The sequence below is a fragment of the Pseudophryne corroboree genome, chromosome 3 (genome assembly GCF_028390025.1).
Source record: "Pseudophryne corroboree isolate aPseCor3 chromosome 3, aPseCor3.hap2, whole genome shotgun sequence".
NCBI lineage: Eukaryota > Metazoa > Chordata > Amphibia > Anura > Myobatrachidae > Pseudophryne > Pseudophryne corroboree.
In genome coordinates, this window is record NC_086446.1 from 542,602,578 (window position 1) to 542,674,489 (window position 71,912).

Consider the following 71,912-nt stretch of genomic DNA (forward strand, 5'->3'; position numbering starts at 1 on the left):
ATCCAACGAGCAATCGACTGCTTAGAAGCAGGTGCACCCAACTTGTTGGGTGCATACAGTATAAACAGCGAGTCAGATTTTCTGACTCCAGCCGTCCTTTAAATGTATATTTTTAAGGCTCTGACAACGTCCAACAACTTGGAGTCCTTCAAGTCGTCTGTAGCCGCAGGCACTACAATAGGCTGGTTCAGGTGAAACGCTGATACCACCTTAGGGAGAAAATGCGGACGCGTCCGCAGCTCTGCCCTATGTCGAATGGAAAATTAAATAAGGGCTTTTATAAAACAAAGCCGCCAGTTCAGATACTCTCCCGGCCGAAGCCAGGGCCAGTAACATAGTCACTTTCCATGTGAGATATTTCAAATCCACCTTCTTTAGTGGTTCAAACCAATTTGATTTGAGGAAATCTAAAACTACATTTAGATCCCACGGTGCCACCTTAGGCACCACAGGAGGCTGTATATGCAGTACTCCTTTGATAAAAATCTGGACCTCAGGGACTGAGGCCAATTCTTTTTGGAAGAATATTGATAGGGCCGAAATTTGAACCTTAATAGATCCCAATTTGAGACCCATAGACAATCCTGATTGCAGGAAATGTAGGAAAACGACCCAGTTGAAATTCCTCCATCGGAGCACTCCGCTGCTCGCACCACGCAACATTTTCGCCAAATACGGCGATAATGCTTCGCGGTGACTTCCTTCCTTGCCTTTATCAAGGTAGGAATGACTTCTTCTGGAATGCCTTTTCCTTTTAGGATCTGGCATTCAAACGCCATGCCGTCAAACGCAGCCGCGGTAAGTCTTGAAAAAAAACAAGTACCCTGCTGAAGCAGGTCCCTTCTCAGAAGTAGAGGCCACGGATCGTCCGTGACCATCTCTTGAAGTTCCGGGTACCAAGTCCTTCTTGGCCAATCCGGAGCCACTAGTCTTACTCCACTTTGCCGTATAATCCTCAATACCTTTGGTATGAGAGGCAGAGGAGGAAACACATATACCGACTGGTACACCCAAGGTGTTACCAGCGCGTCCACAGCTATTGCCTGCGGATCTCTTGACCTGGCGCAATACCTGTCCAGTGTTTTGTTGAGGCGAGACGCCATCATGTCCACCATTGGTTTTACCCAACGGTTTAATAGCATGTGGAAAACTTCTGGATGAAGTCTCCACTCTCCCGGGTGAAGGTCGTGTCTGCTGAGGAAGTCTGCTTCCCAGTTGTCCACGCCCGGGATGAATACTGCTGACAGTGCTATCACGTGATTCTCCGCCCAGCGAAGGATCCTGGCAGCTTCTGCCATTGCCCTCCTGCTTCTTGTGCCGCCCTGTCTGTTTACATGGGCGACTGCCGTGATGTTGTCCGACTGGATCAACACCGGTCTTCCTTGAAGCAGAGGTTCCGCCTGGCTTAGAGCATTGTAGATTGCTCTTAGTTCCAGAATGCTTATGTGAAGAGACTTTTTCAGGCTCGACCACACTCCCTGGAAATTTCTTCCCTGTGTGACTGCTCCCCAGCCTCTCTGGCTGGCACCCGTGGTCACCAGGATCCAATCCTGCATGCCGAATCTGCGGCCCTCCAATAGATGAGCCTCCTGCAACCACCACAGAAGGGATACCCTTGTCCTCGGCGACAGGGTTATCCGCAGGTGCATCTGAAGATGCGACCCTGACCATTTGTCCAACAGATCCCTTTGCATGGAATCTGCCGAAAGGGATTGCTTCGTAAGAAGCTACCATTTTTTCCCAGGACTCTTGTGCATTGATGTACAGACACCTTTCCTGGTTTTAGGAGGTTCCTGACCAGGTCAGATAACTCCTTGGCTTTTTCTTCGGGAAGAAAAACCTTTTCTGAACTGTGTCCAGAATCATCCCCAGGAACAGCAGACGAGTTGTCGGCATTAATTGGGATTTTGGAATATTCAGAATCCATCCGTGCTGCTTTAGCACCTCTTGAGATAGTGCTAAACCCATCTCTAGCTGTTCTCTGGACCTTGCCCTTATTAGGAGATCGTCCAAGTATGGGATAATTAATACGCCTTTTCTTCGAAGAAGAAATATTATCTCGGCCATTACCTTTGTAAAGACCCGAGGTGCCGTGGACAAACCAAACGGCAGCGTCTGAAACTGATAGTGACAGTTTTGTACAACGAACCTGAGGTACCCCTGGTGTGAGGGGTAATTGGAACGTGGAGATACGCATCCTTGATGTCCAAGGATACCATAAAGTCCCCTTCTTCCAGGTTCGCTATCACTGCTCTGAGTGACTTCATCTTGAACTTGAACTTCTTTATGTACAGGTTCAAGGACTTCAGATTTAGAATAGGCCTTACCGAGCCATCCGGCTTCGGTACCACAAAAAGAGTGGAATAATACCCCTTCCCTTGTTGTAGAAGAGGTACCTTGACTATCACCTGCTGAGAATACAGCTTGTGAATGGCTTCCAAAACCGTCTCCCTTTCTGAGGGGGACGTTGGTAAAGCAGACTTCAGGAAACGGCGAGGTGGCTCTGTCTCTAATTTCAACCTGTACCCCTGAGATATTATCTGCAGGATCCAGGGATTTACCTGCGAGTGAGCCCACTGCGCGCTGTAATTCTTGAGACGACCGCCTACCGCCCCCGAGTCCGCTTGCGAAGCCCCAGCGTCATGCTGAGGCTTTTGTAGAAGCCGGGGAGGGCTTCTGTTCCTGGGAAGGAGCTGCCTGTTGCTGTCTCTTCCCTCGTCCTCTGCCTCGTGGCAGATATGAATAGCCCTTTGCTCTCTTATTTTTAAAGGAACGAAAAGGCTGCGGTTGAAAGGTCGGTGCCTTTTTCTGTTGGGGAGTGACTTGAGGTAGAAAGGTGGATTTCCCGGCCGTAGCCGTGGCCACCAAATCCGATAGACCGACCCCAAATAACTCCTCTACGCATCGCCTGTCCACTGTCGTGTCCATAAAGCTCTTCTGGCCGAAATGGACATAGCACTTACCCGTGATGCCAGTGTGCAGATATCTCTCTGTGCATCACGCATATAAAGAAATGCATCCTTTATTTGTTCTAACGACAGTAAAATATTTTCCCTGTCCAGGGTATCAATATTTCCGATCAGGGACTCTGACCAAACTACCCCAGCACTGCACATCCAGGCAGTCGCAATAGCTGGTCGTAGTATAACACCTGCATGTGTGTATATACCTTTTTGGATATTTTCCATCCTCCTATCTGATGGATCTTTAAGTGCGGCCGTCTCAGGAGAGGGTAACGCCACTTGTTTTGATAAGCGTGTTAGCGCTTTGTCCACCCTAGGAGGTGTTTCCCAGCGCTCCCTAACCTCTGGCGGGAAAGGGTATAAAGCCAATAACTTCTTTGAAATTAGCAGTTTTTTATCGGGGCACCCCACGCTTCATCACACACGTCATTTAATTCTTCTGATTCGGTAAAAACTACTGGTAGTTTTTTCACACCCCACATAATACCCTGTTTAGTGGTACCTGTAGTATCAGCTAAATGTAACATCTCCTTTATTGCCAAAATCATATAACGTGTGGCCCTTTTGGAAAATACGGTTGATTCGTCACCTTCACTACCGGAATCAGTGCCTGTGTCTGGGTCTGTGTCGACCGACTGAGGCAAGGGGCGTTTTACAGCCCCTGACGGTGTTTGAGGCGCCTGGACAGGCACTAAGTGAGTGTCCGGCCGCCTCATGTCGGCAAACGACTGCTTAAGCGAGTTGACGCTATCCCGTAATTCCACAAATAAAGGCATCCATTCTGGTGTCGACCCCCTAGAAGGTGACATCCTCATATTTGGCAATTGCTCCGCCTCCACACCAATAACGTCCTCATACATGTCGACACACACGTACCGACACACAGCAGACACACAGGGAATGCTCTATACGAAGACAGGACCCACTAGCCCTTTGGGGAGACAGAGGGAGAGTCTGCCAGCACACACCAAAAAGCGCTATATATGACAGGGATAGCCTTATGATTAAGTGCTCCCTTATAGCTGCTTTTATATTAATATATTGCCATTTATTTTGCCCCCCCTCTCTGTTATACCCTGTTTCTGTAGTGCAGTGCAGGGGAGAGACCTGGGAGCCTTCCTGACCAGCGGAGCTGTGACAGAAAATGGCGCCGTGTGCTGAGGAGATAGGCCCCGCCCCTTTTCCGGCGGGCTCGTCTCCCGCTATTTAGTACATTTAGGCAGGGGTAAATATCTCCATATAGCCTCTGGGGCTATATGTGAGGTATTTTTAGCCTTTTTAAAGGTTTACATTTGCCTCCCAGGGCGCCCCCCCCCCCAGCGCCCTGCACCCTCAGTGACTGCCGTGTGAAGTGTGCTGAGAGGAAAATGGCGCACAGCTGCAGTGCTGTGCGCTACCTTAAGAAGACTGCAGGAGTCTTCAGCCGCCGATTCTGGACCTCTTCTTGCTTCAGCATCTGTGAGGGGGCCGGCGGCGTGGCTCCGGTGACCATCCAGGCTGTACCTGTGATCGTCCCTCTGGAGCTTCATGTCCAGTAGCCAAGAAGCCAATCCATCCTGCACGCAGGTGAGTTCACTTCTTCTCCCCTCTGTCCCTCGTTGCAGTGATCCTGTTGCCAGCAGGAATCACTGTAAAATAAAAAACCTAAGCTAAACTCTCTAAGCAGCTCTTTATGAGAGCCACCTAGAATTGCACCCTTCTCGGCCGGGCACAAAAATCTAACTGGAGTCTGGAGGGGGGTCATAGGGGGAGGGGCCAGTACACACCACCTGACCTGTAAAAGCTTTACTTTTGTGCCCTGTCTCCTGCGGAGCCGCTATTCCCCATGGTCCTTTCAGGAACCCCAGCATCCACTTAGGACGATAGAGAAAAGGCAGGTAGAATACTTAAGTGTCATGTAAAGGCACAGCGCTGACAACCAGGCGGCTTTACATAGGAGGATTTGCCCAAGCAGTCCCAGGAACAGTGAGCTGAGGAGTAATGGCGCCGCAGACACTGACAGGGAGTGAGGAAAAGACAGAGATGCAGCTCCAGGGCAGGAACACTTGCTGGAAATGGCGGGCTGGGGCTTCGGGTCTAAGCCTTATCCCCCTTGCTGGCAAAACCACCGGGTACTGTGGGCGATATTAAAAATCGGTTTTAAGAGAAAACCTGACCTGCGCCCATGCCCTGGTGATGTAGTGGGATCGCCTGTATCCACAGTGTCCACCGCCAGCACGCGGGGCCCGCCTCCCACTGACCGCGCCGGATCGCGATAAAGACCGGGTCCCGCAAGCGGGACCCACCTTACCACCTCCCGAAGCGCGTCCATGCGATCCTGGAGAGCCCCAGCCGTGTGTGTCTAACGTGAAGAAAACCGGAGCCTCCGCTGTAGGTACCCGGCAACCAGGCTCGGGAGTGTACAGCGCCGCTGGGGAGAGCTGGAGCTGCAGCAGTGAATGTCACAAGACATTTACCACCGCTGCTGCCCTTGAAGTCTTCACTTTTTACCTCATAAAAAGCTTTTCTCAGGGCTGCTTGGAGCAGCCCCTCTGTTAAGTGCCTGCTTACTGACAACTGAGCTCCTGTGCTGGGAGGCGGGGTGATATGGGAGGCGGGGTGATATAGGAAGCGGCGCCGTGCATTCTGGGAACAGTCAAAGCTTTGAGCCTGTAGGTGCCTCGGATCAAGATCCTACTCTACACCCCATTGTCCAGACTTGTGGAGCCCAGTGTACCCCGCAGCAGAAAAACACAACAATGTGGAAGCAGGGTAAGATCCGGCTGTCGGGATCCCGGCAGCCGTAATACCAACACTGGAATCCTAACACCAATCAGAACACGGACGCCGGAATCCATAAAATGTCAGGAACCTCAAGGTAAGTATAGCCGGAGGGTTAGTGTTAGACTGCGGGAGGGGGGCTGTTAAGATTAGGAATTAATGCGGGAGGTTAGGGTTAGGCTGCGGGAGTAGGGGGGGTTAGGCTGCGGGGGAGTGGTTTAGGGTTAGACTGTGGGAGGGAGGGTGTTACGCTCAGCCATTAATGTGGGAGGTTAGGGTTAGGCTGCAGGGGAGGGGTTTAGGGTTAGACTGTGGGAGGGAGGGTGTTATGCTCAGACATTATTGCGGGAAGTTAGGGTTAGGCTGCGGGAGTAGGGGGGGGGGGGTGTTAGGCCGCGGGGGAGGGGTTTAGGGCTAGGCTGTGGGAGGGAGGGTGTTACGCTCAGCCATTAATGCGGGAAGTTAGGGTTAGGCTGCGGGGTGTGAGGGGTTAGGTTTAGGCACAAAGGGTTAGGGAAGAGCGTTAACTCACCCCTTCCAGGATCTTCATCAGGATGCCGGTGTCTGTATTCTGACTGCCAGCATCTCGTGCGCCAGGATCTCATACCCAACCCGGAAGCAGAGTAGATACATTTCACTGTGGAATAGAGGCATATGGAAGGGTGCAATGCAGGAAGCACACTACAAAAAAAGCGTTGTGTAGCCAGTTGGAAGTAATTTTATTTATCATAAAAAGGAAAACAAATGCCTGTTGTAATCATGCTAATCTGGCTTTTGGGAGAGAAGACAGACAAAACAAATACAAAATAGAACACAAATTAGCTCTGTGAGAAAATACCACAGAGGCACCCAATTCCCCCAAGACTCTCAAAGGCTGCAAATGACACAGATGCCCTAGGAGTCCCCAGAGTGGAATGGTGAATCTGGGAGTATGAGCAGAGGAAGGTCTTGCTGTCAAGGCAATAAATATGGGTAAACCCGAATAAGAAACGATGTCACAAATTTCCCCTAGATGTAAAACAGGCTGTCTGCGCTAATACCCCACATTCATAGGTCAGTACTAGCATTAGAATGGTTCATCTCTGAACAACGGCACAAAAATAGTTTAAATGTCATACTGACATAGTTTAAAACTAAGCGAACTGACTACATACAAGCAGCACTGTCATGGTGTGACTGAATACTGGCACATCACACAATACAGCCCATACAATATAAAGTGGCCATTTCAGATCCTTGTTGAGGAAAAGAGGTCTTATGCTAAACAATGTTTTAGATTGGTTTGGTCCTATACAAATCTGCAACGCAGTGAATTTATGGCTAGGTGCCTTCTTATGTGACTTTATCACAGCACAGTGCAGAATAAGAGCAGCTTATAATTACTTGCATGTGGCTAAATCCAATGCTGGGATGACACATTGCAGTGAGGCACACACGTTTGTCAATGGAGCACAAGATGATGCTCCTACTGCAACAAATGTTAAATCATTAAGGCAACATGGCTACAAGAACAAAACAAAAAAAAGGACATTAAAAAAGCCAAAACAAACAAAACAAAAACATTTCTTAAAGAGCAAGGGTGTACCAGGCAATTATGTAAGGCAGCCAAAGGGTGCAACAAATAGAGGAAGAAAGGGAACAGCAGAACTCCCAGTGCAAACTGCCTGCTAATCATTAAACCAAGCACCGGTCATCCTGCAGTATACATAAAACACAGGAAGGCAGAGCAGGGTGAGGCAGACAGTGCCCACGCAAGACAGACATGTCAATCCCACTTGGCATTTTTGGGGGTCATAGGGGCACCACATGGTATGGGCTGGAACACAATCCGGCAGGACTTCTCAGAGAGTTGGAGGAAACAGGGGTGTTACAATTCCCAAATGGGGATACTCTGGGCAAACCTAGTTCTTCCAATCTTTACAGATATTCAGGTTCCACTCCCAAGAGAGGTGATTGCTTTTATCATCATCAGTGAAGATTGACTTCATGGTGTAAGAGCCTCTGGCCAACAATCCTTTGGGAGCCTCCTCGATTGGAGTGAGAAACTCATAGTCATCCACTCGTGGCCCATAACTTCCCACCATATAAGTTGTCTTGTCCACTGCAAAGAAAAGGCTTTTGTTAGTGCTCGGAAGGCAACATCATTTTGCAAGCACATCCAATACTCAAGAAAAGAATTATTCAAATCCTGTTGTTACCTATAATAAATTAGTAAGACAGCCATCACTTACATTTAACGCCTTTCCTGTAAGTCTGCTGCTGATACTTCAGTCCAGATACAATATCCCTATGGACCTGTAAAGACACCAAACATGACCTTTATTCCACTAGCTAATACTGAAACATAATGCTCCAGTTCTTGTGAAGCACTAGAAAGCAAAGACACATACACATGCAGGTTTCTCACCTTAAAGCTGATTTTTATTCTGTACTCAACTCCTTCTTTAAGACAGAATGATTCTTTCTTAAACTTCTCCAGATCCCCTGGCATACAAAACAAACAACTGCTCTTAGGACATAAACATGAATGCAATGGATAGTGCTCACTCGGAAAAGAAGATGATGTAATTATAAGACGTGTTAAAGATAAAATTAGATTTACCTGTTAGATCCAACTGAAGCAGGCCAGGAGCATCCGCACATACCAATGTCAGTTTGGTTACGACAACATTTGAAACATTTGGATCTTGTAGAAAGATAAAATATAAAAAGTTATTGCAACTGCTATCTGCACATCAGTGTTTCCATGTTGTATCCTGTACAGCAGGTCTGGCCAAGTTGTGGCTCTACAGCTGTTTTGAAACTATAAGTTCCAGAATGCCCTGCCATAGTTTCTGTATTAGGGAATCCTAAAACTGTTGTGGTGCATGCTGAGATGTGTAGTTTCACAACAACTGGAGAGCCACCCGTTGGCCAGGCCTGTTATTCTGCCTTACACGAGTAAGGTCATGAACTCAATTCCCAATCAAAGCCTTGTCTGTTTGGAGTCTGTATGTTCTCCCTGCACCTGCATCTTTCCTCCAGGTACTCAGACTAAGGGGGACATTTACTAAGCAGTGATAAGAGCGGAGAAGTGAACCAGTGGAGAAGTTGCCCATGCAAGCAATCAGCACTGAAGTAACACCTATAATTTGCATACTATAAAATTATACAGAGTTGTGATTGGTTGATGGGGCAACTTCTTCACTGGCTCACTTCTCCGCTCTTATCACTGCTTAGTAAATGTCCCCCTTACTACTCAACTCCGAAAACATACTGGTAGGTTAACAAAGTATTGACAAAAAGAAACAACCCTATCCCATAGAGTGTAAGCTTGCAAACAGGGCCTTCCTACCTCTATGACTGTTTATTACCCAGTTTTGTCTTATCATTGTGTCCAGTTGTAAAGCGCAACAGTATTTGCTGCGCTATATAAGAAACTAAATAAATATTGTGTAGGTGTACCCATGTAATAGAGAATATATATTGTAAGTTCCACTGGGGCAGGGTCTGGGATGTGAGCTACTGAAATATTCTCTGGAAAGAGTTGCACAATGGGGGTAATTCCAAGTTGATCGCAGCAGGAAATTTGTTAGCAGTTGGGCAAAACCATGTGCACTGCAGGGGGGGGGGGGCGCGCGGGGGGGGGGGGGCAGATATAACATGTGCAGAGAGAGTTAAAATAAGAATTTACTCACCGGTAATTCTATTTCTCGTAGTCCGTAGTGGATGCTGGGAACTCCGTAAGGACCATGGGGAATAGCGGGCTCCGAAGGAGGCTGGGCACTCTAGAAAGATCTTAGACTACCTGGTGTGCACTGGCTCCTCCCACTATGACCCTCCTCCAAGCCTCAGTTAGGTACTGTGCCCGGACGAGCGTACACAATAAGGAAGGATTTTGAATCCCGGGTAAGACTCATACCAGCCACACCAATCACACCGTACAACTCGTGATATGAAACACAGTTAACAGTATGAAACAATAGAGCCTCTCAACAGATGGCTCAACAATAACCCAATTTAGTTAACCATAACTATGTACAAGTATTGCAGATAAACCGCACTTGGGATGGGCGCCCAGCATCCACTACGGACTACGAGAAATAGAATTACCGGTGAGTAAATTCTTATTTTCTCTAACGTCCTAGTGGATGCTGGGAACTCCGTAAGGACCATGGGGATTATACCAAAGCTCCCAAACGGGCGGGAGAGTGCGGATGACTCTGCAGCACTGAATGAGAGAACTCCAGGTCCTCCTCAGCCAGGGTATCAAATTTGTAGAATTTTTGCAAACGTGTTTGCCCCTGACCAAGTAGCTGCTCGGCAAAATTGTAAAGCCGAGACCTCTCGGGCAGCCGCCCAAGATGAGCCCACCTTCCTTGTGGAATGGGCATTGACAGATTTTGGCTGTGGCAGGCCTGCCACAGTATGTGCAAGCTGAATTGTACTACAAATCCAACGAGCAATAGTCTGCTTAGAAGCAGGAGCACCCAGCTTGTTAGGTGCATATAGGATAAACAGCGAGTCAGATTTTCTGACTCTAGCCGTTCTGGAAACATATATTTTCAGTGCCCTGACAACGTCTAGCAACTTGGAGTCCTCCAAGTCCCTAGTAGCCTAGGCACCACAATAGGCTGGTTCAGGTGAAACGCTGACACCACCTTTGGGAGAAACTGGGGACGAGTCCTCAATTCTGCCCTATCCATATGGAAAATCAAATAAGGGCTTTTACAAGACAAAGCCGCCAACTTTGATACTCGCCTGGCAGAAGCCAAGGCCAATAACATAACCACCTTCCACGTGAGATATTTCAGATCCACGGTTTTTAGTGGTTCAAACCAATGTGATTTTAAGAAACTCAACACCACGTTGAGATCCCAAGGTGCCACAGGAGGCACAAACGGGGGCTGACTCTGCAGCACTCCTTTTATAAATGTCTGAACTTCAGGTACTGAAGCTAGTTCTTTTTGAAAGAAAATCGACAGAGCCGAGATCTGTACCTTAATGGAACCCAATTTAAGGCCCATAGTCACTCCTGCTTGCAGGAAATGCAGAAATCGACCTAGTTGAAATTCCTCTGTTGGGGCCCTTTCGGCCTCACACCATGCAACATATTTTCGCCATATGCGGTGATAATGAGTTGCTGTAACCTCTTTCCTGGCTTTAGTAAGCGTAGGAATGACTTCCTCCGGAATGCCCTTTTCCTTCAGGATCCGGCGTTCAACCGCCATGCCGACAAACGCAGCCGCGGTAAGTCTTGGAACAGACAGGGCCCCTGCTGCCGCAGGTCCTGTCTGAGTGGCAGAGGCCATGGGTCCTCTGATATAAATTCTTGAAGTTCTGGGTACCAAGCTCTTCTTGGCCATCCACGAGTATCGTTCTTACTCCTCGCCTTCTTATTATTCTCAGTACCTTTGGTATGAGAGGCAGAGGGGAGAACACATAAACCGACTGGTACACCCACGGTGTTACCAGAGCGTCCATAGCTATCGCCTGAGGGTCCCTTGACCCGGTGCAATATCTTTTATAGCTTTTTGTTGAGGCGGGACGCCATCATGTCCACCTGTGGCCTTTCCCAATGGTGTACAATCCTATTGGAAGACTTCTGGAGGAAGTCCCCATTCTCCCGGGTGGAGGTCGTGTCTGTTGAGAAGATCTGCTTCCCAGTTGTCCACTCCGGGAATGAACACTGCTGACAGTGCTAACACATGATTTTCCGCCTATCGGAGAATCCTCGTGGCTTCTGCCATCGCCATCCTGCTTCTTGTGCCGCCCTGTTGGTTTACATGGGCGACTGCCGTGATGTTGTCTGATTGGATCAGTACCGGCTGGTTTTGAAGCAGAGGCCTTGCCGGCCTCAGGGCATTGTAAATGGCCCTCAGGTCCAGAATATTTATGTGTAGGGAAATAACCTGACTTGACCAAAGTCCCTGGAAATTTCTTCCCTGTGTGACTGCCTCCCAGCCTCAAAGGCTGGAATCCATGGTCACTAGGACCTAGTCCTGTATGCCGAACCTGCGGCCCTCTTGAAGATGGGCACTCTGCAGCCACCACAGTAGAGATACCCTGGTCCTTGGAGACAGGGTTATCAGCCTATGCATCGGAAGATGCGATCCGGACCACTTGTCCAACAGGTCCCTCTGAAAAGTTCTTGTATGGGACCTGCCTAATGGGATTGCTTCGTAGGAAGCTACCATTTTTCCCAGGACTCGCGTGCAATGATGCACCGCTACCTATTTTGGCTTCAGGAGGTCTCTGACTAGAGATGACAACTCCTTGGCTTTCTCCTCCGGGAGAAACACTATTTCTGGTTTATGTCCAGAACCATCCCCAGGAACAGTAGACGTGTCATAGGAACCAGCTGTGACTTTGGACTGTTTAGAATCCAACCATGCTGTTGTAGCACTTTCCAAAATAGTGCTACCCCGACTACCAACTGCTCCTTGGACCTCGCCCTTATAACGAGATTGTCCAAGTACGGGATAATTACAACTCCCTTTTTTTTTTTGAAGGAGTATCAACATTTCGGCCATTACCTTGATAAAACACCCTCGGTGCCATGTACAGTCCAAACGCAGTGTCTGGACTTGGTAATGGTAATCCTGTACCACAAATCTGAGGTACTCCTGGCGAGGATGGTAAATGGGGACATGCAGGTAAGCATCCTTGATGTCCCAGGATACCATGTAATCCCCCTCGTCCAGGCTTGGAATAACCGCCCTGAGCGATTCCATCTTGAACTTGAATTTTTGTGTTCAAGGATTTTAAATATAAAATGGGTCACACCGAACCATGCGGTTTCGGTACCCCAACCCGTGTGGAATAGTAACCCCGTCCTTGTTGAAGTAGGGGCACCTTGAGTATTACCTGCTGGGAATACCGCTTATTAATTGCCTCTAGCACAGCCTCCCTGCCTGAGGGAGTTGTCAGCAAGGCATATTTTAGGAAACGGCTGGGGGGAGACATCTCGAATTCCAGCTTGTACCCCTGAAATACTACTTGAAAGAAACAGGGATCCACCTGTGAGCGAGCCCACTAATTGCTGAAATTTTTGAGACGGCCCCCCACCGTACCTGGCTACACCTGTGGAGCACCCGCGTCATGGTGTGGCCTCACAGGAGGCGGGGGAAGAATCTTGATTCTGGGAACAGGCTGACTGGTGCAGCTTTTTTCCCTCTACCCTTGTCTCTGTACAGAAAGGAAGCGCCATTTGACCCGCTTGCTCTTCTGAAGCCGAAAGGACTGTACCTTTGTCTGTGAGGAAACCTGAGGTAAAATTATTTCTTCCCAGCAGTTGCTGTGGATACGAGGTCCCAGAGACCATCCCCAAATAATTCCTCACCCTTATAAGGCTCTCTATGCGCTTTTTAAGTCAGCATCACCTGTCCAGTGACAGGTCTCTAATACCCTCCTGACAGAATGGACATTACATTTATTTTGGATGCCAGCCGGCAAAATATCCCTCTGTGCATCCCCCATATATAAGACGACGTCTTTAATATGTTTTTATGTTTTCCAACTAGTATCCCTGTTTGACAGGGTCACCGACCACGCTGCAGCAGCACTATCTGCAGGTCTCAGTCTAGTACCTGAGTGTGTAAATACAGACTTCAGGATAGCCTCCTGTTTTTTATCAACAGGTACCTATTAAAGTGGCCGTATCCTAAGACGGCAGTGCCACCTTTTTTGACAAACGTGTGAGCGCCTTATCCACCCTAGGGGATATCTCCCAGCGTAACTTATCCACCTGGCGGGAAAGGGTACGCCATCAGTAACTTTTTATAAATTACCAGTTTCTTAACGGGGGAACCCACGCTTTCACACACTTCATTTATTCATCTGATGGGGGAACAAAACACTGCCTGTTTTTTCTCCCCAAACCTAAAACCCATTTTTAGAGGTGCTTGGGTTAAAGTCAGAAATGTATAACACATTTTTTATTGCCGGGATCACGTCACGGATGTTCCTAGTGGATTGTGTATATGTCTCCACCTTGTCGACACTGGAGTCAGACTCCGTGTCGACATCTGTGTCTGCCATCTGAGAGAGCGGGCGTTTTTGAGCCCCTGATGGCCTTTGAGACGCCTGGGCAAGCGCGGGCTGCGAAGCCGGCTGTCCCACAGCTGTTACGTCATCCACCCTTTTATGTAAGGAGTTGACACTGTCGGTTAATACCTTTCACCTATCCATCCACTCTGGTGTCGGCCCCACAGGGGGCGACATCACATATATCGGCCTCTGTTCTGTCACCATATAAGCCTCCTCATTCAAGTATTCAACATGTCGACACAGCCGTACCGACACACCGCAGACACACAGGGAATGCTCTAAACGAGGACAGGACCCACAAAAGCCCTTTGGGGGGACAGAGTAAGAGTATGCCAGCACACACCAGAGCGATATATATATACAGGGACTAACTGAGTTATGTCCCTAATAGCTTTTATATAATATACTGTATACAGTGCCAATTTTAATGCCCCCCCTCTCTTTTCCCTCTTACTGTACTGTAGAATTGCAGGGAAGAGCCAGGGAGCTTCCCTCCAGCCGAGCTGTGAGGGAAAAATGGCGCCAGTGTGCTGAGGAGATAGGCTCCGCCCCTTTTTCGCGGCCTATTCTCCCGTTTTTTATGGAATTCTGGTAGGGGTATTTACCTCATATATAGCCCCTGGGGCCATATATTGAGGTATTTTAGCCAGCCAAGGTGTTTTTATTGCTGCCTCAGGGCGCCCCCCCCCAGCGCCCTGCACCCTCAGTGACCGGAGTGTGAAGTGTGTGAGAGGAGCAATGGCGCACAGCTGCAGTGCTGTGCGCTACCTTGGTGAAGACAGAGTCTTCATGCCGCCGATTTTCCGGACCATCTTCTTGCTTCTGGCTCTGTAAGGGGGACGGCGGCGCGGCTCCGGGACCGAACATCAAGGCTGGGCCTGCGGTCGATCCCTCTGGAGCTAATGGTGTCCAGTAGCCTAAGAAGCCCAATCCGGCTGCAAGCAGGCGAGTTCACTTCTTCTCCCCTTAGTCCCTCGCTGCAGTGAGCCTGTTGCCAGCAGGTCTCACTGAAAATAACAAATTCTAAGACTATAACTTTCTAAGAGCTCAGGAGAGCCCCTAGTGTGCATCCAACCTCGGCCGGGCACGAAATCTAACTGAGGCTTGGAGGAGGGTCATAGTGGGAGGAGCCAGTGCACACCAGGTAGTCTAAGATCTTTCTAGAGTGCCCAGCCTCCTTCGGAGCCCGCTATTCCCCATGGTCCTTACGGAGTTCCCAGCATCCACTAGGACGTTAGAGAAATTTGGGTGTGGTGTGTTCAATCTGCAATCTAATTTGCAGTGTAAAAATAAAGCAGCCAGTATTTGGCCTGCACAAAAAAAAAATAACCTACCGAAATCTAACTTTCTGCACATGTTATATCTGCCTCCCCTGCAGTGCACATGGTTTTGCCCAACTGCTAAAAAAGTTCCTGCTGCGATCAACTTGGAATTACCCCCAATGTGTGCACGTTATATAAACAACGGTTAATAAATGAAATTATAAAGATTACTTACCCACCGAAGCAGGAACAGGCCCAAGCAGAGCTTCTTTGTACTTTCGCAGACTCTCATCATCCTGGTCAAGCGCTTGAATCTCCTGAATGGTTTTCTGAGCTGGAGGCTTATAATTTACAGAATGTTCATCCTCTTCATTTTCTGCTGCTATCTGTGCAAGTTGCTCTGAGGTGGGTTCGTGTTCAGCCATGTTTCAGAGTAGGCACCCTTGGTTGAAGGGTTGGAAAGAAAGTATATTTTAGCACTCCAAAGACAGACACAGGCTTGTCACAAAATATGCTCATCTCCCAGTTGGTATAAGAGAATGATTTTAAATGGGAGTGTCAAAGGACAATACTTATCCAACCAAACTAGTGCTGTCAGTTAGGGCAGTGGTGTCCAAACTGTTTTGAATCACGGCGCCCTAGAATATCAGAATTATTTTCACAACACCCCTAGGCCAAAAATTTCTTATTGAGAAATTTAGAAAGAAATATTACATTAAGTAGATCGCATTTATATGTCATCCTTAGGGTCAGTTGTGTCGTGAGGGACAAGATTTGCTTCTGTTTGGTCACATATTTTATGACTGACAGCCACCAGCACCTGGTTTTGCCTATTATACTGACCATAAATAATTTGAATTGGTCCTGGACCACCAACCCAGGGCACCCCTGCAAGAGTCCCGAGGCACCCCGGGGAGCCACGGCACACAGTTTGGGAACCTCTAAGTTAGGGGGATATTTACTAAGCCTTGGATGAAGGTAAAGTCGACAGAGATAAAATACCAGTCAATCAGCTTCTGTCATTTTTCAAACCAAGCCTGTGACATGACAGTTAGGAGCTGATTGGCCGGGACTTTATCTCCGTCAGCTTTATCTCCACCCAAGGATTAGTAAAAAGACCCCTAAATGGAGTATTTCATTTCAACTGTGAGAAGGCTGCATGCTTCTCTACTGTGTAAGAGCCCACCTAGGTGGAAATCACATACACATAACAAGGCCAAGCGTAACCACTTCATAAACAGGTGTATCTCCCCCTTCGTGACAGAGATACATTTTAGGTTTGCTGTGTTTATTATTTAGTCTACCAATGTGAATTTTATAGGTCACATGATTTTGGGAATAAACTTTATTTTGTGTGAGTAATGGTAAGTGCAAATAATTCCCACAATGATCAGAATGTTCCCACCATTATGCGACTGCCAATTAGGACAAGCAAGCACTTGCAAAGATTCTGAATACAATGGGAGTTCCTAGGCCTGTCTGTGTTGAGATGCAGTTGGCACAAAAGTCAATTTTTGGAGGAGTTAAAATATATAAAAATAGAACCACTTAAAAACACAGAATAATTGCTTAGAACTATTTATAGCCTTAAAATACAGTTCAAATAAAATATCCATATGCTATAATCAAATATATTAACAGTTTTCCCGTATACATATTGGGAACCAGATTTATCAAGCCCTGGAGAGTGATAAATAGCACGGTGATAATGTACCAGCCAATCAGCTCCTAACTGCCATGTTACAGGCTGTGTTTGAAAAATGACAGGAGCTGATTGGTTGGTACTTTAGCATCGTGCTATTTATCACTCTCCAAGGCTTGAATTATGGGCCTAAATTACACATGAGACTGCCTATAATCAGTTTGATCATTGTGGCATACATATAGGCTTACTGTAAAAAGCTAGTAGGAATCCTGAGTGCACAATGGTCAGCATTGCCCTTGTATATAGTTATATTTGGTGCATGACCTGGCAGGTAAACCATCATTATATCATCTCTATACCATGGGTCCTCAACCTGCGGCCCGCCAGCTACTGTAGAACTACACATCTCACAGGTTGAAGACCCATGATCTATACAAAATGACACGGCAGAACTGCGATTCCAAAGTGCAATGATGGATTGTTCACTTTCGGCTGATGTAGGAGATGAACATCTGAAGGATATACATACATACAAACAAACAAACACGATGTGCTATCACTCGGAATACTGGCAAGAATACGGAGTCCTGTCTCTGCAGTATACTGCCCCTTAGCGTGACATGTTGCATACACCTCTGTGCCTGTAGCGGGATCTGGGCTGTCATTACTCATCCATCACTCGGCACTCTCCCCAGGAGGGCTGCCTGCTCCCCCGCCCACCTTTGCGCCAATACCCTGCATCTGCACGTCGCCGCCCCACCTCCAGCAGATGCCACTTACCGGTGCCGGTCCTATTGCCCGCTCTATCGGTTCCCACCCTGAGGAATGGCGGATGAAGTCCGTACACACCCCGCCGTGCAGCGCTTCCGGGATGTGCGACACTTCCGCCAGGGCCCGCCATCTTGGTAGGGTACACTGAAGCCATTAGTTCTCCAACTGCGCGGCATGCGCGTAGATCTCTGTACCCGAATGTCCCCCTCCCCCAATCTCTGGGGTCTATTTATTAAACCTTGGACGGAGATAAAGTACCAGCCAATCAGCTCATAACTGTCATGCTACAGGCTGTGTTTGACAAATGACAGAGTTAGGAGGTGAATGTACTTTATCTCCTTACAAAGCTTAGTAAATAAACCCCTCTGAGCGTGGCACGGGCTAACACAGCGATGCGTTGTACATCAGCAGCCGAGTCTGACAGAACATGGGGGTCACTTAATGATGACAGCCCGCAAAATGCAGGTGGCTGAGGTGGTGGAGCTGGTGTTGAAGTCTCTTACAGACATGTTTGTGGTGGGTTTTCAGATCACGGTCTGGCATATGGCAGGAGGACACCGCTGTACCCTATATCATCTTATTAGGTAAATGTTTTATAGCGGCACGGTAGCGTCTAGTTTACCTTCGTGGAGAGGAACTTTCCCATAACCCTCTGGGTCCATGTCACAGTCTATTTGGAAAAGTAAAGCGAGGCGAGGGAAGCGTCCAATGCTGCATAGATTCTTTTTTTTTACCCCAAACGAACGGAGAATGAAGAAAACATTTAGGTGCTGTAAGGGCGGAAGTTCTATCCTGCCCTTTCGTTTTGTCACTTTCAGGTCCTGAGCACAAAGGTAACCTAGACACAATCATAGCGGCACACATCGTGCTGCTATAACACTTCCTGCTTCGCCTCATTACCGAGGCAAAGCAGGAAGGGACATCGACAAGATGTACATGCTGCAGTCTATGAACATCTCCACCTGCAACTGTTGACAGCATTACCCAAGCATATCGGCCTGCTATCAGTTAGATAGCAGTGCCCGATATGGACAAGGGCGAATAAGGACCATGTCACTGTGCCCACACCGCAGCCATTATACATGGGAGAGAAGTGGTATAGATCACATAATGTTCACTGATACTGATTTTCCCCTGTATCGCATGGTAATATATTTACTCCTAAGGGGTGCTGGCTCATTTTTTCTGTGCTGTGTAAAAATCTGCCAGGACAATCTTCTATACAAATCCATGTGCAAATTTGCACCCACACTTCCCTTACCCCTTTCTGTCTCAGTGTGCATGCTTGCTGGAGTGTAAGCCAGGTGGGGATGGACATCATTTTTTTCTTTTCTTTCAATGGGAGTATTTTTACCATTTGATACGTGGCTTTCTGATGGTCCCCACCATTGATTGGTGTTGGAGTGATGGCCATCTGATGTTAAATTACAGCAGCTGTTTAACATAAAGCCTGGCGTGGGTAGCTATTGCACATGTGCAAACCAGTTTTTCTGCTGCGGGGTACACTGGGCTCCACAAGGATTGGACAGTGGGGTGTAGAGTAGGATCTTGATCTGAGGCACTAACAGGCTCAAAGCTTTGACTGTTCCCAGAATGCACAGCGCCGCCTCCTCTATAACCCCGCCTCCCTGCACAGGAGCTCAGTTTTGTAAGTTGGTGCTGCAGTAAGCAGGCACTTAACAGAGGGTCTGCTCCAAACAGCCCTAAGAAAAGCTTTTTATGAAGAAAAAGTGAAGACTTCAAGGGCAGTAGCGGTGGTAAATGTCAGTAGACATTCACTGCTGCAGCTCCAGCTCTCCCCAGCGGCGCTGTACACTCCCGAGCCCTGGTTGCCGGGTACCTACAGCGGAGGCTCCAGTTTTCTTCACGTTAAACACACACGGCTGGGGCTCTCCAGGATCGCCTGGCGCGCTTCGGGAGGTGGTGAGTGGGTCCCGCTTGCCCACAGTACCCGGTGGTTTTGCCAGCAGGGGGGATAAGGCTTAGACCTGAAGCCCCTCCCCCAGCCCCAGGGCGCCATTTCCAGCAAGTGTTCCCGCCCTGGAGCTGCATTTTTGTCTTTACCTCACTCCCTGTCAGTGTCTGCGGTGCCATTATCCCTCAGCTCACTGTTCCTGGGACTGCTTGGGCAAATCCTCCTATGTAAAGCCGCCTGGTTGTCAGTGCTGTGACTTTACATGACACTTAAGTATTCTATCTGCCTTTTTAGACAGTGATAGTTAAGAAAGAGTGCATTTAGTCAGGGTTTTATAGTACAATTACCCTGTGATATACATTCAGTTCTGACTGTGTACTGTTATATCTATTGTTATATAGCTGTGTAAGCTAGTCCAGTGCAGTATTATTGTCAGTAATAACCTCTGCATTGTACAAACTGTGACTTTCTGTGTGTGCATTTGATAGCTGAGTGTTGTCCATTCGTGTCTTTCACTCAACTTACTATCCCTATATTCTATGACCTGAGGGGGCTTGGTGCATCAGGTTTTATCTAAATATAGGATTTTCACAAAGATATACTGTATTACGTATTTTTCTCTGTGATTTAGTCACCATATCTCTCCTTTATCTCTGCTGGTGCTGACAACACTGCGTAGGGGTTTGGGCTAGAGGTATTGTGCTGCTGACAAATTGTACTGTGTTACCTGATACTGCAAGTTATATCATGTCTGCTTCTGAGGGTAACGGTTCTGGGGCTGAACACACTGCCGGTGTTGCTGAAGCCACAGACCCATATGAGGAGAATATAGCAGCTGTGGGCTCTGGTTCTGGGGGCTTCTTGCCCCCCAGTGGGACTGTGGCAACGGAGGCACATACTGACCCACCGTGGGCCGCTTTTTCCACGCTTCTGCATACGCTAGTTCATAAACTAACACCCCCAATGCCGGTACAACCGTATGTGGTCCCTGCAGCTAACCCGCCGTGGGCGGACGATTTATCTGCTCAGTTAAAGAAGTTGAACCAGTCCCTGACTACTAAAAAGTCTGACCATCGCTCACCTAAGTCCAAGGGGTCCTGTAAGCGAGCGCTTGTCTCCTCACAATCCACTGCTGTCACTGACACCTCGTCTGATGAAGACGGCACGTACACTGACCCCACAGGTTCTGACTCAGATACGGCTGATGGGGAGGGTAGTTCACATGTGGATGTTCCTGATCTTTTGGAGGCTATTAAATTAATTCTACAGATTACGGATGATCCCGAGCCATCCGTCCCTCCTAAGAAACCAGATAGGTTCAAGCGTCAGAAGGTGGTTAAACAAGTTTTATCTCACTCTGACCACCTAGTGGATATACGTCAGGAACCCTGGGAAAACCCGGGTACGAAGTTTGTGCCTCAAAAGAAGATGCTGGCTCGCTATCCCCTCGCGCCAGAGCTGTCTAAGAATTGGGAAACGCCTCCTCCAGTGGACTCACATGTGGCTAGGATGGTGGTTTCCTCAGCTCTGCCTATCACTACCGTCACGTCTCTAAAAGAGCCTACGGATAAGCGTGTGGAGGGTTGTTTGAAAGCGATTTACACCCTCACGGGTGCTGCGCAAAGGCCCACTATTGCAGCTACATGGGCGACAGAGGCTATTGAAGCGTGGACCTTGGAGTTAGATGCTGAAATCTCCTCTGACCATGCTAGACAATGCTCGTCATATATTGTCACAGCTTCTCGCTATATTAAAGAGGCGGCTTCGGATGCCGGTATCCTAGCAGCCAAGGCCTCTACTACGTCAGTCCTGGCTCGCAGTATATTGTGGCTGAGATCCTGGTCTGTGGATCTGGACTCTAGAAAAACCCTGGAGGTACTCCCTTTCAAGGGATATATTCTGTTTGGGGAGGACTTAAATAAGATAGTGGCTGACTTGACTACTGCCAAAACTGCCTGTCTACCAAATACCGCTCCTTCTGTGTCGAAGGCTAAAGGTACATCCTTTCGCCCTTCAGGTAAAGCAAAAGGTCAGGCGTACCACAAGCAGGCCCGCACTTCCAAACCTGGTAAGCCGAAGCCCAAAAGAGCCTGGGCAGCTTCCAAGTCTGATAAGCTTGCCGCATAACGGGGCGGGCCTCCCCCTGGGGGATCCCAGGGTGGGGGGCCGGCTTCTAGGGTATACCCAGAAATGGTTGAAGACCACTTCAGATGCCTGGGTACGGGAAGTCGTCACTCGAGGTTACGCCATAGCCTTCAAAAACCGACCCCCTCATCGATTTTGCCAGACTGACGTCCCGTCGCACCAGGCAAAGGCAAACACTCTGCATTCGGTGGTACAGACCCTCCTGGATGCAGGAGTTGTAGTACAGGTGCCTCTTGTTCAGAGGGGCCGGGGGTACTATTCTCCGCTGTTTCTAGTCCCGAAACCGAATGGGTCCTCCTGGCCCATTCTCAACCTCAAGGCACTGAACAGGTTTGTGAAGGTTTCCAAGTTCCGTATGGAAACCCTTCGCTCTATAGTTCTGGCCTTGGAACCTGGGGACTACATGGTCTCCCTGGACATACAGGATGCTTACCTGCATATTCCTATAGCAGCGTCACATCAGCAATACCTGAGGTTTGCTATTGGCAACCTACATTACCAGTTTCGGGCGTTACCTTTTGGTTTAATAACGGCTCCGCGAGTCTTCACCAAAGTAATGGCGGTGTTAGGTTCCTGGTGCTCAGAACAAGGGAGATGTTGCGTAGTGAGTCCTGAGCACCAGAACGTGACGCTGAAACAAGGTGTGGTGTGGAAATAACCCCTAGCACCCTACCTCAGTTGTTTTACCCGTGTGGTCAGTTCACGCCTGCATGACTATGGTTTCTTGGGCCCATGGCAGCCGCGTTTGAAGGGCGGATTAGGTCTGCCCAACTCTGATGCCCCCGCAGGTCTTAAAGGGAGACAAAGCGTGAACTGAGACAGGGTAATAACAAGGGGACCTCTAACTGAAACAACCAAAGCCAGGGGCTACTGACTAGCCTAAAACTAAATGTATGTGCGGCTTGCCGCCAAAGGAAAAGAACAACCAAAGGAAATGCTGTCCACACGCCGACACAATACTTTTGTGTACCTGCGGTGACAGCATAAGCAGAACCCTCTGCAAAACACCAGTAACTAAATATAACAAAGGAATACAGCGGCCTAGGCCGACGGACGCGGCAAAGCCGCTACTCACAGAACCGGTACAAATACTGGCAAACGGACAGGAACCCCCAATGCTGCCGACACAGACTCTCAGAACTGGAGGACAGGCAGAATCCCAAACGACAGACCGGTGGACACCAAGAAGCCAGAACCTCGACCAGGCACAGGCAAAGCCACAGGACTTCTGGACTTCTGGACAGGAATGCTTCACGGCAGGACACGGAATCAGACACAGGAACTGACACAGGAATCGACTCAGGAACCGACATCGGAAGCAGCTAGACAGACACTGCTAGACAGGAGCTCAGGCACTGGCAGGGACTAGCTCAGAACTCAAGAACTCTGGAACCCAGTAAATATCACCAGCGTCTGTGAATTGCACTGAGCCAGCATATAACAGAGAGGCCTAATTAATTATGTCGTGCAGCTGCCCTGTTGCATGACTCCAAACTGACAAGATGCAATTAGCAGACAGGTGACAGGTGAGGCCAACCACATCGAAACAGGCTGCAATTACACTGACAGAAAACAATAATCTTCTAAACCAGAGCAAAGGGAAATCCTGGCCTGCAAGAGAACTAAAAACATAAAATAGGAATGAACCACTACCTGTGTTTTATAACAGGCGGTGATGACAGTGGTACTCCGCCGTCAAGGGGTCAGGATACTGCCGTACCTGGACGACTTGTTAATCCTGGCAAATTCCCCAGAACTTCTCCTGCGTCATCTGGATATGACGGTCCGGTTTCTACAAGCCCACGGGTGGCTCATCAACTGGAAGAGATCCTCCCTGGTCCCTGCTCAGAGCATGGTGCACCTGGGAGCGCTATTGGACACTCACAACCAGCGGTTGTTCTTGTCTCAGGAGAAAGTCCTGAAGCTTCAGGACAGGATTCGTTGCTTCCTTTCTTGTCCGCAAGTGTCGATACATTCGGCAATGCAGGTGCTAGACCTCTTGGTCTCAGCATTCGACATGGTGGAGTATGCTCAATTCCATTCTCGCCCCCTCCAGAAGCTGATTCTAGCCAAGTGGGACGGCCTGCCTCACCGGATCAGGTCTCAGATGATCTCATTGACTCCGGTGGTCAGTCTGTCGCTACTTTGGTGGCTCCAGGACCAACAGTTGTGCCTGGGCCGTCCCTTCTGGATATCCAACTGGGTCCTGTTGACGACAGATGCCAGTCTAAGAGGTTGGGGCGCGGTGCTGGAGCAACACTCCCTTCAGGGTCGGTGTACCAAGGAGGAATCTCTCCTCTCGATCAACATTCTGGAATTGCGGGTGGTCTTCAATGCGTTGAACCCCGCCCAGCATTTAATTCAGAACCGTCCTGTTCAAGTACAGTCGGACAACGCCACCACAGTGGCTTACATAAATCATCAAGGCGGCACTCGAAGCCGTTTGGCAATGAAGGAAGCCTCACGGATTCTATGTTGGGCGGAACGCCATCTACCGGCCATATCGGCAATATTCATTCCGGGAGTCCTGAATTGGGAAGCGGACTTTCTCAGTCGTCAGGACGTGCATGCCGGCGAGTGGAGCCTCCATCTAGAAGTGTTTCAACTCCTAGTGGAAAAGTGGGGTCTTCTAGATGTAGATCTGATGGAGTCTCGACACAATCACAAGGTTCCGGTCTTCGGAGCAAGGACAAGGGGTCCTCAAGCAGCATTCGTGGATGCGCTGGCGGTGCCGTGGAGGTTTCAGCTGCCGTACGTGTTCCCTCCGGTGTCACTCCTGCCCAGGGTAATTCGGAAGTTCAAGCAAGAAAAAGGAAATCTGCTTCTCATAGCTCCGGCGTGGCCCAGACGGCACTGGTTCTCAGACCTGCAAGGCCTATCATCACAGCATCCACTTCTACTTCCACAGCGCCCAGACCTCCTCGTTCAGGGCCCCTGTGTCTACCTCGACCTAGCGCGGCTGTCTTTGACGGCGTGGCTCTTGAAGCTTCCGTCTTGAGGGCTAAGGGTTTTTCTGAAGAGGTAATTAAAACTATGTTGCGGGCCCGGAAACCGGCTTCTGCTCAGATTTACCATAGGGTCTGGCATTCCTACTTTGGTGCGCATCTAACCATTATGACGCTTCCAAGTTTAGTCCAGCCAAACTTTTGGCTTTTCTGCAGCAGGGCCTAGATTTAGGCCTGCGTCTGGCCTCCCTCAAGGTTCATATTTCTGCCTTGTCGGTGTGGTTTCAGAGAAAAATTGCGACTTTACCTGATGTTCTTACTTTCACTCGGGGTGTGTTGCGTATCCAACCTCCCTATGTCCCGCCTGTGGCTCCTTCGGACTTGTCGGTGGTTTTGGAGGCATTACAGGAGCCTCCATTTGAACCCCTGGGTTCAGCTGACCTTAAGTGGCTTTCCCTTAAGGTGGTGTTCTTGCTGGCTATTGCCTCTGCTAGAAGAGTGTCGGATCTGGGTGCCTTGCCTTGTAGTTCCCCATATCTGATTTTTCACCGTGATCGGGTGGTTGTTAGGACTCGTCCCGGATATTTGCCTAAGGTGGTTTCTTCGTTCCACCTTAGTCAGGAGATTGTGGTTCCGGCCTTTGGCCCTCATTCCGAGTTGTTCGCTCGTTGCCGAGTTTTGCTATATTGCGATTAGTCGCTTACTGCGCATGCGCAAGGTTCGCAGAGCGCATGCGCTTAGTTATTTTACACAAAAGTTAGGTATTTTACTCACGGCATAACGAGGATTTTTCATCGTTCTGGTGATCAGAGTGTGATTGACAGGAAGTGGGTGTTTCTGGGCGGAAACTGGCCGTTTTATGGGTGTGTGCGGAAAAACGCTGCCGTTTCTGGGAAAAACGCGGGAGTGGCTGGAGAAACGGGGGAGTGTCTGGGCGAACGCTGGGTGTGTTTGTGACATCAAACCAGGAACGAAACTGACTGAACTGATCGCAGTGGCAGAGTAAGTCCCGAGCTACTCAGAAACTGCAAAGAAATTTCTATTCGCAATTATGCGAATCTTTCGTTCGCAATTCTGCAAAGCTAAGATTCACTCCCAGTAGGCGGCGGCTTAGCGTGTGCAATGCTGCTAAAAGCAGCTAGCGAGCGAACAACTCGGAATGAGGGCCCTTGTCTCTCCTGATTTGTCTCCCAAAGAGCAGTCTTTGGATGTGGTACGGGCTCTCCGTATCTATGTGAAGAGAACTGCTACTATTCGAAAATCTGATTCTCTCTTTGTTTTGTTTGGATTTCACAAACGTGGCTGGCCTGCTGACAAGCAGACCCTGGCCAGATGGATTAGAATGGTTGATTGCACATGCTTATGTGAGGGCTGGTCTGTCAGATCCTGCTCACATTACGGCCCATTCTACTCGGTCTGTTGGACCCTCTTGGGCGGCCCGTGGTGCGACCCTAGATCAATTGTGCAAGGCAGCTACGTGGTCCTCTAGGAACACGTTCATAAGGTTCTATGCCTTCGATACTGCCGCTTCCCAGGATGCTTCCTTTGGACGCCGGGTTCTTGTGCCCGCTACAGTGTGTCCCCTCCCATAAGGAACTGCTTTAGGACATCCCCATTGTCCAATCCTTGTGGAGCCCAGTGTACCCCGCAGCAGAAAACGAGATTTATGGTAAGAACTTACCTTTGTTAAATCTCTTTCTGTGAGGTACACTGGGCTCCACAAGGCGCCCACCCTGACGCACTTTGCTTCTTTGTGTTGGTATGGCATTAGCCGCTGACACTTCTCTTGTCGTGAGAGTGTGGTGTATGTGGCTACTAACCGTTGTCGTCTCTTTTCCTGCTACTGCATTGGGCTGGTTAACTAAAAACTGAGCTCATGTGCAGGGAGGCGGGGTTATAGAGGAGGTGGCACTGTCCGTTCTGGGAACAGTCAAAACTTTGAGCCTGTTGGTGCCTCGGATCAAGATCCTACTCTACACCCCATTGTCCAATCCTTGTGGAGCCCAGTGTACCTCGCAGAAAGAGATTTAACAAAGGTAAGTTCCTACCATAAATCTCGTTATTTGCCCAAACCAATGCAGTGGTTCCTCCATAAAATTGTTTTGTTACTGTAGTTACCATCGGCTTCCAATGTCCACCCCTCAGGCCGGGTGCATTCATGCCATTAGGTGGTGTGTAGGGAGACCAATCCCGGGATTCGCGGGATCTGGGATTTAGGGCCAAAACGGCCGGGAATCAATCCCGGGATTGGAAGCTCCAATCCCGGGGATTGAGGGATCAGCGTTGCGCGTCCTTAGGACGCTCAGATGCTGCCCGACTCCCCAGTGCGGCGTGAGAGGTCACGCTGCACCGTCGCACGCCGCTGGGAGCCGCCGGGTGAGTGCAGCTGAAGTTTCCCACCCGCTCGCCCCCCGTATTTAGTGAGTTATGTCTGCGGGGCGAAGGGGGGCAGCCACACAGGGAACCGCCATTCCCGGGATTGACCATTTTTCACTCCCGATACCTGGGACTGAAAAAATGGCCCGGGATTGGCCTCCCTAGTTGTGTGTTTGTGCTACAGGAGCGACACCACAGTTCCAGGGTGTAGGCATCCCTGAGTTGGTATAGCAGAGAAATGAGGGGTCTATAGTTAGAAAGCAATAGGTGTATATGTATAAAGATATGTTCTCATCAGGGACATGCAGTGAGCTACATGACTCAGTAGGCACTGGCTAGCACCAGAGCCAGATTTACACGCACTATATGAGCCAAAGGGTACATCTGAGTATTATACACCAGTGCAGCAGTATTAACTCCTTGAAATTTGGTGAGTTTTGATCTGAGATATGTGGAAAAGGTAGGACTCACCTATCATAGACTCCGGGGTTTCGGCTATGAAAATGGGTATCCAGTCTCTAGGTCGACCACACTTGGGTTGACAGTCATTAGGTCAACCACTAATGGTCAACATGGTTTCTAAGTCGACATGACAAAAGGTCAACGTAAGTTTTTCACAATTTTTTCAATTTTTTTAACTTTCTCTGACGTCCTAGTGGATGCTGGGGACTCCGTAAGGACCATGGGGAATAGCGGCTCCGCAGGAGACTGGGCACAGCTAAGAAAGATTTAGGACTACCTGGTGTGCACTGGCTCCTCCCACTATGACCCTCCTCCAGACTTCAGTTAGAATCCTGTGCCCGGCTGAGCTGGATGCACACTAGGGGCTCTCCTGAGCTCCTAGAGAGAAAGTATATTTTAGGTTTTTTATTTTACAGTGAGATCTGCTGGCAACAGACTCACTGCAGCGAGGGACTAAGGGGAGAAGAAGCGAACCTACCTAACTGGTGGTAGCTTGGGCTTCTTAGGCTACTGGACACCATTAGCTCCAGAGGGATCGACAGCATGGAACCGGCCATTGATGTTCGGTCCCGGAGCCGCGCCGCCGGCCCCCTTACAGAGCCAGAAGCAAGAAGAATCCGGAAAATCGGCGGCAGAAGACATCAGTCTTCACCAAGGTAGCGACCAGCACTGCAGCTGTGCGCCATTGCTCCTCATACACACTTCACACTCCGGTCACTGAGGGTGCAGGGCGCTGGGGGGGGGGCGCCCTGAGAAGCAATAAATACACCTTGGCTGGCAAATATATCACAATATATAGCCCCAGAGGCTATATATGTGATAAATACCCCTGCCAGAATCCATAAAAAAGCGGGAGAAAAGTCAGCCGAAAAAGGGGCGGAGCTATCTCCCTCAGCACACTGGCGCCATTTCTCCCTCACAGCTCCGCTGGAAGGAAGCTCCCTGGCTCTCCCCTGCAGTCTACACTACAGAAAAGGGTAAAAAAGAGAGGGGGGGGGGGCACTAAATTTAGGCGCAATATACATATAGCAGCTATAAGGGGATATAATTTAGGTAATCCCGGATTTATATAGCGCTCTGGTGTGTGCTGGCATACTCTCTCTCTGTCTCCCCAAAGGGCTTTGTGGGGTACTGTCTTCTGTCAGAGCATTCCCTGTGTGTGTGCGGTGTGTCGGTACGGCTGTGTCGACATGTTTGATGAGGAGACTTATGTGGAGGAGGAGCAGGTGCCTATAAATGTGTTGTCACCCCCTGCGGGGCAGACACCGGAGTGGATGGATTTGTGGAAGGAATTACGCGAAAGTGTCGACTCCTTACATAAAAAATTTGACGACATGCCAAATGCGGGGCAGCCGGCTTCTCAGCCCGTGCCTGCCCAGACGTCTCAAAAGTCATCAGGGGCTCTAAAACGCCCGCTACCTCAGATGGCAGACACAGATGTCGACACGGATACTGATACCAGTGTCGACGACGAAGAGACTAATGTAATGTCCAATAGGGCCACTCGTTATATGATTGAGGCAATGAAAAATGTTTTACACATTTCTGAGGTGACCCCAGGTACCACAAAAAAGGGTATTATGTTTGGGGAGAAAAAACTACCAGTAGTTCTCCCCCTTCTGAAGAATTGAATGAAGTGTGTGAACTAGCGTGGGCTTCCCCCGATAAAAAATTGGTAATTTCAAAAAAATTACTAATGGCGTACCCTTTCCCGCCAGAGGATAGGTCCCGTTGGGAAACACCCCCTAGGGTGGATAAAGCACTTACGCGCTTATCTAAAAAGGTGGCACTGCCGTCCCAGGATACGGCCGCCCTAAAGGAACCTGCTGACAGAAAGCAGGAGGCTCTCCAGAAAGCTATATATACACACACTGGTATTATACTGAGACCAGTTATTGCCTCAGCATGGATGTGCAGTGCTGCAGCTGCATGGTCAGACTCCCTGTCAGAAAACATTGACATCCTAGACAGGGACACTATATTGCTAAACGTAGAGCATATTAAAGACGCTGTCTTTTACATAAGAGATGCACAGAGGGATATTTGCCGGCTGGCATCAAAAATAAGTGCACTGTCCATTTGTGCCAGGAGAGGGTTATGGACCCGGCAGTGGACAGGTGATGCAGATTCTAAAAGGCACATGGAAGTTTTGCCTTATAAGGGTGAGGAGTTGTTCGGGGATGGTCTTTCAGACTTAGTGTCCACAGCAACAGCTGGGAAGTCAGCATTTTTGCCACATGTCCCCTCACAACCAAAGAGAGCACCGTATTATCAGGTGCAGTCCTTTCGCCCCCAAAAGACCAGACGGGGTAGAGGCGCGTCCTTTCTGCCCAGAGGCAGAGGTAGGGGAAAAAAGCTGCAGCATACAGCCACTTCCCAGGAAAAAAAGTCCTCCCCCGCTTCTTCTGCTAAGTCCGCTGCATGACGCTGGGACTCAGCAGGCGGAGCCAGGTACGGTGGGGGGCCGTCTCAAAAACTTTAGCAATCAGTGGGCTCGCTCACAGGTAGATCCCTTGATCCTTCAAGTGGTATCTCAGGGGTACAGGCTGGAATTCGAGACACCCCCCCCCCCCCCCGCCGTTTCCTCAAATCTGCCTTACCAACGACTCCTTCAGAAAGGGAGGCTGTGTTAGAGGCAATTCACAAGCTGTATTCCCAGCAGGTGATAGTCAAGGTGCTCCTACTTCAACAAGGACGGGGTTACTATTCCACAATGTTTGTGGTACCGAAACCGGACGGTTCGGTGAGACCCATTTTAAATTTGAAATCCTTGAACACATATTTAAGAAAATTCAAGTTCAAGATGGAATCGCTCAGGGCGGTTATTGCAAGCCTGGAAGAGGGAGATTACATGGTATCTCTGGACATCAAGGATGCTTACCTGCATGTCCCCATTTACCATCATCACCAGGAGTACCTCAGATTTGTGGTACAGGATTGTCATTACCAATTCCAGACGTTGCCGTTCGGCCTGTCCACGGCACCGAGGGTATTTACCAAGGTAATGGCCGAAATGATGATACTCCTTCGCAAGAAGGGAGTTTTAATTATCCCATACTTGGACGATCTCCTGATAAGGGCGAGGTCCAGAGAGCAGTTGTTGGTCGACGTAGCATTATCTCAGGAGGTGCTACACCAGCACGGTTGGATTCTGAATATTTCAAAGTCTCAGCTGGTTCCGGCGACACGTCTACTGTTCCTGGGGATGATTCTGGACACAGTCCAGAAAAAAGTGTTTCTCCCAGAGGAGAAAGCCAAGGAGCTGTCATCTCTAGTGAGAGGCCTCCTGAAACCAAAACAGGTGTCGGTGCATCATTGCACGCGAGTCCTGGGAAAGATGGTAGCTTCCTACGAAGCGATTCCATTCGGCAGGTTCCATGCCAGAACCTTTCAGTGGGACCTGTTGGACCAATGGTCCGGATCGCATCTTCAAATGCATCGGTTGATAACCCTGTCTCCAAGGACCAGGGTGTCTCTGCTGTGGTGGCTGCAGAGTGCTCATCTCAGAGAGGGCCGCAGATTCGGCATACAGGACTGGGTCCTGGTAACCACGGATGCCAGCCTTCGGGGCTGGGGTGCAGTCACACGGGGAAGAAACTTCCAAGGACTTTGGTCAAGTCAGGAGACTTCCCTACACATAAATGTTCTGGAACTGAGGGCCATTTACAATGCCCTAAGTCAAGCAAAGCCCCTGCTTCAAAACCAGCCGGTTCTGATCCAGTCAGACAACATCACGGCAGCCGCCCATGTAAATCGACAGGGCGGCACAAGAAGCAGGACGGCGATGGCAGAAGCCACAAGGATTCTCCGATGGGCGGAAAATCACGTGTTAGCACTGTCAGCAGTGTTCATTCCGGGAGTGGACAACTGGGAAGCAGACTTCCTCAGCAGGCACGACCTCCACCCGGGAGAGTGGGGACTTCATCCAGAAGTCTTCCAACTGATTGTAAACCGTTGGGAAAAGCCACAGGTGTACATGATGGCGTCCCGCTTAAACAAAAAGCTAGAAAAATATTGCGCCAGGTCAAGAGGCCCTCAGGCGATAGCTGTGGACGCTCTAGTGACACCGTGGGTGTACCAGTTTATGTGTTCCCTCCTCTTCCTCTCATACCCAAGGTACTGAGGATAATAAAGAAAAGAGGAGTAAGAACTATTCTCATTGTTCCAGATTGGCCAAGAAGGTCTTGGTACCCGGAACTTCAAGAATTAATCTCAGAGGACCCATGGCCTCTGCCGCTCAGACAGGACCTGCTGCTGCAGGGGCCCTGTCTGTTCCAAGACTTACGCGGCTGCGTTTAACGGCATGGCGGTTGAACACCGGATCCTAAAAGAAAAGGGTATTCCGGAGGAAGTCATTCCTACGCTTATTAAAGTTAGAAAAGATGTAACCGTACAACATTATCACCGCATATGGCGAAAATATGTTGCATGGTGTGAGGCCAGGAAGGCCCCAACGGAGGAATTCCAGCTAGGTCGATTTCTGCACTTCCTACAGTCAGGGGTGACTATGGGCCTAAAACTGGGTTCCATTAAGGTCCAGATTTCGGCTCTGTCGATTTTCTTCCAAAAAGAACTGGCTTCACTGCCTGAAGTTCAGACATTTGTCAAGGGAGTGCTGCATATTCAGCCTCCTTTTGTGCCTCCAGTGGCACCGTGGGACCTCAACGTGGTGTTGGGTTTCCTAAAGTCACATTGGTTTGAGCCACTCAAAACCGTGGATTTAAAATATCTCACGTGGAAAGTGGTCATGCTTTTGGCCTTGGCTTCGGCAAGGCGTGTGTCAGAATTGGCGGCTTTGTCATGTAAAAGCCCCTATTTGATTTTCCATATGGATAGGGCAGAATTGAGGACTCGTCCCCAGTTTCTTCCTAAGGTGGTATCAGCTTTTCACTTGAACCAACCTATCGTGGTGCCTGCGGCTACTAGGGACTTGGAGGACTCCAAGTTACTGGACGTAGTCAGGGCCTTGAAAATTTATGTTTCCAGGACGGCTGGAGTCAGGAAGACTGACTCGCTATTTATCCTGTATGCACCAAACAAGATGGGTGCTCCTGCTTCAAAGCAGACTATTGCTCGCTGGATTTGTAGCACAATTCAGCTTGCGCATTCTGTGGCTGGCCTGCCGCAGCCTAAATCTGTAAAAGCCCATTCCACGAGGAAAGTGGGCTCTTCTTGGGCGGCTGCCCGAGGGGTCTCGGCTTTACAACTTTGCAGAGCTGCTACTTGGTCAGGGGCAAACACGTTTGCAAAATTCTACAAATTTGATACCCTGGCTGAGGAGGACCTTGAGTTCTCTCATTCGGTGCTGCAGAGTCATCCGCACTCTCCCGCCCGTTTGGGAGCTTTGGTATAATCCCCATGGTCCTTACGGAGTCCCCAGCATCCTCTAGGACGTCAGAGAAAATAAGATTTTACTCACCGGTAAATCTATTTCTCGTAGTCCGTAGTGGATGCTGGGCGCCCGTCCCAAGTGCGGACTGTCTGCAATACTTGTATATAGTTATTGTTAACTACAAGGGTTATTGTTGAGCCATCTTTTGAGAGGCTCTGTTGTGTTCATACTGTTAACTGGGTATATTATCACGAGTTATACAGTGTGATTGGTGTGGCTGGTATGAGTCTTACCCGGGATTCAAAATCCTTCCTTATTGTGTCAGCTCTTCCGGGCACAGTATCCTTACTGAAGTCTGGAGGAGGGTCATAGTGGGAGGAGCCAGTGCACACCAGGTAGTCCTAAATCTTTCTTAGCTGTGCCCAGTCTCCTGCGGAGCCGCTATTCCCCATGGTCCTTACGGAGTCCCCAGCATCCACTACGGACTACGAGAAATAGATTTACCGGTGAGTAAAATCTTATTTTTTCATACTTTACGATCCACGTGGACTACAATTGGGAACGGTAACCTGTGTCAAGCGCAGCGATAGCTGAGTGGGGCACCTTGCCTGAGGCATGGCGAGCGAAGTGAGCCACACGAAGGGACACGGTGCACTAATTGGGGTTCCCAGTCTCTCTACGAAGAAAACGACACATTTAAAAAAACAAAAACCTAATGTCGACCTTTTGTCAGGTCGACCTTGCTCAAGTCGACCTAATGTTTGTGTCGACATATTTTGGGTGTTGACTTAGTCACTGTAGAACCAATAGTGGTCGACCTAGACACTGTCGACCTAAGTGTGGTTAACCCTATGAACCACACCCATAAAAATGATTAGAACAATGCAAAGAAGATATTTTAAACATATTCTTTTCTCTAACGTCCTAGTGGATGCTGGGGACTCCGTAAGGACCATGGGGAAAAAGACGGGCTCCGCAGGAGACATGGGCACTTTAAGAAATAATTTAGATTCTGGTGTGCTCTGGCTCCTCCCTCTATGTCCCTCCTCCAGACCTCAGTTTGAATCTGTGCCCGGACGAGCTGGGTGCTGTTCAGTGAGCTCTTCTGAGCTTGCTGTAAGAAAGTATTTTGTTAGGTTTTTTTATTTTCAGGGAGCTCTGCTGGCAACAGACTCCCTGCATCGTGGGACTGAGGGGAGAGAAGCAGCCCTACTCTCTGCAGATAGGTCCTGCTTCTTAGGCTACTGGACACCATTAGCTCCAGAGCGATCGTACACAGGATCTCACCCTCGTTGTCCGATCCCAGAGCCGCGGCGCCGTCACCCTCGCAGAGCCAGAAGACAGAAGCCGGGTGAGTATGAGAAGCAAGAAGACTTCAAAATCGGCGGCAGAAGACTCCAGTCTTCACTGAGGTAGCGCACAGCACTGCAGCTGTGCGCCATTGCTCCCACACTACACCCACATACTCCGGTCACTGTAAGGGTGCAGGGCGCAGGGGAGGCGCCCTGGGCAGCAATTAGAGACCTCTTTGGCAAAAGTTTGCATATATACAGTTGGGCACTGTATATATGTATGATCCCCCGCCAAAAATTGTACATTAAAGCGGGACAGAAGCCCGCCGTCGAAGGGGCGGGGCTTCTTCCTCAGCACTCACCAGCGCCATGTTTTTTCTCCACAGCACCGCTGAGAGGAAGGTCCCCAGCCTCTCCCCTGCAGTTACACGGTAGAAGAGGGTAAAAAGAGAGGGGGGGCACATAATTATGTGCAAAAATCAATATAAACAACAGCTACTGGGTTAACATTAAGTTACTGTGTTATTCCTGGGTTAATAGCGCTGGGGTGTGTGCTGGCATACTCTCTCTCTGTCTCTCCAAAGGGCCTTGTGGGGGAATTGTCTTCAGATGAGCATTCCCTGAGTGTGTGGTGTGTCGGTACGTGTGTGTCGACATGTCTGAGGTAAAAGGCTCCCCTAAGGAGGAGATGGAGCAAATGTGTGTGTGAGGGGTGTCTCCGTCGACAACGCCGACACCTGTTTGGATATGTGTAATTAAGGGCTAAGGTGAATTTATTGCACAAAAGATTAGAGAACAGACAGGGAATTTACCCATGTCTGTCCCTATGTCGCAGAGACCTTCAGAGTCTCTCAATGATCACTATCCAAAATAATAGACACTGATATCGACACGGAGTCTGACTCCAGTGTCGACTACGATAATGCAAAGTTACAGCCAAAATGGCAGAAAAGTATTCAATATATGATTATTGTAATAAAAGATAATTTGCATATCACTGATGACTCATCTGTCCCTGACACAAGGGTACACATGTTTAAGGGGAAGAAAGCGGAGGTAAATTTCCCTCCTCTCATGATGAAAAAGAGCGTGAATCTCCAGACAAACTGCAGTTTCTCACAAAGAATTCTCAGGGAGTATCCTTTCCCTACTAGGGCCAGGATACGATGGGAATCTTCCCCTAGGGTGTCACGTTTGCCCAAAAGGTAGCCCTGACTTAACAGCTATCCTCAGGGATCCTGCAGATAGCGTGCACATTCTGGTACACTACTCAGACTGGCGATTGTGTCGGCATGGGTTTATAGCACTATAGCAGCGTGGACAGGTACCTTATCAGCAGAGATTGAGACCCTAGTATGTATGTGTATATATATATATATATATATATATATATATATATATGTATATATAGAGATATATATATTAAAGATGCTGTCTTAAGAGAGATATATATATATATATATATATATATATATATATATATATATATATATAAAAAACATGCCCAAAGAGACATTAGTCTACTGTGTTCTAGAGTCAACGCTATGTCGTTTCTGCTTGACGTGTCCTGTAGAATATGCAATGGACAGATGATGCCGACTTAAGAGGCATATGGAAGGCTGAGGATTGTGTGGAGAAGGGATCTCGGACCTGGTCTCCACAGTTATAGCTGGTAATTCTGATATGTTGCCTTATATTCCTGCACAGCGTAGGAAAGCACGACATTATCAAATGCAGCCTTTCGATCACAAAGAAACAAAAAAGTCCGAGGTGCGTCCTTTCTTGCCAGAGGCAGGAGCAGAGGAAAGAAGCTGCACAACACAGCTAGTTCCCAGGAACAGAAGTCCTCCCCGGCCTCTACAAAATCCACCGCATGTCGCTGGGGCTCCACAAGCGGAGCTAGGCCCGGTGGGGGCACGTCTTCGTAAGTTCAGCCACAAGTGGGTTCACTCCCTGTAGGATCCCTGGGCAATAGATATTGGGTCTCAGGGATACAAGGTGGACTTTGAGGAGATGCCCGCTCACCGACGGCCCTGCCGGCTTCCCCCCACGAGAGGGAAATAGTGTTAACTGCAATTCACATTTCTCTAACGTCCTAGTGGATGCTGGGAACTCCGTAAGGACCATGGGGAATAGCGGGCTCCGAAGGAGGCTGGGCACTCTAGAAAGATCTTAGACTACCTGGTGTGCACTGGCTCCTCCCACTATGACCCTCCTCCAAGCCTCAGTTAGATTTCGTGCCCGGCCGAGGTTGGATGCACACTAGGGGCTCTCCTGAGCTCTTAGAAAGTTATAGTCTTAGAATTTGTTATTTTCAGTGAGACCTGCTGGCAACAGGCTCACTGCAGCGAGGGACTAAGGGGAGAAGAAGCGAACTCGCCTGCTTGCAGCCGGATTGGGCTTCTTAGGCTACTGGACACCATTAGCTCCAGAGGGATCGACCGCAGGCCCAGCCTTGATGTTCGGTCCCGGAGCCGCGCCGCCGTCCCCCTTACAGAGCCAGAAGCAAGAAGATGGTCCGGAAAATCGGCGGCATGAAGACATCCTGTCTTCACCAAGGTAGCGCACAGCACTGCAGCTGTGCGCCATTGCTCCTCATACACACTTCACACTCCGGTCACTGAGGGTGCAGGGCACTGGGGGGGGGCGCCCTGAGGCAGCAATAAAAACACCTTGGCTGGCTAAAATACCTCAATATACAGCCCCTGGGGCTATATATGAGGTAAATACCCCTGCCAGAATCCCATAAAAAGCGGGAGAATAGGCAGCGAAAAAGGGGCGGAGCCTATCTGGCTGGCGCCATTTTTCCCTCACAGCTCGGCTGGAAGGAAGCTCCCTGGCTCTTCCCTGCAATTCTACAGTACAGTAAGAGGGAAAAGAGAGGGGGGGCATTAAAATTGGCACTGTATACAGTATATTATATAAAAAGCAGCTATTAGGGACATAACTCAGTTAGTCCCTGTATATATATAGCGCTCTGGTGTGTGCTGGCATACTCTTACTCTGTCCCCCCAAAGGGCTTTTGTGGGTCCTGTCCTCTATTTGAGCATTCCCTGTGTGTGTGGAGTGTGTCGGTACGGCTGTGTCGACATGTTTGAGGAGGATAATGATGTGGAGGGGGAGCAGATGCCTTTAGCAGGGATGTCACCCCCTGGGGGTCAGACACCTGAGTGGATGGTATTATGGCAGGAAATGAGTGCACGTATAGACTCCTTACAAAAAAAAATTTGACGACATGCCGACTGTGGGACAGCCGAGTCTTCAGCTCGTGCCTGTCCAGGTGTCTCAAAAGTCATCAGGGGCTCTGAAACGCCCGTTATCTCAGGTGGCACAAGCAGATGTCGACACGGATACTGACACCAGTGTCGACGACGATGAGTCAAATTTAATGCCCGTTAAGGCCATTCACTGCATGATTGAGGCAATGAAAGAGGTGTTAAATATTTCTGATTTACATCCAGGTACCACAAAAAAGGGTATTATGTTTGGGGAGAAAAAACTACCTGTAGTTTTTCCCCCGTCAGATGAATTAAATGAAGTGTGTGAAGAAGCGTGGGCTTCCCCTGATAAGATATTGGTAATTCCTAAGAAGCTACTAATGGCGTTCCCTTTCCCGCCAGAGGATAGGTTACGTTGGGAAACACCCCCGAGGGTGGATAAAGCGCTCACACGTTTGTCTAAAAAGGTGGCACTACCGTCCCAGGATACGGCCGCCCTTAATGAACCTGCTGATAGAAAGCAGGAGGCGATCCTGAAGTCTGTATATACACACTCAGGCATTATACTCAGACCAGCTATTGCGTCAGCATGGATGTGCAGTGCTGCCGCTGCGTGGTCAGATAAACTGTCAGAAAATATTGACACGTTAGACAGAGACACGATCCTGCTAACAATTGACCATATAAAAGACTCAGTCTTATACATGAGAGATGCACACAGGGAAATCTGCCGGCTGGCATCTAAAATAAGTGCATTATCTATCTCTGCTAGGAGATGCTTATGGACTCGCCAGTGGACTGGAGATGCAGATTCCAAAAGGCACATGGAAGTCTTGCCTTATAAGGGGGAGGAATTATTTGGGGATGGTCTCTCCGACCTAGTTTCCACAGCAACGTCTGGGAAGTCAGCATTTTTACCCCATGTCCCCTCACAGCCTAAGAAGGCGCCATTTTATCAGGTTCAGTCCTTTCGGTCCCAGAAAAACAAGAGGCAGAGGCAGGGGAAAAAGGCTGCAGCAAACAGCAGGTTCCCAGGAACAAAAGTCCTCCCCCGCTTCTTCTTCCAAGTCCGCCGCATGACGGTGGGGCTTCACAGGCGGAGCCAGGTACGGGTATCTCAGGGATACAGGCTGGAATTCGAGGCGACGCCACCCCGCCGTTTCCTAAAATCCGCCTTGCCGATTGCTCCCTCAGACAGGGAGGCGGTGCTAGCAGCGATTCACAAGCTGTATTCCCAGCAGGTGATAATCAAGGTACCCCTACTTCAACAAGGCCGGGGTTACTATTCCACACTATTTGTGGTGCCGGAACCGGACGGTACGGTGAGACCCATTTTAAATTTGAAATCCTTGAACACATACATAAAAAAATTCAAGTTCAAGATGGAATCGCTCAGGGCGGTTATTGCAAGCCTGGACGAGGGGGATTACATGGTATCCCTGGACATCAAGGATGCTTACCTGCATGTCCCCATTTACAATTCTCACCAGGAGTACCTCAGATTTGTGGTACAGGACTGCCATTACCAATTCCAGACGCTGCCGTTTGGACTCTCCACGGCACCGAGGGTATTTACCAAGGTTATGGCGGAAATGATGATACTCCTTCGAAAAAAGGGAGTTTTAATTATCCCATACTTGGACGATCTCCTAATAAAGGCACGATCCAAGGAACAGTTGTTAGTGGGAGTAGCACTATCTCAGGAAGTGCTGAGCCAGCACGGCTGGATTCTGAATATCCCAAAGTCACAGCTGGTCCCCACGACACGTCTAATGTTCCTGGGAATGATTCTGGACACGGCCCAGAAAAAAGTGTTTCTCCCGGAGGAGAAAGCCAGGGAGTTGTCTTCTCTAGTCAGAGACCTCCTAAAACCAAAACAGGTATCGGTGCATCACTGCACGCGGGTCCTGGGAAAGATGGTAGCTTCTTACGAAGCAATTCCATTCGGCAGGTTCCATGCCAGGATTTTTCAGTGGGACCTGTTGGACAAGTGGTCCGGATCGCATCTTCAGATGCATCATTTAATAACCCTGTCTCCACGAACCAGGGTGTCTCTTCTGTGGTGGCTGCACAGTGCTCATCTTCTGGAGGGCCGCAGATTCGGCATACAGGACTGGGTCCTGGTGACCACGGATGCCAGCCTACGAGGCTGGGGGGCAGTCACAAAGGGAAGAAATTTCCAAGGACTATGGTCAAGTCAGGAGACTGCCCTTCACATAAATATTCTGGAACTAAGGGCCATTTACAATGCCCTAAGTCAAGCAAAATCCCTGCTCCTACACCAGCCGGTGCTGATCCAGTCAGACAACATCACGGCAGTCGCCCATGTGAATCGACAGGGCGGCACAAGAAGCAGGACGGCGATGGCAGAAGCCACAAAAATTCTCCGATGGGCGGAGAATCATGTACTAGCACTGTCAGCAGTGTTCATCCCGGGAGTGGACAACTGGGAAGCAGACTTTCTCAGCAGGCACGACCTCCACCCGGGAGAGTGGGGACTTCATCCAGAAGTCTTCCAAATGATTGTAAATCATTTCGTCACAGGTGGACATGATGGCGTCCCGCCTAAACAAAAAACTAGAGAAGTATTGCGCCAGGTCAAGAGACCCTCAGGCGATAGCTGTGGACGCTCTAGTGACACCGTGGGTGTACCGGTCAGTTTATGTGTTCCCTCCTCTACCTCTCATACCAAAGGTATTGAGAATAATAAGAAAGCGAGGAGTAAACACAATTCTCGTGGTTCCGGATTGGCCGAGAAGAGCGTGGTACCCGGAACTTCAAGAGATGATCTCAGAGGACCCGTGGTCTCTGCCGCTCAGACAGGACCTGCTGCAGCAGGGCCCCTGTCTGTTCCAAGACTTACCGCGGCTGCGTTTGACGGCATGGCGGTTGAACGCCGGATCCTGAAGGAAAAGGGCATTCCGGAGGAAGTCATTCCTACGCTTATTAAAGCCAGGAAAGATGTTACCAGTGGTGCAAGTGGGCGGGTACGGGTGGGTACGGCGTACCCGTAAGAATTTAGCCGTGGGTACGCCGTACCCACACCGACGGGCCGCCGCTCCTCTTCCTTCCCTCCCTCCCCCACGCCGCACCGCCGCACACGCCTCTGATGTGAGGGCAGGAGAGTGCAGCCTGCGCCTCTCGTTCCCCTCAGTCTCCGGTGGGTGTTTCAGTTTACTTCAGCGCCGATCCGTGAGCCAATCAGAGCTCGCACCCGCGAGCTCTGATTGGCTCACGGATCGGCGCTGAATTAAACTGAGACACCCGCCGAAGACTGAGGGGAACGAGAGGCGCAGGCTGCACTCTCCTTCCCTCACATGACAGACAGGAGGACAGCGACGGCAGCGGTGAGTAGGGGAGGGGGGGCATGTTATACCTGGCACTGGGGGGGCATGTATACCTGGCACTGGGGGCATATCTGGCACAGGGGGGCATATATACCTGGCACTGGGGGCATATCTGGCACAGGGGGGCATATATACCTGGCACTGGGGGATATCTGGCACAGGGGGGCATGTATACCTGGCACTGGGGGCATATCTGGCACAGGGGGGCATATATACCTGGCACTGGGGGCATATCTGGCACAGGGGGGCATATATACCTGGCACTGGGGGATATCTGGCACAGGGGGGCATGTATACCTGGCACTGGGGGCATATCTGGCACAGGGAGGCATATATACCTGGCACTGGGGGATATCTGGCACAGGGGGGCATGTATACCTGGCACTGGGGGATATCTGGCACTGGGGGGGCATGTTATACCTGGCACTGGGGGATATCTGGCACTGGGGGGGCATGTATACCTGGCACTGGGGGATATCTGGCACTGGGGGGGCATGTATACCTGGCACTGGGGGATATCTGGCACTGGGGGGGCATGTATACCTGGCACTGGGGGATATCTGGCACTGGGGGCATATCTAGCACAGGGGGGCATATATACCTGGCACTGGGGGATATCTGGCACAGGGGGGCATGTATACCTGGCACTGGAGGATATCTGGCACTGGGGGCATATCTGGCACTGTAGGGGCATTTCTGTATCTGGCACGGGGGGCAATGTATATCTGACACAGTGGGGGCATTTGTGTATCTAGCACTGTGGGGCAATGTGTATCTGACACTGTGAGGCAATGTATGGCACTCTGGGGGCATTTCTGTATCTGGCACTGTGGGGCAATGTGTATCTGGCACTGTGGGGCAATGTGTATCTGGCACTCTGGGGACATTTGTGTATCTGGCACTGTGGGGCAATGTGCATCTGGCACTGTGGGGCAATGTGTATCTGGCACTGTGAGGCAATGTGTATCTGACACTCTGGGGACATTTGTGTATCTGGCACTCTGGGGACATTTGTGTATCTGGCACTGTGGGGCAATGTGTATCTGGCACTGTGGGGTTATATGTATCTGGCACTGTGGGGCAATGTATATCTAGCACTGTGGTGCAACGTGTATCTGACACTATTGGGGTCATACGTGTATCTGCCCCTCCCCCATATGTGTATCACGCCCCCATTTTCATTGGCCACGTCCCATGTGGCATTTGGCCACACCCATTTTTTTGCGCGCGCGTGCACAGTACCCGTAAGACATTTTTTCTACTTGCACCACTGGATGTTACGGCAAAGCATTATCACCGCATATGGCGGAAATATGTTGCATGGTGCGAGGCCAAAAAAGGCCCCAACAGAGGAATTTCAACTAGGTCGATTTCTGCATTTCCTGCAAGCAGGAGTGAATATGGGCCTAAAACTGGGCTCCATTAAGGTACAGATCTCGGCTCTGTCGATTTTCTTTCAAAAAGAACTAGCTTCAGTACCTGAAGTTCAGACATTTGTGAAAGGAGTGCTGCATATTCAGCCCCCATTTGTGCCTCCTGTGGCACCTTGGGATCTCAACGTGATGTTGAGTTTCTTAAAATCACATTGGTTTGAGCCACTAAAAACCGTGGATCTGAAATATCTCACGTGGAAAGTGGTCATGTTATTGGCCTTGGCTTCAGCCAGGCGAGTGTCAGAGTTGGCGGCTTTATCATGTAAAAGTCCTTATCTGATTTTCCATATGGATAGGGCAGAATTGAGGACTCGTCCCCAGTTTCTCCCTAAGGTGGTGTCAGCGTTTCACCTGAACCAGCCTATTGTGGTGCCTGCGGCTACTAAGGATTTGGAGGACTCCAAGTTGCTAGACATTGTCAGGGCCCTGAAAATATATGTTTCCAGGACGGCTGGAGTCAGAAAATCTGACTCGCTGTTTATCCTCTATGCACCCAACAAGCTGGGTGCTCCTGCTTCTAAGCAGACTATTGCTCGTTGGATTTGTAGTACAATTCAGCTTGCACATACTGTGGCAGGCCTGCCACAGCCAAAATCTGTCAATGCCCATTCCACAAGGAAGGTGGGCTCATCTTGGGCGGCTGCCCGAGGGGTCTCGGCTTTACAACTTTGCCGAGCAGCTACTTGGTCAGGGGCAAACACGTTTGCAAAATTCTACAAATTTGATACCCTGGCTGAGGAGGACCTGGAGATCTCTCATTCGGTGCTGCAGAGTCATCCGCACTCTCCCGCCCATTTGGGAGCTTTGGTATAATCCCCATGGTCCTTACGGAGTTCCCAGCATCCACTAGGACGTTAGAGAAAATAAGAATTTACTCACCGGTAATTCTATTTCTCGTAGTCCGTAGTGGATGCTGGGCGCCCATCCCAAGTGCGGTTTATCTGCAATACTTGTACATAGTTATTGTTAACTAAATCGGGTTATTGTTGAGCCATCTGTTGAGAGGCTCTATTGTTTCATACTGTTAACTGTGTTTCATATCACGAGTTGTACGGTGTGATTGGTGTGGCTGGTATGAGTCTTACCCGGGATTCAAAATCCTTCCTTATTGTGTACGCTCGTCCGGGCACAGTACCTAACTGAGGCTTGGAGGAGGGTCATAGTGGGAGGAGCCAGTGCACACCAGGTAGTCTAAGATCTTTCTAGAGTGCCCAGCCTCCTTCGGAGCCCGCTATTCCCCATGGTCCTTACGGAGTTCCCAGCATCCACTACGGACTACGAGAAATAGAATTACCGGTGAGTAAATTCTTATTATTGTATCTTCAACAGGTGGTGGTCAAGGTTCCCCACCTTTAACTAGGAGGGGGTTATTATTCGACCATGTTGTAGTCCCGAAACCGGACGGTTCGGTCAGACCCATATTGAATTTAAAATCCCTGAACATATACCTGAAAAGGTTCAAGTTCAAGATGGAATCGCTAAGAGCGGTCATCGCAAGCCTGAAAGGGGGAGATTTTATGGTGTCTCTGGACATAAAGGATGCATACCTTCATGTCCCCATTTATCCACCTCATCAGGCGTACCTCAGAATTGCGATACAGGATTGTCATTACCAATTTCAGACGTTGCCGTTTGGTCTCTCCACGGCCCCGAGAATATTCACCAAGGTAATGGCGGAAATTATGGTGCTCCTGCGGAAGCAAGGTGTCACAATTATCCCGTACTTGGACGATCTCCTCATAGAAGCGAGATCAAGAGAGCCGTTGCTGAACAGCATATCACTTTCTCTGGAAGTGTAACGGCAACACGGCTGTATTCTATATATTCCAAAGTCGCAGTTGGTTTATACAGCTCATCTGCCTCTCCTAGGCATGATCCTAGACACAGACCAGAAAAGGGTTTATCTCCCGATAGAGAGAGCTCAGGAGCTCATGACACTGGTCAGGAATCTATTAAAACCAAAACAGGTGTCAGTGCATCACTGCACTCGAGTCCTGGGAAGGATGGTGGCATCATACGAGGCCATTTCCCTTCGGCAGGTTCCATGCGAGGACCTTCCAATGGGACTTACTGGACAAGTGGTCCGGATCACATCTTCAGATGCATCGGTTAATCACCCTGTCCCCCAGGGCCAGGGTGTCACTCCTGTGGTGGCTGCACAGTTCTCACCTTCTAGAGGGACGCAGATTCGGAATTCAGGACTGGGTCCTGGTGACCACGGACGCTAGCCTCCGAGGGTGGGGAGCAGTCACACAGGGAAGAAATTTCCAAGGTCTGTGGTCAAGTCAAGAGACTTGCCTTCACATCAACATCCTGGAACTAAGGGCCGTATACAGCGCCCTACGTCAAGCGGAGCACTTGCTTCGCGACCAACCGGTTCTGATTCAGTCAGACATCACCGCAGTGGCTCATGTGAACCGCCAAGGCGGCACAAGGAGCAGAGTGGCGATGGCAGAAGCCACCAGAATTCTTCGCTGGGCGGAGAATCACGTAAGCGCTCTGTCAGCAGTGTTCATCCCGGGAGTGGACAACTGGGAAGCAGACTTCCTCAGCAGACACGACCTCCATCCGGGAGAGTGGGGACTTCATCAGGAAGTCTTCACACAGATCACATATTGGTGGGAACTGCCACAGGTGGACATGATGGCATCCCGCCTCAACAAAAAACTACAGAGGTATTGCGCCAGGTCAAGAGACCCTCAAGCAATAGCGGTAGACGCCCTGGTGACGCCGTGGGTGTTCCAGTCGGTCTATGTATTTCCTCCTCTTCCTCTCATACCAGTCGGTCTATGTATTTCCTCCTCTTCCTCTCATACCAAGGTGCTGAGGCTAATAAGAAAAAGAGGAGTGAGAACAATCCTCATTGTTCCAGATTGGCCACGAAGGACCTGGTATCCAGATCTGCAAGAAATGCTCACAGAGGACCCGTGGCCTCTTCCTATAAGACAGGACCTGTTGCAACAGGGGCCCTGTCTGTTCCAAGACTTACCGCGGCTGCGTTTGACGGCATGGCGGTTGAACGCCGGATCCTAGCAGAAAAGGGCATTCTGGACTAGGTCATTCCTACGCTGATAAAGGCTAGGAAGGACGTGACAGCTAAACATTATCACCGTATATGGCGAAAATATGTTTCTTGGTGTGAGGCCAGGAATGCTCCTACAGAGGAATTCCATCTGGGCCGTTTCCTCCACTTCCTACAGTCGGGAGTGAATTTGGGCCTGAAATTGGGCTCCATTAAGGTCCAGATTTCAGCCCTATCCATTTTCTTTCAAAAAGAGTTGGCTTCTCTACCAGAAGTTCAGATGTTTGTAAAGGGAGTGCTGCATATTCAGCCTCCTTTTGTGCCTCCAGTGGCACCTTGGGATCTTAACGTGGTGTTAAGTTTCCTGAAATCACACTGGTTTGAACCACTTAAAACGGTGGAGTTAAAAATCTCACGTGGAAGGTGGTCATACTATTAGCCTTGGCTTCGGCTAGGCGTGTGTCAGAATTAGCGGCTTTGTCATATAAAAGCCCCTATCTGGTTTTCCATATGGATAGAGCAGAATTGCGGACCCGTCCACAATTTCTGCCAAAAGGGGTGTCATCTTTTCATATGAACCAACCTATTGTGGTGCCTGTGGCTACTCGTGACTTGGAGGATTCCGAGTTACTGGATGTGGTCAGGGCTTTGAAGGTTTATGTAGCCAGAACGGCTAGAGTCAGGAAAACTGAGTCGCGGTTTATCCTGTATGCATCCAACAAGCTGGGTGCTTCTGCTTCAAAGCAAACTATTGCTCACTGGATCTGTAACACGATTCAGCAGGCTCATTCTGCGGCTGGATTGCCGCTGCAAAAATCAGTTAAAGCCCATTCCACTAGGAACGTGGGCTCTTCTTGGGCGGCTGCCCGAGGTGTCTCGGCATTACAACTATGCCGAGCTGATACTTGGTCAGGTTCAAACACTTTTGAAGAGTTCTACAAGTTTTATACCCTGACTGATGAGGACCTATTGTTTGCTCAATCGGTGCTGCAGAGTCATCCGCACTCTCCCGCCCGTTTTGGGAGCTTTGGTATAATCCCCATGGTCCTTACGGAGTCCCCAGCATCCACTAGGACGTTAGAGAAAATAAGATTTTACTTACCGGTAAATCTATTTCTCGTAGTCCGTAGTGGATGCTGGGCGCCCCGTCCCAAGTGCGGACATTTTCTGCAATGCTTGTATATAGTTATTGCTGCAATAAGGGCTATGTTATTGTTGCATCAGGGTTGAACTGATGCTCTGTTGTTGTTCATACTGTTGACTGGGTAAGTTTATCACAAGCTATACGGTGTGATTGGTGTGGCTGGTATGTATCTTGCCCTGGATTACCAAAATCCTTTCCTTGTACTGTCAGCTCTTCCGGGCACACTTTCTCTAACTGAGGTCTGGAGGAGGGACATAGAGGGAGGAGCCAGAGCACACCAGAATCTAAATTCTTTCTTAAAGTGCCCATGTCTCCTGCGGAGCCCGTCTATTCCCCATGGTCCTTACGGAGTCCCCAGCATCCACTACGGACTACGAGAAATAGATTTACCGGTAAGTAAAATCTTATTTTCTCATACGACCTAGAGGATGCTGGGGTCATCATAGAACCATAGGGTATAGACGGGATCCGCAGGAGACATGGGCACTTTAAGACTTTGAACGGGTGTGAACTGGCTCCTCCCTCTATGCCCCTCCTCCAGACTCCAGTTTTAGAATTGTGTCCAGTGAGACTGGCCGCACTACAGGGAGCTCTACTGAGTTTCTCTGAAAAATACTTTTTTGTTAGGTTTTTTTATGTTCAGGGAGGCTGCTGGCAACAGTCTCCCTGCTTCGTGGGACTTAGGGGAGAGAAGTATGACCCACTTTGAGTGAGTTCAAGGGCTCTGCTTCTGGCTACAGGATACCATTAGCTCATGAGGGCGCTGATCGCTGGGTACGCCTAGATGCTCACTCCCGCAGCTGGCCGTCACCCCCTTTCAGAGCCAGAAGTCAGAAGACAGGTGAGTAACCGAAGAAAAGAAGACTTCAGCTTCACTGACGGCATTTTCTGAGGTACCGCGCAGGGAGGGGGGGGCGCCCTGGACAGCTAAAATCATCCTCGTTATTCCACTGGCAAGAGGGGACATTAGTGCCACGGCACTGTCCTAACCCCCGCCAGTATAAATATCAGAAAAAGCGGGACAGAAGCGTGCCATTAAGGGGGCGGAACTTCTTCCTCACAGCTCACGGCACCATTTCCTCTCCGCAGGCTGCAGAGACGCTGGTCCTCCTTACACTGACAAGTACCAGGGGTACAAAACGGGAGGGAGGCAGGTCAATTGGTGCAATATATATGTGATAGTAAAAGCGCTTTAGGTCTGAGGCAATTTCTTGGTGATTTCAGACCCATTGATTTAGCGCTGGGTTGTAAGCTGTCAAATCCCCTCTGTGTCTCTGACAGACTTTACTGTGGGTCTGTCCCCTATATGCCCGGTGTGTCTGTGGGTGTTTGGTGCACGTGTGTCGACATGTCTGAGGCTGAAGGCACTTCCCAGGTGGAGGCAGTATTAGGGACACAAACGGCTGCGGGGGTGACCCTGTCGGCACCGCCGACGCCGGATTGGGTAAATGTGTTGAACGCCTTGAATGCTAATGTGGCTCTTATTAGTAAGAGGCTAGATGAGTCTGAGTCTCAGACCCAGGCATGGAAGAAATCTGTAGAAGATATGTTATTGCAAAGTCAGGTCCCCTCAGGGTCGCAGAAATGTACGCTGGCCCAGTTGGCAGACACTGATACCGACACGGACTCTGATTTCAGTGTTGACTATAGTGATTCCAGATTAGATCCAAAATTGGCAAAAAGCATTCAGTACATGATTGTGGCGGTTAAAGAGATACTACATATCACTGAGGACCCGGCTGTCCCTGATAAAAGGGTCTGTATGTATAAAGAAAGGAAACCTGAGGTGACGTTTCCTCCCTCTCATGAACTGAAAACGCTATTTGAAAAAGTATGGGAAGGTCCTGACAAAAAGTTACAGATTCCCAAAAGAATTGCGGTAGCTTACACGGCGGCCCTTAAGGATCCTGTGGATCGTAAACAAGAAACTACGTTAAAGTCCATCTATGTGACCACAGGTACGCTACTCAGACCTGTCATTGCGTCTGCGTGGCTAAGTAGTGCTATCGAAAAGTGGGCAGACAACTTGTCTTCTGAAATAGACGCCCTAGATAGGGATAGCATCCTCTTAACGCTGGGTTATATCAAGGACGCTGCAGCATACCTTAAGGAAGCTGCGAGAGATATTGGTCTTTTGGGATCAAAGGCCAATGCCATGGCAGTCTCAGCTAGACAAGCGTTGTGGATTCACCAATGGAATGCTGATGCTGATTCCAAGAAAAGTATGGAGCCTCTACCATATAAAGGTAAGGCCTTATTTGGTGACGGCCTTGATATGGTGTCATCCTTTTTGCCTTATGTTCCTCCACAACAAAAGAAAATGCATCACTATCAGATGCAGTCCTTTCGGCCCAATAAATACAGAAAGGGCCGAGGTTCTTCCTTCCTTGCTACTAGAGGAAGGGGAAGAGGTAAACGATCACCAGCCTTGTCAGGCTCCCAGGCTTCTGCCATTTCCACCGCATGACGTTAGGGCTCCTATGCGGGAGTCCGCACCGGTGGGGGCACGTCTCAAACTCTTCAGTCAGTTTTGGGTTCGTTCGGACCTAGACCCATGGGTTTTACAAATAGTATCCCAAGGGTACAAGGTGGAGTTTCAAGACGTTCCCCCTCGCCGTTTTTTCAAATCGGCCTTAGCAGCTTCTCTTCCGGAGAGGGAGGTAGTTTGCGACTCAATACAAAAGTTGTGTCAAAAATAGGATTTTGATAACCTACCAGTAAATCCTTTTCTCCTAGTCCGTAGAGGATGCTGGGGACGACATCAAGACCATGAGGTATAGGCGGGATCTGCAGGAGACATGGGCACTCTAAAGACTTTTCATTGGGGGTGAACTGGCTCCTCCCTCTATGCCCCTCCTCCAGATCTCAGTTGTAGGAACTGTGCCCAGGGAGACTGACAATTAGAGGAAAGGAATTACTTAACTAGTGGTGAGATATCTACCAACTCACACTCTCAACCATGCCGCACAACATGGCATTCAACATAACACACGCAAACAGGCATGAACCAATTGCAGCAACATGCTGAAACCAAGATAACACAACTTGTGTAACTCTAATAACTAAACTGCAGGTAAAGTATGCACTGGGACGGGCGCCCAGTATCCTCTACGGACTAGGAGAAAAGGATTTACCGGTAGGTTTTCAAAATCCTATTTTCTCATACGTCCTAGAGGATGCTGGGGACGACATCAAGACCATGGGGTCTATACCAAAGCTACCGTACGGGCGGGAGAGTGCGGATGACCCTGCGGCACCGATTGACCAAACTTGAGGTCCTCATCGGCCAAGGTGTCAAACTTGTAGAACTTAGCAAATGTGTTTGACCCTGACCAAGTAGCTGCTCGGCAAAGTTGTAATGCCGAGACCCCCCGGGCAGCCGCCCAGGATGGGCCCACCTTCCTAGTGGAGTGGGCCTTTACCGACGTCGGTAACGGCAATCCAGCCGTAGTATGAGCTTGCTGAATCGTATTTCTAACCCAACGTGCAATAATCTGCTTGGAAGCAGGACATCCAATCTTGTTGTGATCATACAGGACAAATAGAGTCTCTGTTTTCCGTATACGAGCAGTTCTAGCAACATAGATTTTCAAAGCTCTAACCACTTCTAGAGATTTTGACTCAGTGAATGTGTCAGTAATTACTGGCACAACAATAGGTGGGTTTGTGTGGAAAGATGAAACCACCTTTGGAAGAAAATGTTGACGAGTCCTCATCTCTGCCCTATCTTCATGGAAGATCAGGTAAGGGCTCTTGTGAGACAAGGCCCCCAATTCAGACACCCGCCTTGCTGATGCCAAAGCCAAAAGCATCACCACTTTCCAAGTGAGAAACTTCAACTCTATCTTTTGTAGAGGCTCAAACCAATCCGATTGAAGGAACTGCAATACCACGTTAAGGTCCCATGGTGCCACTGGAGCCACGAATGGAGGCTGGATGTGCAGAACCCCTTTCACAAAGGTCTGAATCTCTGGAAGAGAGGCCAATTGTTTCTGGAATAACACTGACAAGGCCGAAATCTGGACCTTGATTGATGCCAACCGGAGGCCCGCCTCCACACCATCCTGCAAAAAATGGAGAAAACGTCCTAAATGAAACTCTTCCATAGGAGCTTTCTTGGATTCACACCAAGATACATATTTTCTCCAAATACGGTGGTAATGTTTCGACGTTACTCCCTTTCTGGCCTGAATAAGGGTGGGGATGACCTCCTCGGGAATACCCTTCCTGGCTAGGATACGGCGCTCAACAGCCATGCCATCAAACGTAGCCACGGTAAGTCTTGGTACACACATGGCCCCTGCTGCAGCAGGTCCTCTCGAGGAGGAAGAGGCCGAGGATCTCCTATGAGTAACTGTTGAAGATCTGGGTACCAAGCCCTCCTTGGCCAGTCTGGGGCAATGAAGATTGCTCGAACCCTTGTTTTTCTTATGATCCTGAGTACTTTTGGGATTAGCGGAAGTGGAGGGAAGACATACACTGACGGAAACGTCCACTGGGTCACCAGTGCATCCACTGCTACTGCTTGAGGGTCTCTCGACCTGGAACAGTATCTCTGAAGCTTCTTGTTGAGACGAGACGCCATCATGTCTATTTGAGGAACTCCCCAAAGACTTGTCACCTCTGCAAAGACTTCTTGGTGGAGGCCCCACTCTCCTGGATGGAGATCGTGTCTGCTGAGGAAGTCTGCTTCCCAGTTGTCTACTCCCGGAATGATTATTGCTGACAGAGCTTGTAGATGTTTTTCTGCCCAGCGGAGGATTTTTGTCGCCTCCGCCATGCTGCTCTGCTTTTCGTTCCGCCCTGCTTGTTTATGTATGCGACTGCTGTTACATTGTCCGCCTGGATCTGCACGTGACGGTCTTGAAGAAGATGTACCGCTTGTTGAAGACCGTTGTAAATGGCTCTTAGCTCCAGAACGTTTATGTGAAGGTAGGCTACCATGTTGTGACCAACGTCCCTGGAAGTTTTCTCCCTGAGAGACTGCTCCCCAGCCTCGGAGACTTGCATTCGTGGTTACCAGGACCCAGTCCTGAATCCCAAACCTGCATCCCTGTTGTAGGTGAGAGCTGTGTAGCCACCACAGGAGCGAAATCCTGGTTTTCAACGACAGGATTATCTTTCTGTGCATGTGTAGGTGTGACCCCGACCACTTGTCCAACAGGTCCCACTGGAATACTCTGGCATAGAACCTGCCAAATTGTATGGCCTTGTAGGCCGCCACCATCTTCCCCAGCAACCAAATGCACTGATGGATCGACACACTTGATGGTTTCAATATCTGTTTTACCATTTTCTGGATTTCCAGAGCCTTTTCCAGCGGAAGAGATACTCTCTGAACTTCTGTGTCCAGAATCATCCCGAGGAAAGACAACCTTGTCGTCGGTTCCAACTGTGACTTTGGGTAATTTATGATCCACCCGTGTTGTTGGAGTATTGACAGAGAGAGTGATATGTTTTGTAACAACTGCTCCCTGGATCTTGCCTTTATCAGGAGGTCGTCCAGATAAGGAATTATATTGACTCCTTTCTGACGAAGGAGAACCATCATCTCCGCCATCACCTTGGTGCCGTGGAGAGACTGAAAGGTAACGTCTGGAATTGGTAATGGCAATCCTGAACCGCGAATCTCAGATAAGCCTGGTGAGGAGGATAAATCGAAACATGCAAGTAAGCATCCTTTTATGTCCACCAACACCAAGTAGTCCCCCTCCTCCAGACTGGCAATCACTGCCCGAAGTGATTCCATCTTGAACTTGAACCTTTTTAGGTAACCATTCAGATCCTTTAGATTTAGGATCGGTCTGACCGAGCCGTCCGGCTTCGGAACCACAAAGAGGCTTGAATAAAAAACCCTCCCTTGTTGTGACAACGGTACCAGGACTATGACCTGGTCTTGACAGAATTTTTGGATTGCCGCTGTTACTGCTTCTCTTTCTGACGGAGAAACTGGCAAGGTCGATTTGAAAATTCGGCATGGGGGAACGTCTTGAAACTCCAGCTTGTACCCCTGGGATACTATTTGCAACACCCAGGGATCCAGGCCAGACAGAATCCAATCCTGGCTGAAGAGCTTGAGACGTGCCCCCACCCGAGCGGCCTCCCGCAAGGGAGCTCCAGTGTCATGCTGGGGATTTGGCAGAAGTAGGGGTAGACTTCTGCTCTTGGGAACCTGGAGCCGCTGTGGGCTTCTTTCCCCTTCCCCTTCCCCTACATGCAAAGAAGGGGGAACCTCTCGTCTTTTTGTATTTATGGGACGAAAGGACTGCATTTGCGGGTGATAGGTCTTTTTTGCCGGTGCTGGCGCAGAGGGCAAAAATGTCGATTTACCTGCGGTAGCCGCCGAGACTAACGCATCCAGGCCATCGCCAAATAAGGCCTCACCTTTATATGGGAGAGCCTCCATGTTTCTTTTGGAATCTGCATCCGCGTTCCACTGGCGAATCCACAATGCCCGCCTAGCCGATACTGCCATGGTAGCGGCCTGTGAACTCAAGAGTCCAATATCCTTCATTGCTTCCAGCATGTAGGCGGCAGCGTCCTTGATATTCCCTAACTTAAGGAGTATCTCATCTTTATCAATCGTGTCAATTTCTGATGACACACTTTCTGACCATTTTTCAATAGCGCGACTCACCCATGCACAGGCAATAGTGGGCCTAATCAGTGTACCATTGGTAACATAAATGGATTTCAATGTCGTTTCCATTTTGCGGTCTGCCGGCTCTTTAAGAGAAGCCGTGCCAGGAGCAGGGAGAATGACCTTCTTTGTCAACCTGGAAAGTGCACTGTCTAACACAGGGGGTAATTCCCACTTTTTCTGGTCCTCAGCCGGGAAAGAGTAAGCTATGTGAATCCTTTTGGGAATACGAAATCTTTTATCAGGATTCACCCACATCCCTTCAAACAGAGCATTTAGTTCGTGTGAAGGGGGGGAACGTGACTTTGGACTTCTTTTCCTTACATAAATACGCCTTCTCCTGAGGTACAGGAGTGGTTTCTGTAACCTCCAACACGTCCCTTATAGCCACAATCATATATTGTATATTTTTTGCCAATTTATGATCTATCTCTCTGGATTCACTATCATCGACACGAGTCAGAATCCGTGTCGGTATCAGTGTTTATAACATTTGCAAATGGTCTCTTATGTGACCCAGAGGGGCTGCCCGCATAAGGAATAACAGCATCCTGAAAAATCAGATCTTCCACAGATTTTCTCCAGCATGCAGCCTTAGATTCAGACTTATCTAATCTACGGTTAATCAGATGCATACTGTCACGTATCTTTTTCACCCATGCAGGCTCTTGGTGTGCCGGTAGCGCCACCACATTACAACTCTGTGACCCTAAAATTGCTTCCTCCGGGGAGGAACTCCCTGCCTCAGACATGCCTCACACGTGTATAGCACACCAACAGACACACTGGGACTTATTTTGGGGACAGACCCACAGTAAAATCTGTCAGAGGGACACAGGATAGGAGCAGCCAGTTCACAATCCCAGCGCCAGTATTTCCTGTGAACACAGTATGTCCACAGCCGAACAGCGCCACAATCGCTTTGTGCCCCCCCTTAATAGCACCCTGTACTTGTCAGAAGTGGAGGAGAGGACCAGCGTGTTCACTGCAGCCTGAGGAGAGAGAGAAAATGGCGCTGAGTAGTGTGCTGGCTGCCTGAGGAAGAAGCCCCGCCCCCGCAATGGCGCATCCTTAGACTCATACAAACACTGTAATATTTTATACTGGCGGGGGTAGGGCTGTGCCAGCGGAAACTTATGCCCCTTTTTAGCCAGTTTGAGGTATTTTTCTTGCTGCCCAGGGCGCCCCCCCCCCCCCCCGCGCGCCCCCCCGCGCGCCCTGCACCCTGTAGTGCCTGTGTGTGTGGGCAGCAATGGCGCGCTGCTCTCCCGCCAGCCACGCCGCACCTCAGCCGTCACTTGATAGAAGATCATTCTTCTTATACTCACCTGTCTTATGACTTCTGGCTCTGTGAGGGGGGTGATGGCGTGCTGTGGGAGTGAGCATCTAGACACGGCTAGCGTTCAGTTCCCTTCAGGAGCTAATGGTGTCCTGTCAGCCAGAAGCAGAGCCATGAAACTCTGAGGAAGTTGGTTCTGCTTCTGCCCCCTCAGTCCCACGAAGCAGGGAGTCTGATGCCAGCAGTTCTCCCTGAAAATAAAAAACCTAACATAAGTCTTTTCAGAGAAACTCAGTAGAGCTCCTCAGAGTGCATCCAGTCGACCTGGGCACATTTCTAAAACTGAGGTCTGGAGGAGGGGCATAGAAGGAGGAGCCAGTTCACACCCAATGAAAATTCTTTAGAGTGCCCATGTCTATACCCCCATGGTCTTGATGTCGTCCCCAGCATCCTCTAGGACATATGAGAAATCAAGTTATCGTCAGGGTTCCCCAGTCACAACAGGGAGAAGGCTTTTATTCGAGCCTGTTTGTGGTCCCGAAGTCGGACGGCTCGGTCAGACCAATCCTAAACCTGAAATTCCTAAATTTCTACCTAAAGAAATTCAAATTCAAGATGGAGTCTCTCGGAGCAGTGATCTCCAGTCTGGAGGAAGGGGATTTTATGGTGTCCTTGGACATAAAGGATGCCTACTTACATGTTCCCATTTATCCTCCGCATCAGGCTTACCTGAGGTTTGCAATTCAGGATTGTCATTACCAATTTCAAACGTTGCCGTTTGGTCTGTCCACGGCTCCGAGGATTTTTTCACCAAAGTGATGGCGGAGATGATGGTTCTCCTTCACAAGCAAGGAGCCACGATTATCCCATACTTGGACGATCTCCTGATAAAGGCGAGATCCAGTGACCAGTTGGTGCAAAACGTTGCACTCTCCCTGACAGTTTTTCAGCAACATGGTTGGCTCCTAAACTTGCCAAAATCACAGTTGATTCCGACGACGCGGTTGTCGTTTTTGGGAATGATATTGGACACAGAACTACAGAGAGTCTTTCTTCCAGTGGACAAGGCTCTGGAACTTCAGAGTCTGGTCAAACAAATTCTGAAACCAGCAAGAGTGTCAATCCATCAATGCATTCAGTTGCTGGGGAAGATGGTTGCGGCCTACGAGGCCATTCAGTTTGGCAGGTTCCATGCCAGAGTGATCCAGTGGGACCTGTTGGACAAGTGGTCCGGGTCCCACCTACACATGCACCGGAGGATAATCCTGTCTTCCAAGACCAGGGTATCACTCCTGTGGTGGCTGCACAGCTCTCGCCTCCTAGATGGGCGCAGGTTCGGGATACAGAAGTGGATCTTGGTGACCACGGATGCAAGCCTCCGAGGCTGGGGGGCAGTCACAATGGGAGAAAACTTCCAAGGAAGATGGTCATGTCAGGAAATTTGTCTCCACATAAATGTTCTGGAGTTAAGGGCCATTTACAACGGCCTTCTGCAAGCGGAACATCTTCTTCAAGATCTGCCTGTACTGATCCAGTCGTAAAATGTAACAGCAGTAGCGTACATAAACCGTCAGGGCGGAACGAAAAGCAGAGCGGCAATGGCAGATGCCACAAGGATTTTCCACTGGGCGGAAAAGCATACAAGCGCTCTGTCAGCGATCTTCATTCCAGGAGTGGACAACTGGGAAGCAGACTTCCTCAGCAGACACGTGCTCCATCCAGGAGAGTGGGGCCTCCACCAAGAAGTCTTTGCAGAGGTGACAAGTCGTTGGGGAGTTCCTCAAGTAGACATGATGGCATCTCGTCTCAACAAGAAGCTTCAGAGAGATTGTTCCAGGTCAAGGGACCTTCAAGCAATTGCAGTGGATGCACTGGTGACACCGTGGGTGTTTCAGTCGGTGTATGTATTCCCTCCGCTTCCTCTCATTCCAAAGGTTCTAAAGATCATAAGAAGAACAAAGATCCGGGCGATCCTCATTGTCCCAGATTGGCCAAGGAGGGCTTGGCATCCAGATCTTCAGGAATTACTCATAGGAGATCCCTGGCCTCTTCCTCTGCGCGAGGACCTGTTACAACAGGGGCCGTGCGTGTATCAGGACTTACCGCGGCTATGTTTGACGGCATGTCGGTTGAGCGCAAAATCCTAGCCCGTAAGGGTATTCCCAGTGAAGAGCCCTTATTTGATCTTCCATGAAGATAGAGCTGAATTGAGGACACATCAACAATTTCTACCGAAGGTGGTTTCCTCTTTCCACATGAACCAACCTATTGTGGTGCCTGTGGCTACTGACGCCTTCGCTGAGTCAAAATCTCTGGATGTGGTCAGAGCATGAAAGAAGATTTATGTCGCCAGAATGGCTCAGATTAGGAAAACAGAGGCTCTGTTTGTCCTGTATGCTCCCAACAAGGTTGGGTGTCCTGCTTCCAAGCAGACCATTGCACGCTGGATCTGTAACACGATTCAGCATGCTTATTCCACGGCTGGATTGCCGTTACCGGAATCGGTGAAGGCCCATTCTACTAGAAAGGTGGGCTCATCCTGGGCGGCTGCCGGGGGGTCTTGGCATTGCAGCTTTGCCGAGCAGCTACTTGGTCGGGGTCAAACACATTTGCAAAGTTCTACAAGTTTGACACCTTGGCCGATGAAGACCTTAAGTTTGGTCAATCGGTGCTGCAGAGTCATCCGCACTCTCCTGCCCGTTCTAGAGCTTTGGTATAACCCCATGGTTCTATGATGACCCCAGCATCCTCTAGGACGTATGAGAAAATAGGATTTTAATACCTACCGGTAAATCCTTTTCTCTTAGTCCGTAGAGGGTGCTGGGCGCCCGTCCCAGTGCGTACTGTATCTGCAGTTATTAGTTGTGGTTACACACATGTTGTGTTACGTTATCGTCAGCATGTTGCTGCAATTGTTCATGCAGTTGGCTTGTGTTCTGTTGAATGCCACGTTCTGCGGCATGCTTGAGGTGTGAGCTGGTATGAATCTCACCTTAGTTTAACAATAAATCCTTTCCTCGAAATGTCCATCTCCCTGGGCACAGTTCCTATAACTGGAGTCTGGAGGAGGGGCATAGAGGGAGGAGCCAGTTCACACCCTTTCAAAGTCTTAAAGTGCCCATGTCTCCTGCGGATCCCGTCTATACCCCATGGTTCTATGATGACCCCAGCATCCTCTACGGACTAAGAGAAAAGGATTTACCGGTAGATATTAAAATCCTATTTCTCTGACGTCCTAGTGGATGCTGGGAACTCCGTAAGGACCATGGGGAATAGCGGCTCCGCAGGAGACAGGGCACATCTAAAGAAAGCTTTAGGATCACCTGGTGTGCACTGGCTCCTCCCCCCATGACCCTCCTCCAAGCCTCAGTTAGATTTTCTGTGCCCGACGAGAAGGGTGCACACTAGGGGCTCTCCTGAGCTCTTTGTGAAAGTTTTAGTTTAGGTTTATTATTTTCAGTGAGACCTGCTGGCAACAGGCTCACTGCATCGAGGGACTAAGGGGAGAAGAAGCGAACTCACCTGCGTGCAGAGTGGATTGGGCTTCTTAGGCTACTGGACATTAGCTCCAGAGGGACGATCACAGGTTCAGCCTGGATGGGTCACCGAAGCCGCGCCGCCGGCCCCCTTACAGAGCCAGAAGAGCGAAGAGGTCCGGAAAAATCGGCGGCAGAAGACTTTCCTGTCTTCAGATAAAGGTAGGCGCACAGCACCGCAGCTGTGCGCCATTGCTCTCAGCACACTTCACACTCCGGTCACTGAGGGTGCAGGGCGCTGGGGGGGCAGCGCCCTGAGACGCAATAAATCGATAGAATACCTTTTATGGCTAAAATAAATGCATCACATATAACTCCTGGGCTATATGGATGCATTTAACCCCTGCCAAAACATACAAGAAAACGGATGATAAGGACGCCGAGAAAGGGGCGGAGCCTATCTCCTCAGCACACTGGCGCCATTTTCCCTCACAGCTCAGTTGGAGGGAAGCTCCCTGGCTCTCCCCTGCAGTCACTACACTACAGAAAGGGGTTAAAAAAGAGAGGGGGGCACAAATTAGGCGCAGTATAAACAATACAGCAGCTATAAAGGGAAAAACACTTATATAAGGTTTTCCCTGTATATATATAGCGCTCTGGTGTGTGCTGGCAAACTCTCCCTCTGTCTCCCCAAAGGGCTAGTGGGGTCCTGTCCTCTATCAGAGCATTCCCTGTGTGTGTGCTGTGTGTCGGTACGTTTGTGTCGACATGTATGAGGAGAAAAATGATGAGGAGACGGAGTAGAGTGTCTGTAATAGTGTTGTCACCCCCTGGGGGGTCGACACCTGAGTGGATGTACTGTTGAAATTGCGTGACAGTGTCAGCTTTGTATAAAAGACAGTGGTTGACATGAGACAGCCGGCTACTCAGCTTGTGCATGTCCAGACGTCTCATACAGGGGCTCTAAAGCGCCCGTTACCTCAGATACAGACGCCGACACGGATACTGACTCCTGTGTCGACGGTGAAGAGACAACCGTGATTTCCAATAGGGCCACACATTGCATGATTGAGGCAATGGAAAAAGTTTACACTCTTCTGATAATATAAATACCACCAAAAAAAAAGGGGTATTATGTTTGGTGAGGAAAAACTTCCTGTAGTTTTCCTGAATCTGAGAAATAAAATGAGGTGTGTGATGATGCGTGGGTTTCCCCCCGATAACAATTGATAATTTCTAAAAAGTTATTGGCAGTATACCTTTTCCCGCCAGAGGTTAGGGTGCGTTGGGAAACACCCCCTAGGGGGGATAAGGCGCTCACACGCTTGTAAGAACAAGGGCTCTACCCTCTCTGGAGATGGCCGCCCTTAGGGATCCTGCTGATAGAAAGCAGGAGTGTATCCTAAAATGTATTTACACACATACTGGTGTTATACTGCGACCAGCAATCGCCTCAGCCTGGATGTGCAGTGCTGGGTTGGCGTGGTCGGATTCCCTGACTGGAAATTTGATATCCTAGATAAGGACAGTATATTATTGCCTATAGAGCAATTAAAAGATGCATTTCTATATATGCATGATGCACAGCGGAATATTTGCCGACTGGCATCAAGTATAAGTGCGTTGTCCAATTATACCAGTAAAGTGGTCAGGTGATGCGGATTCCAAACGGCATTTGGAAGTATTGCCTTAAAAAAGGTAGCCTCTCAAAATAAGACGCCGTATTATCAGGCGCAGTCCTGGTTGGCAAGCGGACAAAAGGGTTCCTCTTTTCTGCTCGTGACAGAGGGAGAGGAAAATGGCTGCAGAGATCAGCCAGTTCCCAGGAACAGAAACCCTTTTCCGCCTCTGCCAAGCTCTCAGTATGACGCTAGGGCTTTACAAGTTCAGGCACGGTGGGGGCCCGTTCTCAATGAATTTCAGTGCGCAGTGGGCTCACTCGCAAGTAGACCCCTGGATCCTTCAGGTAATATTTCAGGGGTACAAATTGGAATTCGAGACGTATTCCCCTCGCCGTTTCCAAAAGTCTGTTTTACCGACGTCTCCCGCTGACAGGGAGGCAGTTTTGGAAGCCATTCACAAGCTGTATTCCCAGCAGGTGATAATTAAGGTACCCCTCCTGCAACAGGGAACGGGGTATTATTCCACACTATTGTGGTACCGAAGCCAGACGGCTCGGTGAGACCGATTTTAAAATCTAAAATCTAAAATCTTTGAACACTTACATACAGAGGTTCAAATTCAAAATTGAGTCACTCAGAGCAGTGATTGCAAACCTGGAAGAAGGGGACTACATGATGTCTCGGGACATCAAGGATGCTTACCTTCATGTCAAAATTTACCCTTCTCACCAAGGGTATCTCAGGTTATGGTACAGAACTGTCACTATCAGTTCAGACGCTGCCGTAGGGATGGTCCACGGCACCCCGGGTCTTTACTGAAGTAATGACCGTAATGATGATATTCCTTCGAAGGAAGGGAATTTTAGTTATCCTTTACTTGGACGATTCCCTGATAAGGGTGAGATCCAGGGAACAGTTGGAGATCGGTGTAGCACTACCTCAGGTAGTGTTGCGGCAGCACGATTGGATTCTCAATATTCCAAAATCGCAGCTGGTTCCGACGACTTGTCTTCTGTTCCTAGGGATGATCCTGGACACAGTCCAGAAAGAAGGTATTTCTCCAAGAGGAGAAAGCCAGGGAGTTATCCGAGCTAGTCAGGAACCTCCTAAAACCGAACCAAGTCTCAGTGCATCAATGCACAAGGGTTCTGGGTAAAAATGGTGGCTTCCTACGAAGCAATCCCATTCGGCAGATTCCACGCAAGACTTTCCAGTGGAACCTACTGGACAAATGGTCCGGGTCGCATCTTCAGATGCTTCAGCGGATAACCCTGTCACCAGGGACAAGGGTATCCCTCCTGTGGTGGTTGCAGAGTGCTCATCTTCTAGAGGGCCGCAGATTCGGCATGCGGGACTGGGTCCTGGTGGCCACGGATGCCAGCCTGCGAGGCTGGGGAGCAGTCACACAGGGAAGGAATATCCAGGGCTTATGGTCAAGCCTGGAGACATCACTTCACATAAATGTCCTGAAGCTAAGGGCCATTTACAATGCTCTAAGCTTAGCAAGACCTCTGCTTCAAGGTCAGCCGGTGTTGATCCAGTCGGACAACATTACGGCAGTCACCCACGTAAACAGACAGGGTGCCACAAGAAGCAGGAGGGCAATGGCAGAAGCTGCAAGGATTCTTCGCGGGGCGAAAAACCATGTGATAGCACTGTCAGCAGTTTTCATTCCGGGAGTGGACAACTGGGAAGCAGTTTTCCTCAGCACGACCTCCACCCGGGAGAGTAAGGACTTCACCCAGAAGTCTTCCACATGATTATAAACCGTTGGGAAAAACTCGACAGGTATTGCGCCACGTCAAGGGACCCTCAGGCAATAGCTGTAGATGCTCTGGTAACACCGTGGGTGTACCAATCAGTGTATGGGTTCCCTCCTCTGCCTCTCATACCCAAGGTACTGAGATTGATAAGATGGAGAGGAGTAAGCACTATATTAGTGGCTCCGGATTGGCCAAGAAGGAATTGGTAACCGGAACTTCAAGAGATGCTCACGGAGGATCCGTAGCCTCTACCTCTAAGAAGGGACCTGCTCCAGCAAGGACCTTGTCTGTTCCAAGACTTACCGCGGCTGCGTTGACGGCATGGCGGTTGAACGCCGGATCCTGAAGGAAAAAGGCATTCCGGATGAAGTCATCCCTATCCTGATCAAAGCCAGGAAGGATGTAACCGCAAAACATTATCACCGCATTTGGCGAAAATATGTTGCGTGGTGCGAGGCCAGTAAGGCTCGACGGAGGAAATTCAACTGGGTCGATTCCTACATTTCCTGCAAACAGGAGTATCTATGGGCCTGAAATTGGGGTCCATTAAGGTTCAAATTTCGGCTCTGTCAATTTTCTTCCAAAAAAGAACTAGCTTCAGTCCCTGAAGTTCAGACATTTGTTAAAGGGGTACTGCATATACAGCCTCCTTTTGTGCCTTTAGTGGCACTTTTGGGATCTCCAGGTGGTTTTTGGGTTCCAAAAGTCACATTGGTTTGACACACTTAAATCTGTGGAGTTAAAATATCTCACAGAAAAAGTGGTCATGCTGTTGGCTCTGGCCTGGGCCAGGCGCGTGTCAGAACTGGTGGCTTTATCCTGTAAAAGCCCTTATCTGATTTTCCATTCGGACAGGGCGGAATTGAGGACTCGTCCTCAGTTTCTCCCTAAGGTGGTTTCAGCGTCTCACCTGAACCAAACCTATTGTGGTGCCTGCGGCTACTAGGGACTTGGAGGACTCCAAGTTGCTAGATGTTGTCAGGACCCGGAAAATATATGTTTCCAGGACGGCTGGAGTCAGGAAATCTGACTCGCTGTTTATCCTCTATGCACCCAACTAGCTGGGTGCTCCTGCTTCTAAGCAGACTATTGCTCGTTGGATTTGTAGTACAATTCAGCTTGCACATTCTGTGGCAGGCCTGCCACAGCCAAAAATCTGTAAATGCCCACTCCACAAGGAAGGTGGGCTCATCTTGGGCAGCTGCCCGAGGGGTCTCGGCTTTACAACTTGGCCGAGCAGTTACTTGGTCAGGAGCAAATACGTTTGTAAAATTCTACAAAATTGATACCCTGGCTGAGGAGGACCGGGAGTTCTCTCATTGGGGGCTGCAGAGTCATCCGCACTCTCCCGCCCGTTTGGGAGCTTTGGTATAATCCCCATGGTCCTTACGGAGTTCCCAGCATCCACTAGGACGTCAGAGAAAATAAGAATTTACTTACCGATAATTCTATTTCTCGTAGTCCGTAGTGGATGCTGGGCGCCCATCCCAAGTGCGGATTGTCTGCAATACTGGTACATAATTATTGTTACCAAAAAATTCGGGTTATTGTTGTAGTGAGCCATCTTTTCGAGAGGCTTCTCTATTATCATGCTGTTAACTGGGTTCAGATCACAAGTTGTACAGTGGGATTGGTGTGGCTGGTATGAGTCTTACCCGGGATTCAAAATCCTTCCTTATTGTGTACGCTCGTCCGGGCACAGTATCCTAACTGAGGCTTGGAGGAGGGTCATGGGGGGAGGAGCCAGTGCACACCAGGTGATCCTAAAGCTTTCTTTAGATGTGCCCTGTCTCCTGCGGAGCCGCTATTCCCCATGGTCCTTACGGAGTTCCCAGCATCCACTACGGACTACGAGAAATAGAATTATCGGTAAGTAAATTCTTATTTTTTTTTCTGCAGCGGGGTACACTGGGAATAACATCGGGGTGTAGAGTTGGATCTTGATCCGAGGCACCAATAGGCTAAAAGCTTTGACTGTTCCCAGGATGCACCACACCGCCTCCTCTAAAACCCCGCCTCCATGCACAGGAGCTCAGTTTTAAAGTTGGTGCCTGCATAGCAGGTCACGAACAGGAAAGGCTGCGTTAAGCAGCCCTGAAGAAAAGAAGAATAAAGCTTTATTGAAGATACTTATGAGCAGCAGCACTTTTTATGTCCAGGGGACATACTGTGCTGCGGCTCCATCACCTCCCCACTGCGGCGCTGTATACTCCCACGGCCTGGTTCCCGGGTACGTACTGCGGAGACGCACGACGCACCGGTATTCTGGCACACCGCCGCTGCACATCTCCAGGATCGCGTGGCTGCAGGACACGGGGTGGAGGTAAGAGGGTCCCCCAGGTGGGACCCGCCGGGCTAAATTGCGATCCCGCGCGGTCTCCAGGAGCCGCGGCTGGCGTGGACACTATACAGCTCAGGGACCCCACTATATCCACCAGGGCAGCTGGAGCACAGGTCAGTTTTCTTGAAAAACTGTTTGATAAAGGCTCCATAAGTACCGGTGGTGAAGTCCAGCGTGAGGTTATAAGGCGCTGACCTGTAGCCCCTCCCTCCAGCTCCGGGCACCATCTTCCGCAGGTGTTCCCGCCCTGGACCTGCTTTCACTTTCTCCCTCACTCCCTGCAGAGATCTGGCGCCATTTCTATAGCAAGGGCTGCTCTCAATGGGATTGCTGGGCTGATGTCTCCTCACTTGAGTATTCTACATGTCGCTTAGATGGCATTAGTTAAGAACAAGTGTAATTATAACAGAATAGGTGGTACAACTATTCTGTGATATACATCCAGTATTACTGTGCATTGTTATATCTCTCTGCATATACATATCAATTGTCATATGTAATTTGCCTGACCAGTGCAGTATTATCGTTGTGCACTTCATATCTGCATTGTGTTTGTGACTGAGTGTGCCAGTAGCTGCTGTGTGTTTTCATTTAGTGTATCACACCTTTGCCATCACTATATTCTGTGCCCTGAAAGGATAAGTGCGTCAGGGTCCACATTATTTATGTATCTATCTATCTATATACATATACACTGTATATATAGTGCTACACAGTCTATGCAGCTCAGTGTATTTTTCTGTGTTTTTTTGTCAGTCACCCCATACCGATTTCATTCTGTTTGTGTCCTGCTTTTATTAGCACATAAATCAGGGGATTGGTATCAGAGCCGTCTTCCCAGCAGTGTAGGCCCCCTGGGCACAGCATTGCACTGTACCCATCCTCCAGCAGTAGGGGTGGAGGGTGCTGTCAGCGGCAGCTTTGATGTCCTGCGGGGGGTAGGGGGGGTTCTATCTTCCGCTCAGCATGTAGGACCTAGAGAAATAATTTCTACTAATTACTCCTTTACTGCACAGATGGTGGGAGATGGGGCTGGAGGGAATGCACTAAACTGTAGAAGGGGACATTGGGATGAATGAAAGGGCCCGGGTACATGACTTTCAGGGTGGTAGGGGGTGTTTAATACGTAGGGGAGGGATCGATAGTGGAGTGGGCTTAATATTCATAATTTTCCGCTGGGAGGGCAGCTTGCTTTACTGTAGATATCTCCAGTTCCTGGAAATAGATTTCTTAGCTTTAATGGGATAAAAAAAACGAGAGAATCCCACCTTTCAGGAGGTACTGGGGACTTGGGGATCAGAGTGCAGGAGCCAGAGCAATCCACCAACAAAAATATAAAACTGCATACCAGGCGGGTGGAGCTGGAGCAGGGAACGGCTGCTGGATGGCTGATATCTCTGGTTCTGGACATAGTAGAGAAAGCTGCCATTGTTAACCAAAAGGGGAGAGTCACAGCTTTCGGAGTATACCCTCAGAAAAACTCTAAGTCAGACAGAACCCGAGATATCTGGCTGGGAAGAACAATTAACAGGCTTGGATGGGGACCACTGCTTTGAAGTCTGATATCTCCGGTTCCCCAGGGCCGATTTTCAAAAATCTGGTACCCCTGGAAAGAGGGGACCCTCAGCTAATAGCCTAGGGCCCTTTTACTCCTGTGGCCCTTGGGCAAGAGCCCATTGAGCCCATGCGAAAAGATAGCCCTGATTGGTATACGGTATTCTTATTGTCTGGCTATATTGTACTGTGTACCCCACGGCTACATTCCTCATAATGTCTGCCACATAGGGAGGGAATTCCGTGGATGCTCCTGCTGAACCCATGGATTTACCAGGGGGGAAACTGCTGCTGGCGACGTGGGTGCTGGGTCCCATACATCTCCCACTCCACCTATAGCTCCTGTTACCAATCAAGAGCCACCCTGGGCTGCCTTCTCCTGTATGTTAAATACATTGGTAACACGTCTTATGCCCTCTGTGGGACTACCTGTGCCATTACAGCCACAAACTGTCCCTGTAGCAAATCCGCCTTGGGGGACTGTCTGTCTGCCCAGATACAGGTTTTGATTAAATCTTTGGTTAAACAGAAGCCTACACCTCAGCCCTCTGTTGCCAAGGGGCACTCCAAGCGTGTTTGTTTCCTCCTCCTAATCCACTCATGTTTCGGATACTTCCGATGAGGATGGGGCTTATACTGATCCAACTGACTCTGACTCAGCGGCCTCTGACGGGAAGCCTGTAACTCAGGTTGATGTCCCTGACTTAGTGGAAGCTATCAAAATGGTTCTCCAGATTGATGATGAAGCAGATACTGTGTCAAAGAAGCCTGATAAATTCAAGCGTCAGAAAGCGGTTAAAGTTGTTTCCCTCACTCTGACAGTTTAAATGACATACGTCAGGAGGCATGGGCTTCACCAGGGAAGAAATTCTCTCTCTCTCTAAGAAGATGCTAGCTCCGGTAGACTCTCATGTTGCACGGATTGTGGTGTCCTCCTCTCTGCCTGTCACCACTGTCACTTCCTTGAAGGAACCGACAGATAAGCGTGTGGAGGGATGCCTGAAGTGTATTTTTTCCCTAAATGGGGCGATACATAGACTGACTACTGCGGCCTCCTGGGCTGCAAAAGGTATAGAAGCATGGGTCCAGGTATTGGAGGATGAGCTACCTTTGGATATTTCTAACATTGCCAGACAGTGTCTGTCTCACATTACCACCACCTTCCACTATATTCAGGAGGCGTCCTCTGAGGCGGGCATCATGGCATCCAAAGCGGCCAGTACGTCTATTTTGGCTTGCCGTATTCTCTGGTTGCGGTCCTGAAGGTGGACCTGGATTCCAAGAAGACTCTGGAGGTGCTCCCTTTTAATTGGAGATCTAAACAAGATCGTGACTGACTTAGCCTCTGCGAAGACTGCGTGCCTTCCTAATACTACTCCTTCTGCTCCCAAAGCCAAAAGTACTACTTTTCGTTTCTTTCGGACTTCAGGTAAATTGAAGTGTCAGGTGTACTCGAGACAGCCTCATGCTTCCAAGACCAGTAAGCCCAAATCTAAACAATCCTGGGCTGCTCATCAGCCTGCTTTTAAACAGGACACGCCTGCAGCATGACGGGACGGGCCTCCCCCTGGGGGACCCAGGGTGGGAGGCCGACTTCTGAAGTTCACCCAGGTCTGGTTAAGGACCACCTCAGACGCGTGGGTGCAGGAAGTTGTCTCTCACGGGTACACGGTCTCCTTCAAAAGACATCCCCCTCGCCAGTTCTGCACAATGGTCATCCCATCGGACCCGTTGAAGGCGCAACCTCTACCCTTGGCTGTACAATCCCTCCTGGAGACAGGAATGGTTGGTGCCGGTGCCTATCTCTCAAAAAGGAAGGGGCTACTACTTGACCCTGTTTCTTGTTCCGAAATCCAATGGGTCTTTCTGGCCTATTCTCAACCTCAAGTCACTGAACAAATGTGTGAGAGATTCCAAGTTCTGTATGGAAACACTGCGCTCTGTTGTACTGGCCATGGAACCTGAGGACTACATGGTATCCCTAGATATACAGGATGCTTACCTGCATATACCTATTGCCATTTCACATCAGCAATATCTGCGGTTTGCTATTGGCAACCTCCATTATTAATTCAGGGCTCTGCCGTTTGGACTAACCACAGCCACTCGGATTTTCACCAAGGTCATGGCCGTGATGACAGCTCATCTCTGTCAACAGCGAATCAGGATCCTACCATATCTGGACGACCTGCTGATCCTGGCAAGCTCCCAAGATGTCCCCCTGAGTCATCTCCAGCTGATGGTGCTATTTCTCACAGCCCACGGGTGGCTGATCAATTGGAAAAAGTCCTCCATGGTCCCTGAGTGGCGCATGGTGCACCTGGGGGCTCTACTGGATACACACAGCCAGAGGCTGTTTCTGACTCCGTAGAAGGTCCTGAGGCTTCAGGACAGGATCAGATACTTCCTCTCTCGCCCAAGAGTTACCCTTCACTCGGCGATGCAAGTACTAGGTCTGATGGTGTTGTCTTTCGACATGGTGCAGTATGCTCAATTCTATTCTCGTCCTCTCCAACGGTTAATTCTCTCCATCTGGGACGGTCTACCTCAGCGGATCAGGTCTCAAATGATATTCCTGACTCTGGAGGTCCACTTGTCTCTAGCCTGGTGGCTCCAGGATCAACAGTTGAGCAGGGGCCGTCCCTTCTGGATTCCTCACTGGGTCCTCTTGACTACGGATGCCAGTCTGAGGGGCTGGGGCGCGGTGTTCGAGCAACATTCTCTTCAGGGTCACTGGACCAAGGAGGAGTCTCTCCTCTCCATCAACATTCTGGAACTGCGGGCAATGGAGCCGGAGAATGGAGCCTTCATCCGGAGGTATTTCAACTTCTAGTGGACAAGTGGGGCCCACCAGATGTGGACCTGATGGCGTTTTGACAAATTCACAAGGTTTCGGTCTTCGGATCGAGGACAAGGGATCCACAAGCAGCATTCGTGGATGCACTAGCAATTCCATGGGAATTTCAGGTACCGTACGTGTTCCCTCTGGTGTCTCCTGCCAGGGTACTGCGGAAGTTCAAGCAAGAAGGAGGAGTCCTGCTTCTGGTCGCTCCGGCGTAGTCCAGACGGCATTGGATCTCAGACCTGCAGGGTCTATCGATGGAATGTCCTCTACTTCTTCCTCAAAGCCCAGACCTCGTTCAGGGCTCCTGTATCTACCCAGACCTGGCCAGACTGGCTTTGACGGCATGGCTCTTGAAGCATCAGTCCTGAGGGCTAAAGGATTTTCTGAGGCGGTCATCCAAACTATGCTGAAGGCCCATAAACCAGCTTCGGCTCGGATTTACTACAAGGTCTGGAACTCTTCCTTCTCCTGGTGTACTGCTAAGAACTACGATGTCTATAAGTTCAGAACTTCATGGTTTCTGTTTTTTTTGCAACAAGGCCTGGACTTAGGCTTTCGTCTGGCCTGCCTCAAGGTTCATATTTCTGCCTTGCAGGTGTGGTTTCAGAGGAAGATTGCGTCTATTCCTGATGTTCATATCTTCACTCAGGGTGTTTTGCGGATACAACCTCCCTATCTCCCTCCTGTGGCTCCATGGGATCTGTCTGTTGTTCTTAACGCCCTGCAAGAGTCTCCATTTGAACCTATTGAGTTTGGGGACCTGAAATAGCTTATTCTTAAAGCCCTGTTTCTCTTGGCTATTGCCTCTGCTAGGAGGGTGTCGGACCTAGGCGCCTTGTCCTGTCATCCACCCTTTCTGATATTTCACCGTGACCGGGCAGTTCTTTGAACTCACCCTGGTTATTTGCCTGAGGTGGTGTCATCTTTCCACCTTAACCAAGAGATTGTGGTTCCGGCCTTTATCTCTTCTGGTTTGTCCTCCAAAGAGCGGTCTTTGGATGTGGTACAGGCTCTCTGTGTATATGTATATATATATATATATATATATATATGTGGAGAGGACTGCCTCTATCAGGAGGTCAGATTCCCTCTTCGTACTGTTTGGTTTTCACAAACGTGGCTGGCCTGCAAACAAGCAAACCTTGGCCAGATGGATTAGAATGGTGATTGCACAAGCTTACGCGCAGGCTGGTCTCCCAGCTCCTGCTGCTATCAAGGCCCATTCTACTCGGTCTGTTGGACCTTCTTGGGTGGCCCGCTGTGGCGTGTTCGCTGAACAATTGTGCAAGGCGGCTATGTGGTCCTCTGTGAACACGTTCATCAGGTTCTATGCCTTTGATACTTCCGCCTCCCAGGATACTTCCTTTGGACGCCGGGATCTTGTGCCCGCTACAGTGCGTCCCCTCCCATGAGGAACTGCTTTAGGACATCCCCGATGTTATTCCCTGTGGAATCCCAGTGTACCCCGCTGCAGAAAAGGAGATTTATGGTAAGACTTACCATGGTTAAATCTCTTTCTGCGAGGTACACTGGATTCCACAGGGCGCCCACCCTGATGCACTTAGCTTCTTTGGGTTTGTATGGCATTAGCCGCTGGTCCCTTCTCCTGTCGTGGGAACGTGGTTCTATGTGACTAACATCTACCGTCTCTTTACCTGCATTGGACTGGTTAATGAAACCGAGCTCCTGTGCACGGAGGCGGGGGTTATAGAGGAGGCGGTGCGGTGCATCCTGGGAACAGTCAAACTTTTAGCCTGTTGGTGCCTCGGATCAAGATCCAACTCTAAACGCTGATGTTATTCCCTGTTGAATCCAGTGTACCTGGCAGAAAGAGATTTAACTATGGTAAGTCTTACCATAAATCTCCTTATTTTTCATATACTTTATATAGTCAAAACTCTGATACAAATGTTAGTATGACATGAAAGGCTCTGCCTCACCCCACCACATGTCACTGGTCCACCCTGCATGTCAGGCCCTGCCCCCCCATTCCCCGGCAAGGGTGCGAAAGCATTGCACGGCGACGATGCTTATGCACCCGCCAAGTAGCTCCCTGCCTGCGCAGCCTAGCTGCGCTGGCAGTCGGCTACCCGCCGTGTCCCGGGTCGCAGTGGCTGGGTGTGATGTCACGTAGCCACGGCAGGCCGTAACGGTCCGGACACTCCTGCATTCTAATGCCGTTGGCACGCCCCCTCCCGACCCGCTACCGCCTATGCCTGTCAATCAGGCAGATTCGATCACAGCCCTGAAATGCTTTTAGTATCTCACTGGGCCCCCTGGGGTGCGTACACGCACTCCCCAAAGGGCTTCACACTGCGATCGCTGCTGCTGCAGCGATCCAGTCTGAATTGGGCCCTAAGACACATTTTTGACAAAAAAACATGCTGGACACTAGAAGATTCTCATGTGACTTTGTGTGGCCAAGAGAGGATGTCTGGCGTGACTGCAGCAAGATGTATGATGACACATCTGTATATTGTATTAGGCCGCCACATTAACTAATCCAATTTAGAATGTAAAAAAAAATTTTTGACAATTTTCTCTTACGTCCTAGTGGATACTGGGGTCTTGTACTTTAATGCCATGGGGTATAGATTGGGGTCCACTGGAGCTTGGCACTTTAAAATTTTTAGTGTGTGTATGTGTGTGCTGTCTCCTCCCCTCTATGCCCCTCCTACCAAACTCAGTTTACAAAAATGTGCCCAAGGAGCCTGGTGCACTTCTCTAGAGCTCCAGAGATTTTTCTTTAATTTTAATTTAGTTTATTATTTTCAGGTAGCTCTGCTTGGCAAACAGACTACCTGCTTCGTGGGACTTAGAGGGGGGACCGAACCAACATCCTGAGGGTTAATGGTTCGTAATCCCAGCTGACAGGACACTGAGCTCCTGAGGTGCTGATCACTCATCGTCAGTATGTGTGCCCACGCCAGCAGCTAGCCGCCACCCTCTAACAGATGCCAAAGGCCTAGGTGCGCTGAGTGTTACACCGGGGCCAGGATTAGCGGGTCCCCGGTGCAGTTTGGTGGCATGTCACTCGGCGGTTACGGGCCCGTAGCTGCGGTGCCCGCTGCAGACAAACTGGCTCAGGGCTGTTGCCCTGCAGTGCTCACTGTCTTTAAGGCATTGTGTGGACTGTTTAATGCATTTCTCATGTGTTTTACTACTGTGGCCAGTATAATCTTTTTGAGGGACCGCGCGCCATTGCAAGGTGCGGGGCTTCCTGGAGCGGGACCAGCGGCGGGAAGGCGCCATTTCCTGCTGCTGCGGATCATCAAGGCTGCATGCATGCTGCTCCTCCAGGACCCATGCTGTTGCAGACTATTAAAACTGATACCAGAGGGTCATAGACCGGGGGGAGCACGCCAGCGGTAGCACCGCTGCACTTATATCACATACGCTTATTTTCACACATTGTGTTGCAGTATTCTGTGTGCTGGGTCCACTCCTCAGTGTCACTCCAGGGGCTCTCTAGGGTCTGTTTCGGGTGTTAGTCAAGGTGCTGCACTGTAATTTTCCTACATAATGTCTGTGGACATGGTTATGTGTGCTGCTTGTGATTCTACCCCATCTTCAGCGGGGTCACTCGTGTGAGCAATGTTCCTTATCTCCTCAAGGGCCTAGCTCACAGGCACCTGCCTGGTTAGATAGCTTTAAGAGCACGATTCAAAATATAAATTCTGAATTAGCTACAGATAAAAGAGAGAGACAGGTGTTAAAACACTCCATTGATTGTGTGGCTAAAGCAGCAGATTCCAAGAAGGCTTCTCAGCCCCCTCTAGTGGCTTCACATAAACGCTCACTGCCACAGGATTTCCAGTCTGATTCTGATTAGCCAGATGTGGATGATGATATGGACGAGGACAGCTCTCTGTCCCCTGGGGTGGAGGCTCTCATTTTTGCTGTAAGAGAGGTCCTTCACATACCGGATTAGGAGGCGGAACCAGATGAGGAGTTATACTTTAATGTTAGACCCAAGAGTTCAGCTACCTTTCCGGTGTCTAAAGCGTTAAACTCCCTGGCCAGGGAGGCTTGGTTAAACCCTGATAAAAAATTTTTTTTAAATTCCTCAGAGGTTTTTCTCTGCCTTTCCCGTTCCAGCTGAGAATAGGAAGGTCTTGGAAACCCCCCCTGTTGGTCGATAAATCTGTATCCAGACTGTCTAAGAAATTGGTACTGCCTGTTCCTGGGGCTATATATAATTTATACGGGAGCAGGCGCAGCACAACGCCCCACAATAGTTTGCGGGTGGATTTCCATGGCTGTGGTAAAGTGGTCTGATAATGTTATTAATGGTTTAGACTCTCTACCTCGGGATGAGGTCGTTACTCTGCT

General features: G+C 49.5%; 1 protein-coding gene across 6 annotated transcripts; it reads right to left on the reverse strand.

The window, feature by feature from the left end:
* Positions 1-6,418: 6,418 nt before the first annotated feature.
* Positions 6,419-18,158, reverse strand: ARHGDIA (Rho GDP dissociation inhibitor alpha). 6 transcript variants are annotated; one of them, XM_063961209.1, is made up of 6 exons: positions 18,052-18,158; positions 15,249-15,455; positions 8,326-8,409; positions 8,131-8,207; positions 7,955-8,018; positions 6,419-7,824 (listed from the first exon to the last, which is right to left on the reverse strand). In XM_063961209.1, the coding sequence occupies exons 2-6, from the start codon at positions 15,436-15,438 to the stop codon at positions 7,625-7,627; spliced, it is 615 nt and encodes a 204-aa protein (XP_063817279.1). In that variant the 5' UTR covers positions 15,439-15,455; positions 18,052-18,158; the 3' UTR covers positions 6,419-7,624. The 6 variants fall into 6 exon arrangements, with proteins under 6 accessions (XP_063817279.1, XP_063817276.1, XP_063817282.1 ...); XM_063961206.1 differs by lacking the exon at positions 18,052-18,158 and adding an exon at positions 17,439-17,557; XM_063961212.1 differs by lacking the exon at positions 18,052-18,158 and adding an exon at positions 17,292-17,388.
* Between the last annotated feature and the right edge of the window lie 53,754 nt (positions 18,159-71,912).

Coding starts and splice junctions, on each gene's coding strand:
- ARHGDIA (XM_063961209.1), bottom strand. CDS start 15,438: ATGGCTGAACACGAACCCACCTCAGAGCAACTTGCACAGATAGCAGCA. Junction 8,410..15,248: donor GCCTGTTCCTGCTTCGGTGG/GTAAGTAATCTT, acceptor TCTTTCTACAAG/ATCCAAATGTTTCAAATGTT. Junction 8,019..8,130: donor GAATAAAAATCAGCTTTAAG/GTGAGAAACCTG, acceptor GTGTCTTTACAG/GTCCATAGGGATATTGTATC.